The sequence below is a fragment of the Macrotis lagotis genome, chromosome 1 (genome assembly GCF_037893015.1).
Source record: "Macrotis lagotis isolate mMagLag1 chromosome 1, bilby.v1.9.chrom.fasta, whole genome shotgun sequence".
Classification (NCBI taxonomy): Eukaryota; Metazoa; Chordata; class Mammalia; order Peramelemorphia; family Peramelidae; genus Macrotis; species Macrotis lagotis.
Genome location: NC_133658.1, coordinates 208,772 through 280,860, shown reverse-complemented (window position 1 = coordinate 280,860; position 72,089 = coordinate 208,772). Strand labels below are relative to the sequence as shown.

General features: G+C 42.3%; 1 protein-coding gene, 1 long non-coding RNA gene and 1 pseudogene across 6 annotated transcripts in view; 2 read left to right on the top strand and 1 right to left on the bottom strand.

Moving 5' to 3' along the window:
• Window positions 1-7,849, top strand: part of EVA1A (eva-1 homolog A, regulator of programmed cell death) — a 10,916-nt gene extending 3,067 nt beyond the window's left edge. For both annotated transcript variants that reach the window (XM_074194178.1, XM_074194186.1), the window contains exon 3: window positions 6,139-7,849. In XM_074194178.1, the coding sequence (XP_074050279.1) occupies window positions 6,139-6,527 (389 nt within the window). In that variant the 3' untranslated portion in view covers window positions 6,528-7,849. The remainder of the gene's footprint in view (window positions 1-6,138) is intronic.
• An 11,129-nt stretch (window positions 7,850-18,978) lies between these two features.
• LOC141493203 (uncharacterized) lies at window positions 18,979-63,264 on the top strand. 4 transcript variants are annotated; one of them, XR_012470147.1, is made up of 7 exons: window positions 18,979-19,704; window positions 20,467-20,750; window positions 21,705-21,858; window positions 24,873-24,936; window positions 25,046-25,227; window positions 25,736-25,950; window positions 59,945-63,264. It is a non-coding gene; the product is annotated as an uncharacterized LOC141493203 (long non-coding RNA). The 4 variants fall into 4 exon arrangements; XR_012470148.1 differs by lacking the exon at window positions 59,945-63,264 and adding an exon at window positions 27,115-28,543; XR_012470146.1 differs by lacking the exon at window positions 59,945-63,264 and adding an exon at window positions 26,798-28,543.
• Window positions 58,112-59,591, bottom strand: LOC141493186 (neuropilin and tolloid-like protein 2 pseudogene; annotated as a pseudogene).
• Window positions 63,265-72,089: the final 8,825 nt, after the last annotated feature.

Sequence of the window (72,089 nt, the reverse complement as noted above, 5' to 3'; positions counted from 1 at the left end):
GCAGCTGGCTTCCAGAAGCTGGCAAAGGCAGAGGGCCCTAGGACACAGGAGCTGTGGCTTCACCTTGGTCTTCTAGGCTGTGTCCTGAAGGCCATTCCATGGGCTGGGGTGGGGGGTAAAGTTGCCTCATGGCTCCTGTGGATGACCACGTGAGGCCCAACATAGTAAGATTTATGCTTGGCTGCCCCCTCTCCATGCCAAGCCTGTGGCTTTGTCCTGCCTCGGTGCCCCTGAGAATCTCATTGACAAAAGCAAGGTGACTTTGGGTCCTCTACCCTAGTCAGGGATATGCCTAGGACCTGGGCTTGTAGGGGATCAGGTAGGGCCCAGGCTGCTGGGGGGAGGAGATCAGAGAACTATGAACATACCCTTGAATGATCATTCATTCATTCATTTATTCATTCTTGCTTATATATATATACAAGGATTCAAACTGGTCTCTGCCAGCCAAATGCTACCTCATTGCCTAGCATGGGGCCTACAGTTGCTTATGATCCACTACTCCATTCATCTGTGAGGTGGTTGTTAAACATCTTCTGGGGTCTGGCCAACCCTGTCTAGATGCTGAGATTACAGCTTTGGGGAGCTTTGGGTGGAGGGAGCCTGACCAGTCCCCACAGTGGGCCTCAGCTTGCCCAACCCCTGGGCTGTATTCCTGTATCTCACTTGTAGATCTTGGGCCCAGGACCCCCACGGGACCTTGTTTTGCCTGGACACTGGGCTGGTATTCCTGTACCTCAGTAGATCTTGGCCCTGGGACCCCCAGAGGACCTCGGTTTGCCTGGACCCTGGGCTGATTTTCATGTGACTTGGATCTTGGTCCCAGGCACTAGTCTCATGGGTTCTTTCCTGAGGAGCCAGAAGTCTAGTTTGGCTGAGCTGGTGGTCCCCAGGCTTGGGGGGCTCTTTATCCCTTGGTCTCTACCTCTTCAGATTTGCCTGCCCATTAGTGATGCCACTGCTGGCCTTCCCTCAGATGCCCTCAGTCTGCCTCTGTTTGAATGGTATCAGACTTTGCCCTGAGCTGGTCTCTAGGGAACTGAACCCAAAAGGGAACAAACTGTACTTTATTGAACAAACTGAGAACACTGGCAGAAATGGTGCCCAGGCAAGCCCAAGGGAGCTGGGGAGGTTTGGCCAGCTCAGGAGCTCTGGCACATGGATGGGGGCTTAGCCTGGGCACTCAGAACTTGGGGGAGAAGTCTCAGAGACTCAAACCTTCCTCTCCAAAAGATTTGTCCCAGTGTGGAGGGGAAGAAAGCTTCCAGCAGAATCTGGGTGCCCCATCTCGAGAAGGGTGTCTTGATTTGGGATCTGGATGGCTGTTATACTGCCATTTTGAGTGGCAATCTAGAATGGGATCTGGTGGGAACAGAAACTGGTGGGAGGGATTCTGGGACTGGGGAAGAGGTGAGCATTATTGGCCAGCATCAGTGGGCCCCTGTCCTTGATGTTGGGATCCAGGGCAGCCCACATGTTTCTTGGTCTGTAAGATGCCCATGGAAAAGCCAAGCTTGGAAGGGACTCAACCATTCATTTGAAGCTTTCTGCCCACCCTCAATGATTGAACCCTGGTCTTCCCAGCCAGGTAGTCTGAGATTCTCCCTGGGGTCCTGTGCCAGGCTGCTGCCATTCCACCTGTGAAGCCCACCAGCTTGGATTCACCTGGCAGGCAGAGATGGTAGCAAACTCACGATAGCAACATATTTATTTTTATTTAGGAAGGGAAAGAGCTGACAACAGCAGTGACTACTCCAGTGACAGACCTTTCCTGGGGAATTCATGAGCTCCTAGCTGACCAGAGCCTAACCCCAGTGGGCAGGGTGACTTGAGTCACAAGGTACTAGAGAAGAGGACTCCTGCAGCCTCAGGGTTTCCCTGGGAGAGCTGCAGAGACAGGGGATGCCAGCTATGGGCACTGGTTATCCATCCTCTAGTCTGCATGGTTCTTTGGACAGATGGGCAGGCAGACAAGACAGACCGGCAGGCAGATAGACAGGCAGACAAGGCATCAGTCTTTAGAACCCTCCTGGATAAGGTAACTTAAGGGAGAATGGCAGCGAGGGAAGATAGAGGTTCTATGCTGGTTGGATCTGTATCAGATAGAATCCATTCCATCCTGTGCCATTCACCAAGCATTGCTTAAGCACCTCCTGTATGCTCAGCACCATGTTTGATTCTGGGGGCACAAAGACAAGAATGAAAATCTGCCCCTGCTGTGGGGTGGGGAACTCAAAGGGAACTCTACCCTACATTCTGGCAGCCTTCCTTGTTCCCTTCTGGTATCGTTCCTAGGGTGCCAGGGAAGACTGACCATCCACCAGCCACTGCTCACTTTCACCACAAGCCCATCCTTCTCTTTTTTTTGGCTCTACAATTCCTTCATGACGTCCTAGCTCCCAGTTGCCCACACCCACCATGCACCTCTCCACCATATGGGGTTCCATGTCTTGCTCATAAACAACACCACTGAGAATCATCTTGAAAGGACAGGTCTTGGCTTTTGTGGGAAACTTTGGGTCATTTGAAGAGCTCTGTAATTTCTCCAGGGTAATTCATCTTACTTCTTGCTCTACTCTGGGTCTGGCTCTTTGGCTAATTCTATTGTTTATCCCATATCCACATATCTCCATTGAACATGTCCTTCAGCTGCAATCTGGAAAATGGACTTTCTTCATCCACTTGATCTCCCCTGGGTGAATGGTCAGGGCAAGCTCCCTCAAGTAATGGCAGCTCTCTAGCTCTTTAATATCCAGGGCTTAATGTAATCAGAGCAATGCATCCCCAAAGCAGCAGTACCTGGAAAATCTTCTGATCTCTGAGGACTCTGGACTGATCTCCATCATGGTGACGAATACTTTGATAAGCAGACGCCTGCTTACTTTATACTTTACTTGATTGGTTATTTGCATCTTATCTTCCAAAAATTCCCCAGGAACTTTGACATATGGATGAGAGAGGCCTTGATGGAAAGGAATTATTCTGTCCCACTGAGTCAAATGCCAACACACAACAAACCCAATGGGATTTTATATTCTTTATATCTTTCAGTCAAATGTGAGAGGACAAAGAAGGGATCTATGGTCAAACATCCCTCGGGGAAAGCCTTTTTGTTCTTACTATTGCCCTCATTGGGAAGGCCCTAAGTTCATGTTATGAATGGTCCTCCTAAAGATTTTGGGTGGTGGGAGAATGAAATGTAGCTGTGAGTTTCAGTTTCCTTTTGTTAGGCTTAATCAGGTCTGAGATGTCTTTCCCACTTTAGTTATCTAATCACTTCCTCCTTCATATGTCTTGCCTATCCATCCCTCAGCATTTTTATCACTGAATCCAAGTGGACCACTAGTCTTGAAGAAAAATTTGTTCCAAAGATTTTTTGCAAGTTTTTCCCATTTTCCTTCTGTTTTTAGTTCTCCCATTTTTGTCCTTCAGTGCCTTCCTATTGACTTTGCTTGGTTGAATATCTTGTGAAGCTTCCTTTAAATGGGATCTCCTCTCCCTTGCTTCTTTGGGCTTTATGAGATCCCAGTGATCCACATCCTTCATGAGGTTTTAGGCCTCTCTTGCCTTTTGGCAGGTCCCTTAGTCTCCTTGATGTTTCATTTATGGTTGTTGAGCCTCTAATCAAAACTTTACATTTGGCATCAATGTAGTTTTGATGTTCAATAGTCCAGGATTAAGTCATTTCATTTGCTCACCATCTTTTCTTCTATCTTATTTTTAAAAATAATAATCTCTTACTAAGGATATTGATGATCAGGTGTGAATCAGCTGAGCTACAATCAGAGGCCTAGGGATCATCTGCCTCATTCAGACCATAGCTGGAGAGTCCTGGGCACAAGGCTTAAGGAGGATGCTGAGAAGGGGCAGAAGGGTGGCCAGAATGGGGAAGGCACTTGAAGCACATTGTAAGCAGGTCTAGAAGAAGTGGAGATATTTAGTTGGGGGTGGGGAGGAGGGAAGACTTGATGAGCATAAGGAATGAATGAAAAAGCATTATTGCTTCCCATGTTCTGGGCAAAACTTTCCTGCCCTCACGGAGCCTACATTTTCATCTGAGAACACAGCACATGTTGGGGAGGGACAAAGAAGAGAGTTTGGGACTGGAGAGTGACAAGGATGGGGAGGGGAAATAGCAAGGCAGGTTATTAATTAGGTGTTATCTCCAGTAGCAGTGGGCAGCCTGGCTGAGGTCTAGCTAGAGGATGGCATGAACACCCCCTTCCCCAGGGTGGGACCCAGGCTACTCCCTTGGGAAGTCTAGACTTGCTCTGTTTAGAGACTATCCTAAGGTCAGATGGGGGTTACTGAAACCCTTGCTCGACATCTTTTGAGCAAGGACTGGATGACCACTTGTCTGTCATCTTGTATAGAGGCTTCTTGGTGAGCTACAGGTTGAATATCACCAAAAGGCCCACGGGTGCCCTCCTGCCTCTGAGGTCCTTGGCTCTGTGACTGGGAGCCCTCCAGCTGATGGATTTTTCCATCAGACTGGCACCAGCCAGCATGGCAGGAGCAGAGAGCCCTCTAGTGGAGAGATAGAGCCAGGAAAAATGGGCTTCCCATAAAAGCCAGTTGGCTCTTGCTCCAGCCCAAGAGGGTAGGTGGGTAAGTTTGGGAGTGCCACTCTAGGTCTGGCCTTGGGTGAAAGCCTCTCAGCTACCTAGGCCTGGATATCAGAGGAGATCCTTGGGACACCTGGGGGAATTGCTGGATAATCCCTAGTCAGATATCTGTTCCATAACATGAAGCCTCTGAATCTCTGGCCAAGATGAGGTTCTACGCAAGGGCAACTCAAAAGGACCAGCTGCCTGGAGTAGTCTGTCCAGTCTGAAGAGGCATGACTTTACTGAAGGGAAAGCTAACAAGGGAGGGCAAAGATTGGCCCATGGGCACTGTTCTGTAGGCCTGGCCCCTTGACCAAGTGGTACCCCCACCAGAGGGGGATCTTGGGCTCTTCTGCTGGCCTTCAGTGGCTGTGGGGGTTGCTTCAAGAGTAGAGTCAATTGTGGGTGGGATCTGGGATCTTGAATGTCCAGGAGCTGGTCAGGGAGTGTGAATTTCTAAGATTGGAAGACCCTCCAGGAGCTGGGCTCATCCCAAATCCAGCCTCTCCTTCCAGTGAGGGATCCTTCTGCCAGCCGCTGGGAGCAACCCTCCCATCTCTGAGGTGACAGACAGAGCCCAGGAGTCAGACAACCTGGTTCTGTGAGGGCTCCTGGGGACCTGTTTGAATCTCAGTTTGCCTATCTGTAAGTGTGCTGGTCTATATCACAACCATTTCCAAGTCTTCCTTTGTTTGGGCCTGTGATGGAGTGTTCCCTCTGCCAATGCAGATGGGCACCAGGATGCACATTAGATAGGGGGTTGGCCCAGAGTCTTTTGGGAAAGGGTTAAAGGGGATCTGAACTTCGGTTTTCCTGACTCCGGGCTATGGCTCCTCTTCCCAGCTCCCTTTTCCTTCTAAACTCATGAAAGCTTCCTACTTCTGATGAAATCTTCCCTCTCTAGTCCAGAGCTAGATCTGCAGAGGCAGGACGCCACCTCAGAGGCCTGCCCTTGATTTGACCTAAAAATGACTGTGTAGGGATTCCACAAATCTTTGCTCTCTGCTTGTACCCCAGGTGTATCTAGGGCAGACCCCAGGAAAGGGCAGAACAGGAAGGAGAGGAGACAGAGAGAGAGAGAGAGTGAGAGAGAGAGAGAGAAAGAGTCAGCAGCCTTCTTCCAGGGCCTGCTAAGCTGGCCCCTGGGCCAGGTCCCTCCTCTGCTATCCCAAGCCTTTGTGCCTTGGCACCTGGGCCTTCTCCCTGAGCCTGGCTGAACTGGGCCAAAGGCTTGGCTCCCCTGAGGTACGCAAGGCCTGGGTCCTAGCTGCAGAGGTTGACTTTTCTCTGGACGATGAATAAATGGTGAGGAAACTGGTCGGAGCAGGTGATTCTGGTGGGGTGGAGGTCCTGCCATTGGCCAGAGGAATCCGAAGCAGGAGCCATTCCCCACTGGCCCCGTTCTCTTAAGTATGGACGGCGCAAAAGTAGGGGTCCTGAGGGTGCAGGGCCGAGGGTGAGGGGGCTGCGGGGCGCCGGGGGAGCAGGGGCCCCGTGTCAGCCCCTGACGGCCCTCCTCCTCCTCTCGCAGAGCACCCCGAGCGGGCGGCCCTGTGCTTCGTGTCCGGCGTGTGCGTGGGGCTGCTGCTCACCCTGGCCGCCCTGGTGCTGACCATGTCCTGGCGGCCCCCCGGAAAGCAGGGCCCGGGGGGGCGGCGGAGCCGGAGCCGCGCCCCCAGCCCCGGCGGCAGCACCAGCGACGAGGACAGCGGCGACGGCGGCTCCAGCTCCTCGGACGGCTCCCTGCGCCGGCCCTGGCGCTGCGAGCGGCCGCCGCACAGGAACGTCTTCACGTCGGCCGAGGAGCTGGAGCGGGCGCAGCGGCTGGAGGAGAGAGAGCGGATTATCCGCGAGATCTGGCTCAACGGGCAGCCCGACGGCCCGGCCCCGGCCACCCGAAGCCTCAACCGCTACTACTGAGCGGATCGTGCGCCAGATCCGGCAGCCCGACGCTTAGGTCGGGACCCGGAGCCGGACCCGGAGCCGGACCCGGACCCGGAGCCGGACCCGGACCCGGACCGGGACCCGGACCCGGACCCGGACGGCTACTACTGAGGGGGAGGCCTCTGTCCCGGGTCCCGGACTGGCCCGTGGCCTCTGCCTGTGACGTCAGCTGCTCGCCTCCCGGGGACCACCCACTACCTACCTGGAGGCGGTCTGCACAGGGTTCCTGTCCGGACTGCCTGTCCCCTGGGCAGCCCCCAGGTAGAGGGATCCAAGGTGCTGCAGAAAGGGCTGATCTCCCTTCCCCCCCTTATCTTCTTCCTCCTCCATTCTCCCCAGCCTCAGGTTGGATGAGGGGTCCTGTTCCTCTCCCCTCCCCACTCCAACCAGGGCTCTGCTCCGGCCAGAGTGATGGCCAGATGTCACCCAGCCCTGGATCCCTGGAAACCCTTGGAATGAAAGGCCTGCCCGGGTCCAAGGACCTACTGGGTAGCCCCTGGGTAGGAAGAGTCTCAAAGGTCCCCCTCCCCCACCCAGGGACAACCCAGTGATGGGGAGATGGGTGGGTGCAGAGCAAGGGGGATGGTGTCAGGAAGGCTTCTTGCTCAGGACCCACTCCCCCCCCCCATCTGGGTGCTCCCACAACTCTGGGACTCTGGTCTCATGTATGGAGGCCTCTCACTTCTCCTGAAGGGGCTGAATGATCATTGAGTGTTATCAAACTCAGAGAACAAGTCCTGTATTCTGGTTCAAATGTAGGTGAGTGAGTGTGAGTGAGTGAGTGAGTGTGTGTGTGTGTGTGTGTGTGTGTGTGTGTGTGTGTGTGTGTGTGTCAGACAGATGAGGAAGAGAACATCTGTGAATACATTTGAGGATACCCTGGATCAGTCTGCCAACCTCTGTGCCTTAGTCCTGGTCAGACGATGGTCTTCCAATGAATACAAATGCACAATGTTTTATATATTTTATTAAAAAAATTCTGTCAAAAACTTTGTATTTATCTGAATGATATGGTTGTGGCCTGGAAGCAGCAATCTCACCTCTTTTTCCCACCCCTTCAAGTGTAGTACCCCCTTTCCCAAGGGGGCTAGAGGAGAACCAGAAAAATGCCTCTTGTGAAAGAGAACTTTCTTCCTTTGCCAGCAAGATGTATGAACTAGCAAGATGTATGAACTCCCACAGTGAAGTGAGCCCAGGTTAAAGGCCTTTGACTGAATGTCTCACTCTGGAGGAGAGATGTTTCTCCTCTTCCCCTTAACCTCTTCTCTTTTTCTTTATCTTCTCTCACCTTGTGTCCTCCTCTTCCTCCTTTTCCTCTTGCCTTTTTTTCCTCCCCCTCCCCCCTTCCCCTCCCCCCCTTTTTTTTTTAGTTTTTGCAAGGCAATGGGGTTAAGTGGCTTGCCCAAGGCCACACAGCTAAGGTAATGATTAAGTGTCTGAGGCTGGATTTGAACTCAGGTACTCCTGACTCCAAGGCTGGTGCCCTATCCACTGCGCCACTTAGCCACCCCATCCCTCCCTTTTTCTTTTCTGTCCTTCCTTTTTCTCCCTCCTCCTTCCATAGCTTTTCCCTCGAGCAACTCCCCTCCCCCAAACTTCCTTCAGCAATTCTCCGTCTGCATTCCCAATGATATTTCTGTCCAAGCCAGCCTAGTGTTCTTTACACCTGTATGCAGGAACCTGTGCTCAATCTTGGGACTACAAAGGTGCACACCCTTTGGGAGCTCCCGGTTCCTTGGAGAGAAGATACACAGTAGAATGAGATTGTATGTGGGAGGCTCAGTTTCCAGAGATTCCAAGAGGGAAAGATCTCTCTTATCTGAGGGAAGCAGGGAAGCATCCAATGGCCAGAAAGAGGGATGATTTGGTAGTCTCTGTTCTGTTGGAGCCAACCCAGGAGGATAGTGACTTCTCTTCCATCTGCTTTCCCAAGGGCACTGCACCCTGTCTGATCTCTCGGTTGCCTGTACCTTACCTATGTTGACTTATCCATGGACATGATTTATGGCCCAAGAGAACACAAGGTTCTTGAGGGTAAATTCTGTGTCATTTTGTTTTTCCTATCCACCATGTCCTGCACAGAGTAGGTGACTAATAAATCAGGATTGCATTGGATTGAATTTAGAAATCATCAGAGGGATTGTGCTCAGTTCAGAACATCACACTTGAAGATCAGATATGATCAAATTAGAGCAGACTTCTGAGAAGTCAGGACCACTCAAAAATGAAACTCATGAGCCTCCAGAGATGTGTTTACATCTACCCAACCAAGAAGACAGAGATGTAATAATCAAAGAGGATGTCAAAATGAGTGACCTCAAAAACCTGCCATCCTTAAATGTTGCCACACCATCATTGACAGGGAAGACATGCTGGTAGGGAGCACAGGGTGCCAGGATAATGAGGAGGAATGTGCCTTCGACACCTCCCACCTCTGATATCATATCCAGTGACACAGATCCAGTGTCCTCTGGGAACATCATTGGATGAGCTGCTGTCTTCTCTAACTAGAGCAAGTTTGTTGCTCTAGAGTCTGCTCCCTATGGCTTTCAGCCTAGTTTCACTGATGCCATCAGCCAGTAGAGCTACAGGGTAGCTCATTCCTCCTCAGAGGTTGGGGTCTGCCAGATATTTAGTGCTTCACCCAGGGACTACCATATAGGCCTTTTTTTGTGGCACAAACCAAGCCAATCATACCCAGTCACCTGGTTGGTGAAGATATTAGGCATTTTAGAGTTTTGTCTAACACTTTTTCCTCTCTGCTGCCCTTCCAATCTCTCAATCTGACTTCTTTCTATCAGAACATGCCTTTCATTTTTCATCACCACTGGATTTCTTCTCTGTAGCATCCAATAAATACACGCTCAGCCCCAGCAGATCTTCCCTAGTGGGTTTGTTTACCTAACTGCATAGGAACTTCATGCAGCTATGGCAAGAACACCCCTGATAATATCCCATTAACCACCTAGAATTCCATGTAAACTTGGAAGTCTAAGGGAAGAGGGTTTGGGCTGTGTTCCAGATTCTCCTTGGCCCCAATTCATTTCAATAAACATTTAGTAAGTACCTACTGTATTGCAAGGTACTGTGGAAGACAGAGCATGAGGGAGGGAATGGAAGCTGCAGTATTAGGTTTTGATTTATGTCAGGAAAAATTTGCTTACAGCCTGAACTGTCCAAAAATAGTATCAGCATCTGATTGATTAGGATCCATTTCTCAGGTCTCATTTAGGAAAAATGATAGCCTCTAGATCCCTAGATAGATAGGCTTTTCTGATATTGTACAGAAATTGTGTGTTGCAGATTCTTTGGAGTGGGGGCTCTATTTAAATCCCATCCCCCCTGAAGAGAACCTTGCAACACACCCCCTCCTTGCTTCTAGCCAGACCATCAATGCCTTGTGAAGGGGGGGGGGTTTAAGAGTATTAAGGATACACCCATCATTATCATTTTTAAAAGCACAGAGACTAACTTTTTTTTGTTTCACATCCTCTTCCTCCTCTCTTATTAAAATAGGTTTGGTTATGAAAAACACATTTCTGCACTATCCATGCTGCCCCTCCCCATGCCCCAAAAGCAAGAAAAAGGAAGTAAGAGAAGAAATACTCCAGTCTACTTTCTGAGTTTGCCACTTCTCTATCTGGGCTGGGCAGCATGTTTGATACCGAGTCCATTGGAATCCTTGTTAGTCACTGTGTTGCTCAGTTTTAAGTCTTTCAGAGTTAATTATCTTTCCAATATTGCCGTTACCATGTAGATTATTCTGATTCTTCTCCCTTCACTTTTCGTCACTTTCATCAGTTCACACACCTCCGAAACCATTCTCTTCATCAGTCCTTCCAGTCCAGTGGTATTCCATCATATCGGTATGCCGGGACTTGGTCAGCAATTCCCAAATTGATAAGCTTCCCCTCAGTTTCCAATTCTTTGCCATCATGGAAAGACTTGCTTATAAATATATTTGTATATATATTATGTCTTTTTCCTCTTCCTTGGATCTCTTTGACAAGGATCTCCTTATAGCCCTTTGGGGATACATATTTTTTCAGCCAAGAAAGGAAGGTGGTGTCTGGTCCTTCTAGGACCCACTCCAGGACAGTCAGTGCCAGGCAAACCTGGTGGGCACACTGTTAGACACCCAGGGGAGTGTGTGCTGCTCACAAGGCCCTAAGATTGGAAGTCAGAATGGGCTTGCCCTAAGCTTTCAGAATTCTATAGGTGAGCTCTGGTCTCAGGGCACTTCTGAGACCACCCATTTCTTGATAGAAGGGGCCTTTCAGGCTGGTTTAACTTTGGTTAACTGCAGCTCAAGTCTTGTGATCTCAGCCTGTAGGACCACTATGGTTGGAAGGAGGAAGAATGATTGGGAAGGCAGTCAAAGGTAGAGACTCTGGAGAGGACCCGGCAGACATTTTCCTTTGTCCCTATGACCCTGATGACCATCCAAGGTATCTTCTGGGATTCCTTCTCTTTTTATCTATTCTGGCTATTTTGGGGTTAGAAATAACTGACTCTAATCAGAACTTTTCAAGTCTCCTGGGTTGACACCTGGTGGGTGGGGCAAGTTTGGCAGATTGCCCTGGCTTTGTTTGCCCAGCTCACTGACATGGAGGCAGCCTTAGTTTCCTGTTGTCAACAGGAAGGCCTCTAGTGATGACTGTGCTGGAGGAAGGGGCTGGCCTGTCCTTCCTTGGCAGTCTGGTTGGCAAGGCACTGCCTGGACCACCCACCACTCAGAAGCAGACTGTCTCCCAAAAGTTGTTGAGAGATCGGGGAGGTAACTAGGCCCCAGGCTAGCCCACACAGGCTGGTAACAGTTGTCTGGCTAGGTCCTCCTGTGGGGGTGTGGGGGGGAAGTTCTACTATTAGTGTATGGCTCTCCCCACCCTCTTCCATCCCCACCCCACCCCAACTCTAAGGGGCTTTGTAGCTTCCCCCTTACACAGAGTAGGCACTTCCTAAATGTTAACTCTGCCCCTGATGGAGACCCTGACATAAAGCTGACCCCTATGATCCTGTGGATCCTCTTAAGAGAGGGAGAAAGGAGGTAGGACTCTGGTTCAGGTTGATGAAACAGAAGGGGCTGGGACCTCTGGCTATCCAGTGCCAGTCTGCTCATCTGGGCTGGGTCTGGAGTCAGCCTGGTGAGACCTAGTCCCCTTGAAGTGTTTTGAGCCCCAATCCCTGGTGATCCATGGGGGCGGTACAAGGGAGAGAAGCCTTCATGTTAAATCTGGACAGCATTTGATCCCCAGGCCTTGTAGAGGGTCAGGTCTACCCTGTTCTTGGCCAGGATTCGGCACCATTGATTCTTCTAGAAGCTTTGGAAGTCTACTTGCTGTCCCCTCTGTGGCATCACTCCTCCTTTACCCGGCAATGCCCTCAAGCCAGTGCCTCTGTCTGACTTCCTCCCTTAGAGTACTCCATAGGCCCAGATCCTGTTCCTCCACCCAAATGGGTCTCCTGGGCATTCCCCTCATACCATCATCTCTGCCTGGCCTTGACCCATGCTAGGAACACTTGCTCTCCTTGTTTCTCCTTCAAGGTTGCTGTTAACCAACCCTCTTGCAATCCTCTTGACCCCTGATGACCTCCAGTGACTTTATAACCTTGCCCATCCCATCTGCATTCCCCATGGCCCCTCTGTAGAACGTTAGAGGCTCTGTTGGGGTTTTGCCTTTTCCCCTCAATTCTAAGTACAATTTTTGGAGCTCAGTTGGCACCCTTGAGCAATCAATCAATCTAATAAGTCAATAAGCCTCACACTCTGTGGGGTTGACATGCTAGGGTCTGAGGATACAGATGCCAGTGAGTTGTCCTGACTCTGGAGGCACTTCCATTTGACTGGGGAACCCAGAGTGTGAACTCAAATACAACCACATGGATTTGGAGACTTTTTATTTTGTCCTAAATTCATAGTTGGTTTTTACTTTCTCCCACTTCTCCCCTCCGTCCTGGAAAAGGAAAGAAAACTGAGCTTTTGTAACAACCCTGCTTGCTGGAGCTGAACCAGCTTGGGCTTTTGGGCTGGCCAAATCCAATATATGTTTGTGTGTGTCCTGGCCTCTCAGCAGGGAGTTGGGCTGGACATCCTTTAACCTGGGTGCTCTGGAGTCAAAAGGGCTTTGTGGGGGTTCTTTAGTAAACTGCAAGGGTTCTTGGAAGCTGGTGGGATTGAAGGTAAGCTTTGAAGAGAGGTTGAGGGGAAGAGGGACAGAATCCCAGGTAGGGACCACAGTCAGACAAGGGCATGAAGACCAGAGAGGGAGTGGACACCAGTAAGGCCTGAATGCTGAGGGCATCAGGGCAGTCATGAATAGACAACCTGGAGTCAGATTGTAAAGGGTTTTGCCTCCTAACCTAGCAGCACAGGGAGCCACTGAGACTTCTTGAACAGAAAAGGGAAGATCCATTTGGCAACTGAGTACAGGCTGGAGCTAGGACATGAACAAGTGATCATGGTGGGGGGTGGTGGCTGGGGGCTGCAATAGTCCAGGCTGACCCGGGTATCAGAGGAGAGAAGGGATGGGGTGGTGAGGTAGAGGATAATGTCACATGTGCCAGAAATAGGGATGTTTAGAGAGGAAAGATGGGTTTGAGAGGAAGATAATGAGTTCTCTTTGGGATATGTTGAATGGGAGGTACCTTGTAGGTAAAGCTGCCCAGGATACACAACCAAAGTTTGTAGAACTGAATAAAATTCACTTGGACTCAGGTAGGTCCTGGCAGCCAGCTCCTGATTGGAGAGAAGGGGGCAGTCTTTGACTGGCAGGGTTGACTATTAGGAGTGGGTAGGAGCCCTGGCTCTGGCCCTAACCCCAATGGGGTAGTAGAATCACCAAAATGGAGAATTGGCATCAGGTCCATTCTATAAAGGGGCAGCTAGGTGGCACAGTGGATAGAGCACCAGGAGTCAGGAAGAACTAGGTTAAAGTCTGACCTTAGAGACTTATCTGTGTGACCCTGGTCAAGTCACTTAACCCTTTGTACCTCAGTTTCTTGATCTGTCAAATGAGCTAGGGAAGGAAAAGGCAAACCATTCTGGAATCTCAAAAACATCAAATGGGGTCACCAAGAGTCAGAAATGACTGAAAAAACTGAACAGCAACCACACTATATGTGACTGAACACCCCTTCTATATTGGAGCCAGGTGAATGTCTAGAGGGGGAGTCTCTACCTCCTAAGGAAACCTGCCCCACTTTGGGATGAGCCCTTCACCCTCCTGGTTACTCTCCTTTGCCCTCTGGTGGCCATTGGCATAGGATCCATGGAAAGAAGCTGGTCTATTTATCCAGAGAAGGGGAAGGAGGACAAGGTGGGCATGCCCTTTGTTCTTCCCTGTTCTCCTGGGAAAGGCTTTCCACTGAATCAAACTAAACTCTTTGTTCTCTGCCTTTGACCCCTGTGACTGACCTGTGGCTTCCCTCATTAGTCCATGACCTCCTCCAGGAGGGCAGGGTTTGTTTTGACCCATTTCAGCAACCCCCCTTAGCAGAGGGGCAGCCCATGCTAGGTGCTAAAGAAATGCTTCTTGACTCCCTAACCAACCAAGTGTTGTGGATGAATAGAGAAGTTCATCACCAAAGCATTTTGGGGGGACAGGGACCCAGCAGGGGATGGGAGGGATGGGAGTAGGTGGGATCCAGGAAAGATCTCCAATAGAACTGAAAGCCAGGATAGGTGTAGGCCTTGGGGATAGAGAAGAGAGGGAGCCAGAATGTGAAGAGGAGCTGTGTCTAAGAAATTCGGAACTTCAGGTTGGGTACAGCTTATGAGGGGACTTTGAATGCCAAAAAACCATTGGTTTATAGTTGACTCTGAAAGTGATAAGAACCCATAGGGAGGAGTTGGGTTTTGTGGGGCAGTGACATGGTCAGACTGGAGCTTTAGGAAAATCACTTTGCCCAGCCCCCAGCAGCTATGGCCACAGTCCAGGGATGAGGTGATGAGGGTTTGCACTAGGCGGGGCAGAGCCAGAGGAGAGAAGGGCTATAAAATACAGATCTGATGAGGGAAGATGCCCTTCTTTGTTTTTCCTCCTCTTTCTCCATGACCTGAAGGAGCATTGCCTTAGGATTTTTATGATGGTTACAAGTTGTGTGACCTTGGTGAGTCCCTTCCACCCTCTGGCTCCCTTCTCTCTCCCCTGTAGAATGAGAGGCTTGGATTAGGTGATCTCCATGACCCTTTGCATTTGGTTCTGCCATTCTTTGTTCCTGTGATTACCCTCCCCTCCCATTCTCATAGAATTTATCCTAATTTCTTCCCTAATGGATCCTGGAAGACCCTGGCCCTTGGAATTCCAGAAGTTAAGGCAATTTGTGATTAAGCCCCTCATCATTGGTTTCCTGGGACCTGAAGGAATAAGGGCCATTTTAAACTGGGAAGTGGATCCTGATGGCCCCTCTCTGCTTTGGGTAAGACCTTTTAGTAGAGTTCTGGCAGTCATACACTCTCTGTGACCTGGACCAGCTTGGTGGGGAGGAAAGTATAGCCCTGGAAACGAAAGGAGGAAATGAGGAAGGAAGGTGGAGTTTGAATATTTAAATATATCAAAGTTATTTCTAACCTTTTTCTCAAATGCACTGATCTTAGAGAAAAACCTACCTCTCCATCTCTGTCCTAAGCAATGGTTAAGCATGAATGAATAGGTGGATTGTCTGTAGGCTTTTAGACCTTCTGTTCTCCTTCTAAAGCTCACCCAGAGCCAGCCCCACTGAGTTAGGGGCCTTGGTCACATGTATGGAGGGAAGCCCAAGCCTGAGTTGAAGTGGGTCTCCAAGACAGCAAATTTCTTCCCCTAGTGGAGGGGGAGAAGGGTAATGGATGGATTGGGAGGGAGAGAGACAGGGAGAGGCAGGGAGAGACAGAGAGGGGAAGAGAGAGGAGTGGGATTCTCAGTCCCCTCTTTCCCTCTCAGAGCTCCTTGTCCTTTGCGGTTCATCAGTTGGGTGCTGAATGGTAGGTATGGTTGGGGACAAAGATCATCTGGACCATAGGCAGCCTCAACCTCTATCCCCTGGGACCAAGTAGGACACCAAACCCAAAGGATGTGGGGGTCATTTTGCCCAAGACCAACTCAAGAGCACCGAGGCTCCACTTCAACCTCTGTATTGGGTAAGATGAGAGGACTTCAATGAAGGCTTCTCCCTTTATTCTCTTGTCTCTGGCTCTCCAGTACCCAACATTTGACTTAGAATACTTGACTTGATTTATAAAGACTTGTTGGTTGATTCATCTGGGGGCATTTGACACAAATTTTCCTTGAACCTCTCCCTCCTAAGTGGGCAAATCCTCAATCAATGAGCCTTATTCTGGATGAGGATTATATGGTGGTGTGGATACCTGTGGAGGTGACTCCAGCCAGCCAGGCAGAACCAGAATCTAAAAGTACCTCAATTACTGTGTGGGCTGACTATGTGTTCAGGAATCAATTGATCAGCTGTGCTTGAGCCTGCAGGGAGGGGCAGCTGGACACAGTGATTTGGGGTCACATTCATGGGGCTTCATTGCACAAAGAAGCTTTCTCCTCACATCTGCCCTACATCTACCTGTTGGTTCCTTCCCCTTTCCTCTTCTGTTTGCTTCCTCTGATCTTCTACATAAGAAAGAGCTTCCTCAGCCCTCATGGGTCTTCTCCAGGTCAAATGTCTCTTGTTATAACCTATCAGTCCCTAGCTGTCATGATCTCAAGGTCCTTCCCCAATCTGATTGCTTTTTCTTCTCAAAGTGCCTCCTAGGAAGTCACAGTCCTCCAAATGGAGCCTGACCAGGGACAGAAGGCAGAAGGCAGAAGGACTATCATCATCTTATCACTGGGCTTCTTTTTTGTGAAGTCCAGGATGGGAGTGGCTCTCTGGATTTCCAGATTCATATTGAATTTGGGGTCCCTTTAAACCCCCTCTATCTTTTTTTTGACAAATAGCTGTTGAGTCATGCTTCCTCAATCTTAGACTTGTAAAGTGATTTTTTAAAAATTCAGGTATAAACTGCGACTGTAGGTACCCCAAGCTGTGAACTTAGATGGGCTGGGTCCAGTCTTGGGAGGTCACTATCAGGGCTATGTTGATTTAATGCCTTCACCAGAGAAAACTTCCATAGGTTGCTTATGTGGGTATTCTGTAATCCTATCTCAATAATTATAGAAGTAATCAATAATTCCCCTTTTAAAGTAATTCTTTTTTTTGGGTGGAGGAGAGGCAATTGGGGATAAGTGACTTGTCCGAGTTACCAAGTGTCTGAGGCTGAATTTGAACTCAGGTCTTTCTAACTCCAGGGCTGGTGTTCTAACAGCTGTTGTAACTTCTTACCCCATAGATTTAATTAAGGAACACCTTTATTAAATCAATCTACCAAGTAGAGGTATTTCCACCAGGTTAAAAAAAAGTCCTTGATCATTTTGGAATGAATGAAGGCTAAGGGGTAGGAATAATGCTCAGGAAGTGTGCTGGGATTGACTGAGGAGATATCAGTCCATCATTTTGGGTATCAGTCCATCATTTTCAGGGGGCCAGACCTTGAGAGAAAATTATTTGGGCTGGGGGAGGAGTGGGTGAGCCTCTGTCTTTGCCCAATGACCAGCACAACCTTGTGAACTTCAGAGGGAGGATGATTTGGCTTCTCATCATTATCCTCCACATTTTTTCTTCAGAACTGCAGGGCCTGGGAGGCAGTCTGCTTTGTCCACTAGGGACCAACTAAACTCATGAGAGAAAGTCAGGGCAAGACTCTCCAAGGAACCCAGAAGAATATAGCACTCTGTCTGGGGTCTTGGAGAATCCTCAGAAGGAGGAAAGGGCTGCCCATGAATTCCTTTGCCACCTGGGAACTTTCAGCTAGAATCCACTTTCCCCTGCATTCTGTGGGTACCTGCGGGAGAATGTGCCCAAATTTTTAGGGGGATGCTCTAAAGGTTAATTAAATTCAATTGGTTAATTTATATGCCTTAGTAACTTTTGATGGGGAAGATACAAGTAGGGGCCTAAAACACTTCCAACTCCTCACTTACAACTAGAACCCTGGGGCACTGACCTTGTGGGGATTGAACCAACTACTTCGAAGTTGGGAAAGTGAGTCTAAGAATCAGAAAGATGAGTAGATTGTGCCTTGGATTCGATCCTTTCATATAAACACTTTAGGAGTGCTCCATCCTTGCCTAGCTGTGGCTCTCTCTTGGGCTGGCCAAGTCCCCTCCAAAGGAACTCTCTAGATAAAAGGTAAAAAGGGATCTGAGCAGGTCTAGTCAGCTCACTGGCCATCTCTGGACCAGCCAGAAGATGGCCCAAGGGCAGGAGTTCACCTTCCTGGAGATCTGATCCAAGCCCAGTCACTGAAGCCCATTCTGGAAGAGATCCAAACTAGTTAATTCCCTCGGGGCAGAGCAGAAAAATGATTTTTCTTTTGCCCCTTAATAAGGAACTGATGGCCATCTCCACACTCTGGAGAGGCAGATAAAGGATTTTTGCTCCAGAAGCATACAGAGTTGATGGGGAAATCTGTGAGCAATACAAATTCAAGGCTTTTACATTGGTCTCCATTGCATTTCATCAAATTAGGTTCATCCAATGCTCTAGCCCATCCAAAGCTTTTTCGGATTCTCACTCATTTATTCGGTAAGAATGTTAGAGTTGTCACATGGGGAGGGACCAGGAGTGAAGGGAGACATTGCAGAGTTTGACTGGGTTCCAGGTCAGCTCAAATCTCAATAATTCCAGTTCTAAGGCAGAATGGGCTGCCTGGGAGTGAGGATAGGGGTGGGAGGGTGGTCTCCTTTCCCATCTGGAGAACTTTTGTCCAAGAGAGGGTTCCGTTAGCTGGTCTCTGATCTTCTTTCCATCTCAGTCTGTCACTTGTTTTTTAGACCGAAGCCCAGGCTTATAATGGAGTTCAGAAGCTGACTTTTTTTTTGGCACAAATATAGAGAAATAAATAGGGGCTCATCTTCTAAAGCTTCCCTGATGCCATTGATGTTCATTTTATTTGTACCTTTTGAATAGTTCCTGGTTATTTGAAGTTCAAATTGGGCCAAGGGCACTGGTGAGATGTTCCTCTATGGCTTCCTGCCATCTAGAAGAAATTCTAGATATTTGTCCTTTGTAGAAATTAAAAACCTCTCCAGGGTACTGGACTTGGGGCTTGTTACCTGTAAGTATTTGCTAGAGCCTTGGATGGTTTAAGAACAGGTTCAACAGGTTTGGGTGCTGAGTCTCTCTCTACCTAAGACACAAAGGGCTGCTATCCTCCTGGACTCTGGAGCTAGCCCCACAAAGTTTGATGGGGTGTGGGATGTGGCTGAATTTTTAAAACCTACCAAGAGAAAGGGAGCAGGGAACCAGAAGCTGGACTGGGACCGCAGCAGAGGGTTCTGGGAATGTGTATTTTGTTTCCAGTTTTTTGACTGTCACAGTATTAGATCTGTTAGGAATATTTCTGTACTTAAGGTTTGTTTCTGACTCCTTCTGGTCTCCTTCTGGCAAGGACTCAGCAATGAGACCTCTGTGGCAAACAGTTTAATGACTTCTCTTGCAATGAATTTGGGGGGCTTGTTTTTTTCCCAATGTTCCACTCCCCCACCTCCAATGAGTTTTTCTATCTTTGCTGAGCTTGTTAGCTCTCTGGTCCCCTGGCTGTTGTCCTAACCCATTATCATTTAATATTTCTATTAGCTATAAGTTGTGCTCTAGCCCCTCCTTGGACATCCTTTCTCCCAGTTACTAAAAACTCAGCCTTTTGTTACATTTGGTTTTCTTTGCCAGGTTCTGCTCTTAACAAGCTACAAGAGTGCTGAGACTCTTCTAGGACTGTGCCACACATTTGTATTTATTCTGTGGCCTGCCCTCAGTCTCCCTCTTCTGAATATTCGTTTTCTATTTTAACCCTTGTTAGTGTTGAGTTCTCTATGTGTTCACGTTAGTATGGAGGCAGTTTCCATTTTTCTTCCTTACTGAAAATATTTCCTCTCTGTTCTTTCAGAATTGATTTTTGATCCTCCACCCTCTTGGGCTGATCTTCCTTCTGGAGCTTTTAGTCCAAGGGATCTGGTTTGTCCTTCCTCTGATGTCTCCTTTCCTCTACCAGAAATTTGGAGATGGAGCAGTGACTTTTCCCAGGGTTCTCATCATTACCACCCCAGTAACCAGTTTCTCTCTGTTGGTGAGAACAAATTCCAAAACAGACTTTCCCCTTGTTGGGGAGGGATGGAACGATCCTTGTGAAATATCAAAAACCGACTAGCTCTTCTGCCTCCACCTTGGTTCTCTACATAAGCACAGTCACCCATCATATGTACTTAGCACCTACTTTTCTGAGATCTCTTCCCACTTAGAGGTTTATAGCATGTTTTCTCACTTGGCCAGTCAAGAAGGAAAGAGGTACTAAGTCGCCTCCATGGCAGGCTTTTGATTCTGGTTGAGCCGTTAAACAAAAGAGCTCCTCTTTACCACAAGGTAAATGGTCCAGAAACATCTCTGCCGATTCTCTGAAATAGGGAGCATCACCTCTCTCTGGAAGCAGACTCCCAGCCTCTTCCATGAGGGAGTGGAGCACATTATGTAGGATTCTCATTGGACAGTTCCCCTGTTGCACATTTAGAGGATGCTTTGGCTTTTCCTATTCTTTTATGTCACCCAGTCCAGGTGTTCCTAACAATGGCGCTTGTATAGAAACTGTGATATCACAGCTGTGCTGGGAGGGAGGAAGGGCCAAAATCCCAGACCTCCTTCCTGATAGCTTCCTCTAATCCCTTCTCTATGCAGCTGCAAGAGTGATTTCCCCAAAGCACCAGCCTGAGCCTGGCACCATTCTAAGCAATTTCTCTAAGAGCAGGGAGAGGGCTGCGGGAGGGAGGCAGGGTAGCATTGCCCTTTAGCGCCATCTAGAGCCACATTCTTGACCTGGTACCCTGGTACCTTGCAGCCCCGGAGCTGGGATGCCAGTGATGTTTGGTCGGGTGCGAAGCATCCAGGTGAGCAATGAACCAGACCGAGCCAGCGGAGGGGCCTCCAGAGACAGCGGGGAGGGCTGGCAGCCAGGGCTGGAGCAGGTACTCTAGAACGCATCAGGAATGTGGAGGCTCGCAGCCTGGAATGGAGAGCTGGGCCACCCCTCTTACAGCTTCTGTGCCAGCTTCCTGGCCCAGCCATGGAGAGCATTGGTAGAAGAGTCTTCTTTTTTTATCGTTGATGGATTGGTTTCAACAGGTGAGTCTCTATGAAATGATTTCTTTTGCCTTATTTTAAGCAAACATCATGTTTAAGCTGTTAAAATGTCATTGTGCCTGGCTGGTTGGTCAGATTGATACTTTTGGATGGGCTTAAAAAGTCAGAGGGAAGTAGTCTTCCTCTCAACAGGGTCATCCTGTAGGACCTTGACCATAAGAATAGCAACAGTAATAATAATAGTAATAATAATAATAATAATAGTAATAATAATAATAGTAATAATAATAAATAGTAGTAGTAGTAATATCAAAAGCTAGATTTTATATATCCTTTAAGGTTTGCACAGCCCTTTCCACATGTTAACTCATTTGATTCCATCAACATCTTTGGGAGGAAGAGGTTATTAACCCTATTTTACAGGTAAAGAAACAGCCGTAGGGAAATGAAGTGACTTACCCAGGGCCACACAGTTAGGAAGTGTCTGAGGCAGGATTCAAACTCAGCTTTGAACTGTCTGGAAGACTTCAAGTCCACTCTGCCAGCCCTAAACATAGGAGAGAGTTTATGTGTAGCTGTGGGGGGTGATCTCATAATTTAGCTCTTAGGTCAGGTGGGCTGAGTGAGCTCCCCCACTGAGAAAAAGTGGGGAGAGAGGAGTGAGATCCCAAGTCCTGAGCAATGTGGATTCAATCCCAAGGTAGCAGCCTCTTCTTGCTTCTGGGTTTTTTTTTTTTAGATTTTTGCAAGGCAAATGGGGTTAAGTGACTTGCCCAAGGCCACACAGCTAGGTCATTATTAAGTGTCTGAGACCGGATTTGAACTCAGGTACTCCTGACTCCAGGGCCGGTGCACTGTCCACTGCACCACCTAGCCGCCCCTCTTCCTTCATTTTCAAAGAACATTGACATCATAGATGATGTTTTTGACTTGCCAGTGAATTGAATTTCAATAGGCAGAGTTGTCTAAAGTCAACAGCCTTATTTTCTCTTGCAGAGTCACCAAAGTCCAACGGCCGGACAGAAGTCAGCAAGAATAGCAATGACCCAGTGGATGATGGTAATACCTTCCATGTCTGACCAAGTTTTAATTGCTGGAACAAATCATTTTGTTTCCCATTTCACCAGGGGGTGTCTTCACATGCTTGGGGGTAGGTATTCCACTAACTTATTAATGAGTTTGAGATCTGTCAGATGCTTTCAACCTGGTTTAACCCTTCTCCCCAAGTGTTTTTTTTTTTTTTAACCAAGGTGTAGCCACTGCCTAGACTACAGATTCTCAGAGTCACAGGTGGGAATTAGATGAAGGTGTTCACCAAAGGTGGAAGAATAACCCTGAACAAATGGCATAGTTACTAGGCCTCCCTGAACATCTCGGACACCCCTTACTGAAATGACAGGACCTTTGAAATCTCCCTTAGGTGCGGCTAGGTGGTGCAGTGGACAGTGCACCGGCCCTGGAGTCAGGAGTATTTGAGTTCAAATCCGATCTCAGACACTTAATAATGACCTAGCTGTGTGGCCTTGGGCAAGCCACTTAACCCCATTTGATTTGGAAAATGCTAAAAAAAAAAAACAACAAAAAAACCCTCTCTGAACAGTTACTATCACACAGAATGTTCTTGTGGAGTCTTTGGCTGGGGAGTGTGGCAAGGAGGTCCTTTAACTGGTGAACTAATGCTTACCCAAGATGAACTGAGTTGTCTTCAGTTTATGGTCCACTTTACCTTATTTAAGGAGTTACTTTGTTAATAGGGTTGCAATTTTGTTAATGGAAAGGAGCAGGCCAACTATGAGAGAAAAGGCAACTTCACAATGAAAAAGCACTTACTGAGCAGAATAAAAATGCATAATATTCTCTATTACCTACAGTTAATTTGCAGATGACTGACATGAATGCTTCAAGGCTGATAGCTGGGACACTGATTCCAGGAGTTGTTTGGTGACTAAGCTAACTGAAAGAGTAAAAGGATCAAAAAAAGATCTCAAAGAGAAGGTCAAAGTAATTAGAAGTTAATAAGTAATTGACTTGGTAAGACAAGGTGAGAATTGATGCAGAAGCTAAAGGAAATTGAGAATGACTATCAGGTTGTTAAAACTATTAGAGGGTGGGCAGCTAGGTGGTGTAGTGGATAAAGCACCGGCCTTGGAGTCAGGAATACCTGGGTTCAAATCCGATCTCAAACACTTAATAATGACCTAGCTGTGTGGCCTTGGGCAAGCCACTTAACCCCATTTGCCTTGCAAAAACTAAAAAAAAAAAAAGAACCTCTGAATATTGGAACAGCCTATTCTCCTTCATGATGTCTCTGATCCTCTTTAAGAACAAAGGATACACAACAAAATCAACTTTTGTCACTTACTTTGGGATGTGGGGGCTGGAGTTTAGATTTTGAAAAATATTTATTTAGTTATTTTTTTCCTTAAAAAGTTGGCATAATTTGCTTTTGTCCCCATCTAGTTTTCATTTATAATTTCAAAAACAGGCTTTACAAAAGTTCATTGTGTCTCAAATGAAGTAAACCCTTAAATGCAAATCAGTCTGACATTAATTGAGTGACCAATAATGACCCTCAGTCCAAACCTCATCAACACATTAAGTTTTGAAGGCTTAAAATGAGTATAAAATAGCAATTTTTCCCATTCTGGTTTGAAACCTAGGGCACTTCCTCTCAGAGACTGAGATTTTCATGGGGGTATATTGTATCATCTTCTGTCTCAATTCTTGCCTAGCTCCTAGTCATTGAATAGGTGCTGTTGCAGAAAAACTGAGACCTGGAAAAGACCTTAATTTAGAAAGACCATTGTCATTCAGTGCATCCCAGGCCATTGCCAGTCATCTTGCCTTTTGTCTTGTCTTTTTTTTTGTTTGTTTTTTGAAAGGCAATGGGGTTAAGTGACTTGCCTAAGGTCACAAAGCTAGATAATTATTAAGTGTCTGAGCCTGGATTTGAACTTGAATCCTCCTGACTCTAGGACCAGTGCTCTATCCACTGGGCCACCTAGCTGCCCCAACTTCAGTAACACTTGAAGAGAGAGTCAGGGTGATGACTCTGTGCAGTTCTTGAATGCATTTCACACACAAGTCAAGACATTATCCTCTTGATGTCATTGGTTCTCTTTGAGTCTGAAGAATGAACCCACAGGTGTTAGTTAGGAAACTATATAGTGAGAGTTAGAGGGACAATGGAAGATCATTTATGGTTGGGAGTTCCCAGCTCAGGAGCCATGAAGCAGCTTTTCATAGATCAGATAACAACAGAGGTCTCTGTCCTCTCAGAGCATGCATCCAAAAACACCCTCCAAGACTTGTCAAAATAGATGACTTCTACCTACATCTGGTGGCCTGAAGGGGCCTTCAAGGGATTTTCAAAGATTACAATGATTGGATCAAGTCCATGATGCTGTTTTCATCCCTGTGGAACATTAAAGGCAAAGGGTGAATACAAACAAAGCCAGTGGGGAACTGAATATCAGTGAAGAAAATGGGGTCTGGAATGGGATTTAGACTTCTGGACTATCTAGTCATTTGAAATATAGGAAGACAGATTCATGGGATTAAATTGACATGTTTCCACAGATTTAATGAAAAGGCCTTTAAATTTAAAAGGAAGGGGAGGACCTATATGTCCTCCTTCTCCTCCTCCCCCTCCCCCCCTCCTCCCCCTTATCTCCCTCTTCATTTTTCTCTTTCTCTCTCAGACCTGACTTCACTATTTGCTCGTTGTGTGACCCTTAACAGGCAGTCGCTTAGCTTCTGCATCAATCAGCTCAACTATAAAACGAGGCTAATAATAACTTACCTCCCAGAGTTGTGAGAATCAAAAGATCTAATATTTGTAAGGTACTTAGGCAAAGTCTGGCACACAGTAGGCACTTCATAAATTCTTGTTATGTCTCCTGCCCTCAGACCAGAGCACTTGGTGCATAGTACTTATTTCAAAGAAAAAAGGAGATAAAATGTGGACTAGGTTATCATTGTACATTACAAACTATATTTATTAGTGATTGGTAATGATGTCATTGCAGAGCACTGTATAAAAAAGAGGAAATAGAGGAAGAGTTTGGTTAATAAATCATCAGCACAGGCAAGCCTAGAAGAGTGTGCCAGGTCTGTCAGCATGCTCTATAGCATGTATTTCCATTCATTTTCATTTTCTCCTAGTGAAAGGGATGAATTGATGCACCTGCTGAGATCTGAGATCACAAACCATCCTGAAAATATTGCTGTATGTAACCAATTGCCTTAGTCTTTTGTGAGCTTTGAGAATTTTGGTTTTATCACTGAGGAAGTGAATTATTTCTCAGCTTCATATGACTGATTTTATCTTCACTCAGACCATTGGGATGCAAATCATGTTGCCATGGAGATGAGGCACTCCAGAAGATACCACCCCTGCATCCACTAGCTTGTAACATTTTGGGACTAGGATTTCTGGAAACTGAAAGAGAGGAACTGCAAAGAAGTTTAATTTAGCCGAGAGTTGAAGTTTGGGGTTTGTCCTCCATACTGGGACCAGGTGGGCAAGCAAAGAGTGTTGGAGAAGTCACAATTTTATGGCATGACATGAGACACCTCCCAGATCAGTGGCATCAATGCAGTACTAAATGCTCTTTGGGTATTGCTTCCTTCAACCAGCCACAGATCAACTATGCATTCCATAAATCATGACTAAGCACCTCCTATTTCACCCAACATTCACTAAAGAGGTGTTCAGGTGGGGCAGCTAGGTGGCGTAGTGGATAAAGCACCGGCCTTGGAGTCAGGAGTACCTGGGTTCAAATCCGGTCTCAGAAACTTAATAATTACTTAGCTGTGTGGCCTTGGGCAAGCCACTTAACCCCATTTGCCTTGCAAAAACTTTAAAAAAAAGGTGTTCAGGAAAGAAAGATGGCTCTGTAAGAAAGGTTCTTTCATTCCTTCACTTCTTATAACATTTTATACTGAGCTAAATATATTGTGATCCCAATTCAATCAGTGCTCAATAGTTACAAAATCTTGTTCCTTGTTCCTAAATTCATCTCCAGAATCAAAAGGAGTTGGAACTTTCAAAGTCTGTCTGGAGCAACTTGAGGATTCCTCTCAGGGTCTCTTTCTGGGCAGGAAGCACAATGAAGGTCAACAAAAGGAAGATATAGAAGAGGGTGAAGTCCCACTGAACCATTAGCACAACCAACCCTCAGCAACCTTGCACTGACATCTCTCCTGCACTCTTTCCTCCAGTGCCCTTTTACCTATGCAGGTAAAGTCCTCATAGGCTCCCTCTCCCCTTCTACTCCCTGCCCCCTTCTACTCTACCCCAACCCAAACATTACTCATCAGTGTTCCTTTCCAGGGAAGTCCAAGGCCTCCAGGAGAAACTCTGTGGGTCAGTCCAAATACAATGAAATTCTGAGTAAACTGTAATCCAAAAATGGGGTAAAATCCCAAGAATATATAATGCTCCTTTCTCCTGGCAAATCACTTGCCCAATTCCTACCAATTGTCAATTGAATCCTTATGGGGTGACCAATACTACTCTTGGGGTTCTAAGGTAACCCTATATGAGCTCCCTTTAATTAATAAGTCTGTTTTATTAATAATAAGGACATGAAATTAGTGGCCTAGCAAGGACAGTGGTTATAAAACAGTTCTCTCTACTCTGCAAACTTCAGGGACCCAAGAGAGTAGTTATGACTTTGATGTACAAGGTGCCAGGGGCCAAGACAACTCATAAGCCTAGGGTTCTTAGCCTAGTCTCTGGCAGGTCTGGCTCTCTTCAGCACCACTAGATGGTACAACAGTGTCATCTGGGCAAGTCACCTCAGTTGACCTCAGTGTCCTTGACTGCCAAATGCAACTGGGAAGGGGGAAATCAGGAAAGGTATCATATAAAAGTTGACAATTGAGTTCAATCTTGTTTTTTCTCCCCAGTTATATTATATTTAGTTTTTTTCTATTTTTATTTAAACTTAAGGGAAAAATTGTCATATGAGTAGCAAAACATGGGAGGATTCATAATTTGGAGCCATACATTTCCATTTCAAGAAAAACTAAATAACGAATATTACACATTGTGTTCAGAATTGTTTATCTTTGCTTCCTTGTAGGTTTACTTGGAGGGCTAGGTTGTGCAGTGGATAGTATGCTGGTCTTGGAGTCAGGAGGATGGGGGTTTGAATCCAGCCTCAGACACTTGATACTTACTAGTTTGGACAAATCACTTAAACCTGCCTTGCATTCAGAGCCATCTCCAGTTATTCTGATTCATATGTGGTCACTAGATCCAGTTGGCTCTGGAGAAGAAAGAGATGACTTAGCATAACACCCTTCACTCAAATCCAGTTCCCCTGATTATCATGATATCACCTCTCTGATGTCTTGGCCTTCTTCAAGAATGGACAATTTCATGATGGTGCTTTTCCAGGTTCTGGATAGTGGATGATGCTCTTGAGATTTCCCAGTCACCAATGGAGTAAAACAACGGTGTCCTTGCTCCCATGCTGCTTAGAATGATGTTTCCGGCTATGTTTTCAAGTGCCTTCACTGAAGATGAACATGGCCTTAAGGTTAGCTCCCACACTGATGGTAAATGCTTCAGCTTGAAAAGGCTACAAACCAAGACCAAAGTGGAGGGAGGGTTGGTGTGAGAACTTGTGTTGGCAAATAAAACTTAGCTGCAACAAAGGATGGATTGATTCTCTGCTGCTTGTGCTCACTTTAATAACAATTAACACCTAGAAAACACAGGTGCTCCATCAGTCAGCATCACATCGTCCAGGTGTGGAACCATTAATTATATTTATTTATTTGCAAGGCACTGGGGTTAAGTGGCTTGCCCAAGGCCACACAGCTAGGTAATTATTAAGTGTCTGAGGTTGGATTTGAACTCGGGTACTTCTGACTCCAGGGCCTCCAGGGCCGGTGCTCTATCCACTTCACCACCTAGCTACCCCGAGCCATTGATTATAACAAAAGAAGGTTTGCGTTCTGTGGACAAGTTCACAGTGTCCTTTCCAGGGAGGTCCACATTGATAATGAGGTTGACACTTGTATTTGGGAGGCTGCAAAAGAAAAATATGGAAGAGAGGAGATATTGGACTGACCACCAAACTGAAGGTCTACAGAGTCATTGTGTTGACCTCATTGCTATATGCCTGTGAAACCTGAACACTCTACTAGCACTATGTTAGGAAACTGGATCTCTTAAGTCCTTGCTCAGTTAAACTGCCAAACATTCTAACATTACTACAGAGAGTGCAACTATGATGGGCTGGTCATGTTTGTTAGAATGCCAAAAGTATGTTTGTCAAAAAGACTATCTTATGGAGAACTCACACATGGCAGGTGCTCACAAGGGAGTTAGAAGAAGCGATAGTGAAAGTCTTGAAGAACTTTGGAATTGATTGTACAGCATGGGAGACACTAGCACAGGACCATCCAGCATGGCATGCCCTCATCAGTGAGTGTGCTGTGCTCTTTGAGGGAGACAGAGCTGAAGCAGATCAAAAGAAACATGACATCCTAAGTTTAGAGTCCCCACCCCAGGTGTTCACCTGGACTATTTGTGCCCAACCTGTGGTAGAGCATCTTGAGCTCATATCAGTCATATCAGCCACAGTTGGACACACTGTCATTCGTCTCAAGCAGAGTGATGATTCGGTCTTTTTTGAAAATGAAGGACAAGAACCAATGATAGCTATTTACTACTGTGTCTTGTGAACTTAACTTATTCCACTGATCCACTATTCTATTCCTTAGCCAGTAGCAGTTTTGATAATTTCTGTTTTATAATATAATTTTAGATCTGTTCTGGCTAGGTCAGCTTCCTTTGCATTTGCCCCCATTAGTCACCTTGTTATCCTTAACCAAATATTTTATCTGTATCTCTAAAACATTTTTTTTTGAGTTTGGTATGGCACTGAATAAAGTAGATTAATTTAGGTAAAATTATCATTTTTATTTTATTCTCTCAGACTATCCATGAATAGCTGACATTTTTCTTTGAGTGAAAAGTGTTTTGTTAATTGTATTCATATAGTTTCTGGTTTGTCTGGGTAGGTAGACTTCTGAGTATTTTATGATGCCTACAGTTATTTTGAATGGAATTTCTTTTCTATCTTTTCTAATGAGATCTATTTTTGCTTTTGTTTTGTCTGAAATAAGGATTGCTATGCCTGCTTTTTTTTTAACTTTAGCTGAGGCTTGATAGATTCTGTTCCAGCCTTTCCCCTCTACTTTGAATATCTCTGCTTCAAATATGTTTTCTGTAAACAACATATTGTAGGATTCTGGTTTTTAATCCATTCTGCTATCAGCTTATGTTTTATGGGAGAGTTCATCCCATTCACATTCACATTCACAGTTTTGATTACTAACGCCATATGTTCCTCCAAACTATTTTTCCCATTTATAATTTTGTTTTTCTTTTCATCCTATCCCTTTTCATCACTATTTTGCTTTTGAACATTTCTCCCTTACCCTCTCTTCTGTCTCCCCCTTTTTCTTTCCCCTTTCCCCTTCTACTTCTGTCCTCCCTTTTGTTAGCTTTCTTCCCTTTTCTTTCCCCTTTCCCCTGCTACTTCCCTAACTGAAATTTTGGTTATATGGCATAAGGAGTTTATTTCCCAAGAGTTCAAGGGTGCCTCCACTGTCCATCTCTATAAAGGTAATGGGAATAGATTGTCCTGTGACAGGAGTATTTCTATCTTAGTTATTTCTGGCAACATTCTTACTAGAATCCTACTTAATAGACTGATCCTTCATCTGAAAGATGGTTACCTACCTGAGAGTTAGTGTGGCTTCTGTGTGGATATGTTGTTCACTGGCTGACAGCTTCAAGAAAAAAACCAGGAGCAAAACAGAAGTCTGTATACATTTGTAGACCTGACCAAGGCATTTGATCCTATCATTTCTGAGGTCTTATGGAAAATTGTGTCACAATTTGATTGTCCAGAGAAATACATCACTATTGTACATCAATTTCATGATGGCGTGCTTGCCATGGACAGTGGGTCACATTCCTGTGATTTCACAGTCACCACTGGAGGGAAACAAGGCTGTATTCTTGCTCCCATGATATTTTCAGGCATGTTATCATATGCCTTCATGGAGGAAGCACATGGCATCCAATTCAGTTACTGCACAAATGGTAAATTTTTTTCTTTTTTTCTTTTTATTAAAGATATTATTTGAGTTTTACAATTTCCCCCCAATCTTGCTTCCCTAACCCCACCCCCACCCCACAGATAGCACTCTGTCAGTCTTTACTTTGTTTCCATGTTTTACCTTGATCCAATTTGGGTGTGATGAGAGAGAAATCATATCCTTAAAGAGAACAGAATTCTCAGAGGTAACAAGATCAGACAATAAGATATCTGTTTTTTTCCCCAAATTAAAGGGAATAGTCCTTGTACTTTGTTCAAACTCCACAGCTCCTTATCTGGATACAGATGGTACTCTCCTTTGCAGACAGCTCAAAATTGTTCCCAATTGTTGCACTGATGGAATGAGCAAGTCCTTCAAGGTTGAACATCACCCCCATGTTGCTGTTAGAGTATACAGTGTTTTTCTGGTTCTGCTCATCTCACCCAGTATCAGTTCATGCAATTCCCTCCAGGTTTCCCTGAAATCCTGTCCCTCCTGGTTTCTAATAGAACAGTAGTGTTCCATGACATACATATACCACAGTTTGCTAAGCCATTCCCCAATTGAAGGATATTTACTGGATTTACAATTCTGTGCCACCACAAACAGGGCTGCTATAAATATTTTTGTACAAGTAATGTTTTTACACTTTTTCCTCATCTCTTCAGGGTATAGACCCAGTAGTGGTATTGCTGGGTCAAAGGGTATGCACATTTTTGTTGCCCTTTGGGCATAGTTCCAAATAGCTCTCCAGAAGGGTTGGATGAGTTCACAGCTCCACCAACAGTGTAATAGTGTCCCAGATTTCCCACATCCCTTCCAACAATGATCATTATCCTTCCTGGTCATATTGGACAATCTGAGAGGTGTGAGGTGGTACCTCAGAGAAGCTTTAATTTGCATTTCTCTAATAATTAATGATTTAGAGCATTGTTTCATATGGCTATGGATTGCTTTGATCTCCTCATCTGTAAATTGCCTTTGCATATCCTTTGACCAACAAATGGTAAATTTTTCAACCTGAAAAGGCTGCACATCAAGATCAAAGTGGAGGGAGTGTTGGTGCACTCAATGCAGCCTCTGAGGCTAAAATGAAACAAAGTATGGATCTATTCTCTACTAGGGCTAATTTTGGCCAAACAACACAAAGAAAAGACAGGTGTTCCATCAGTCAACACCACACAATCCATATGTGTTACCATCATTTATAGCAAATGGAGAAGTTTTGAATATTCTGGGTAAATTCGCTAACCTTGTCAGTATACTTTCCTGGAAGGTACATATCGATACAGATGTTGACATATGTCCTTCCAGAGCTAGTTGAATATTTGGGAGTGTTAGACTGTTTACCAAACTGAAAATCTATAGAGCCATTGTGCTGACCTTACTGTTATATGTGCCTGCAAAACCTGGAGAGTCTACCAACACTGTACTTGGAAACTGAATTGCTTCCATTTAAATTGTCTTGGGAAGATTGTGAAGATCACCTGGCAGGAGAAGATATCAGGCACTGAGGTCTTTTCTTAGCTAAATTGCCAACTATTCAGAGAGTGCAACTATAATTGGCTGACCATGGTTCTTGAATGTCCAATGTATGCTGCCAAAAATGACTGTTTTATACTGAACTCACACAGGGCAAGTATTCACAGAGGGGTAAGAAAAAGTGATAATAGGACAAACAATTTGGAGTTGATTGTGCAGGAGTCACCGGCACAGTACTGCCTAGCATGGCATGCCCTCATCACAGAGGGCACTGCACTCCATGAACAAGGCAGAATGGAAGCAGCTCAAAGGAAATGTGAGTTGTGCAAGTTTAGAGGACTCATCTCAGGTGTTCATATGGACTATTTGTGTCCAAACTGTGGTAGAGTGTTGTGAGTTCAATTGGTCTGATCAGCTACAGCTGGACACACAATAATTTATCTCTAACATAATGCTATTGCTTTCGTGTTTAACTAGTCATGCAATCAACCAACCAAGATCAGTATTGAGAATAAGATCCAATCAGTGCTCATTCCTTCTTTTATAATGTGCCTCATGTGATTTACCCGGTTCTGCTCCCACCTTCTTCTCTCAGTACAATCTTTTTTTCATACCTTGTTTTTTAAAACTCTTATTACATCAAAATCAACATGTATCCAACTCTTTGTCAAAGTTTGCTCCTTTTAAATATCCTAGTACAAATATTTTTCCCAGGTTACAAGTATTATCTTACTATGTAGGATATAAATACTTTGACCTTAGTGAATAGCATTTTTTTCTTTCCTGTTTACCTTTTTAATGTCTCTTGAGTCTTGTAATTGAGGATCAACTTTTCTGTTCAGGCCTGGATAAAGTGTGAAAGTACTTATTTTGTTGAATGACCATCCTTGCCCCTGAAAGATTCTGCTCAGTTTTGCTGGATAGTTGATTCTTGGTTGTAATACAAGCTCCTTTTCCTTCCCAAATATATTCTGAACCCTCTGATCCTTTAATGTTGAAACTGCTAAGCTCTGTTTAATTCTTATTGTAACTCTTTGGTATTTGAATTATTTTTTCTGGCTTATTGTACTATTTTTCTCTTTGAGTTGATCATTCTGGAATTTGGCTATGACATTCCTAGAAGTTTTAATATTAACGACTTTTTCAGGAGGTATTTGGTGGATTCTTTCATGTACTATCTTACCCTCTAATTTGAGGTTATCAGGGCAGTTTTCCTTTATTCTTTTTTTTTTTAGGTTTTTTCAAGGCAAATGGGGTTAAGTGGCTTGCCCAAGGCACACCGCTAGGCAATTATTAAGTGTCTGAGGTCAGATTTGAATTCAGGTACTCCTGGCTCCAGGGCCGGTGCTCTATCCACTGTGCCACCTAGCTGCCCCTTCTGATTATTTCTTGAAAGATATTTCCAGTTCTTTTTTTTTGATCATGCCTTTCAGATAGTTTAGGAATTCTTAAATTATGTCTCCTGAATTTATTTTCCAGGTTAGTTGTTTTTCCTATGAAATACCTTAAATTTTCTTCTATTTTTCTAGGCTTTTGATTTTATTTGATAGATTCTTGCTGTCTTGTGGAGTCATTAGCTTTCACTCCCCCAATTTTAAGTTTTAAGGATTTATTTTTTCAGTTAGCTTTTGTATATCTTTTTTTTTCATTTGGTAAATTCTGTTTTTAAAGATGTTATTTTTGTCACTTAATTTTTGTGATTCTTTTTCCAAGTTGTTGACTCTTCTTTTATAGTTCTCCTGCCTAACTCTCTTTCCTCAGTTTTCTTCTACCTTTTTAAACTTGATTTTAAAATTATTTTTGAGTTCTTCTAAGGGGAGTTTTTGGAATTGAGACCAGTTCATAATCTCTTTTGAGGCTTCAGTTGTAGATGTTTTGCTGCTACTTTCCTCTTCTAAAATGGCATTTTGATCTTCTTTGTTACTCAAGTAGCTTTCTATGGTTAGGTCTTTGTTTGCTTTTTTTTTTTTTTTGCTCATTTTAAAAAAGTTAAGTTCTGCTACTGAGGTTTGGGGCATCGTTCCAAGCTTCTTATGCTGGAGACCAGGGGGCTAGTCACTGGCTTTCTGCACTGGGGTCTCAGGTGCTGGTGGCTTGCTCCCTCTGCTTTAGTAGTCCAACCCAATCCTGCCTGTTAACCTGAGTTCCAGGACTGACAATATGCCTTCTGCACTGGAGCTGGGACCTTCACAGCTGACCTGCTATATTTCTGTCCAGCCAAATGAGCCTAGACACAGAGACCTCAGCTATTGATCTGTGACTTCCTCATTCCCTGTGCCGGACTGTGCTTTTCCTTTCCCCAAGTGAGACAGACTTTTCCTATTGTCCCTCCAAGGTGCCTTGAGTTGGAAAATTGTTCACTCAATCTTTTTGTGAGGTCTATCTCCCTAGAATCTGTTTAGAGACTTTCAGAGGGAAATTAGGAGAAGCTCAGGCAACTTCCTAGCTGCTTTCCACAATCTTGGCTCTGTCCCATCAGTACTTGATTCTTTTACAACTGTTTGAATAATGGATTGAATTGTAAAGAGATGAAGTGAGAAGCCCAATTAGGACAATGTTGTAATAGCTCAGATGGAGATGCTGAAGGGTTAAAGAATGTTGATGACTGAGTAGAGAGAAGAAGGGAGAGATATGAAGGTAGAAACATCAACATTTAGCAACTGATTGGACTATACCAGGTGAGGAAGAGCAAGATGCTGAGAATAGTTTAGAGGTTGCTGACTTGGGTGACTGGTAGAGTGGTGGTACCCTTGACAATGGGGAAAATTGGTGGAAAACATGAGTTCTGTTTTTATGTGATGAGTTTGAGATGCCTGTGAGACATTCAGTTTGAAATGTCTCAAAACAATTGATGTGTGAATGGAAAGAGCCCAGGATAGAGAGATCTGTGAACCTCCTGCAAAAAGATGATAATTAAACCCATGAGAGAGAAGATAATATCACCAAGCAATAGAGGGCCAAGAACCTTGGGGGACACCTGACTCTATGAATATCCAGAAGAGGAGCCCAAAGAACATGAGATGAGAACCCAGAACGAACAGTGTCACCAAAGTGTAGGGAAGATTGAGTATTCCAGAGAAGAGGGTGATCCACAGTGGCTAAGGTTGCAGAAATTCAAGAACAAGCAGAACTGAGAAAACGCCATCAGACTGTAAGATTGAGAAAGCATTAATCACTTTGGAGAGAACAGTTTCAGTTGAATGATGAAGTCAGAAGTAAGAGTTTAGGGGATTCAGAAGAATTTGAAAGAAGAGGAAGTGGTGGAACTTGGCTTAAAGGAATTTCTCAAGAAGTTTAACTGACAATGGAAGGATCCATAAAGGATGGAATGGGATGGTTGGATCTATAAAGGGTGGAGGAGGAATGGTCATATATGTAGCAGGAAAAGGCCCAGTGGGTAAGGAAATATTGAAGATAAAAGAGAATGGGTACAGTAGTGGGGAAGATCCGATGAAGAATGTGGAAGACAATGGGATCAAGGATATATGTAGAGGGATCTAACTTGGGAGGGCAGTTAGGATACATATTTATTCAAAAAAGTGGTGAAGGATAAGGTAGTTGTATGATTTAAAATGGAAAAAATGAGAAGAGAGTGTCCTTGGAAAATGATATCAATTTGGGGGGTGAAATATAGGGCAAGGTACTTGGTTGGAAAGTTGGAGGAGAGCTGGGGTGGGAGGCTTGGTAAAGAATAAAAATAATTCAGAATATTCACTGTGGTAAATAGGGATTATCTTCTTGCAGAGAGAACCCAATTGAGATTATGTAACTAATATTTGTAAAGGGTCCAGTCAGTTTTGTGACTTTCTCTAGCTTTGTTTGACAGCATAAAATAGGAGTGATGGAGATGGATAAGCAATCCATATTTGGGTTTTGGCAAGTGTAATTGTTCATAGGACAAAGGGGATTCCAGAAGAATGAATAGCATGGGGTTGAGATGGACCACCCTGTGGTTGAGGAGGAAAATTAAGAGAGAATGATTCAAGGTCCTCCATGGAGCTCTATCCTTATGGTAGGTGGTGCTTTTGTGTTCTGTGAGGATCCAGGTTTACAGTCAGTATCAGACAGTAGGGTGGGTTGGAGGAAGACAGTGAGAGGCAGGAGGTGGTTGTGAGTGGGGGATGTGCTAGAAGACCTTAGTAAGAAAGGTAGAAGCATAGGAAGGTTGAATACTTGCTCTTCACTCCCTCTCTCCTTCATCCTTGAGTCCAAATAATCTTCATAAGTAATAGACCAGGAAAGTATGGCTAAAGATATCTTCTCTGAATGAAAGGCAAGCTTTTAGTGAATTCAAGTTTGATGCCAATCAACCATGGCAAATGGTAGAGTGAGTATGGAGCCCGGGTCAGCAAGCCCCTCCCCAGGAACCTGTGGAGTCACCCAGCAGCTGCTTCCAGAGTGATCTATCCATGGATGGTAAGGGGCTCAGGGGAGACTGCAGAGGTTTCTCCACTATCTGTTACACAGATCCAGGCCACAGTCTGGGGCCCCATACTGCTGGCGTGGCGCAGGGTCTTTCTTTATAGATTCAGGGCAGAGGGAGTATTTGTGGTCATCTATAGACCAGTGCATAGGCCATGGGAGTAGTTGGAAAAACCCCTCAAAAACTTGTGTCCTCCACCCTGGAAGCAGAGCCCCACCTTAGCAAATCAAGCCATAGGCTATGAACAGGAAATGAACAAACAACAGAAGAAAGAGAAGCTGACTATAGAAAATTACTTTGGTCCCATAGAGGATCAAAACATAGACTCAGAAGATGACAAAGTCAAAATTTCTGTAGCTAAAACCTCCAAGAAAAATAGGAATTGGTCTTAGGCTATGAAAGAATTAAAAAAAAATTGAAAATCATGTATGGGAGGTAGAGAAAAAACTGGAAAGAGAAATGAGAAAAATGTGGGAAAATCATGAAAACCAAGTCAGTATCTTGGTGAGGGAGATATCAAAAATACTGGAGAAAACAGTACCCTAAAACTCAGCTTAGGCCAAATTGAAAAAGTAATTCAAAAGATCAATAAAGAGAAGAATGCCTAAAAAAGCAGAATTGGTCAGATGGAAAAGGAAATATAAAAGCTGTCTGAAGAAAACAATCCTTTCAAATGTAGAATGAAGCTAACAGAAACTGAAGACTGTGAGAAATCAAGAAACTACAAAACCAAAAGAATGAAAAACTAGAAGAAAATGTGAAATATCTCATTGCAAAACTGACTTAGAAAACAGATCCAGAGGAGATAATTTAAGATGATTGGGCTACCTGAAAGTCATGACCAGGAAAAGAGTCTCGACTTAATTCTTCATGAAATTCTCCAGCAAACTTGTCCTCTATCCTAGATAGAAAATTGAGGGAATCCACCAATCACTTCCTGAAAGAGATCCCAAAATAAGAACTCCCAGCAATATTATAGCCAAATTCCAGAACTCACAAGTCAACAAGAAAATATTAGAAGGAATCAGAAAGAAACAATTCAAATATCATGAAGTTACAGTCAGGACTACACAGAATTTAGCAGTGCCTACATTCCAAGTTTAAGTAGGGTTTGGAATATGATATTCTGGAAGGCAAAAGAGCTTGGATTACAACCAAGAATCAATTACCCAACAGGGGGAAAAGATTGACATTCAGTCAAGTGACCAGAGATGAACAGAAAGTTTGATCTTCAAGTACAGAGAGGGTGGCCAGGAAGGGCAAATTATGGAGAATTTAATGACCATGAACTACTTGTATTCCTGTATGGAAAGATGGTATCATTAACTCATATGAACTTTCTCATTTATTATGGTAGTTAGAAGGAGTATACATAGACAAGTCGCAGGAGGGAGTTGAATATGAAGGTATAATATATAATAAAGATGGTAACATGTAACAAAGGAATATATTGGGAGAAAGGGAAAGGAGAGGTAGAATGGGCTGAGACATTTCACAAAAAATGGAAGAAAAATCTTTTGCAATGGAGCAGAAGGGGGGAAGGTGACAGAGAAATGAGTGAGCCTTCATTTTCATTGGAAGTGGCTCTGAGAATAAATAACATACACACAATAGGATGTAGAACTCTATCTTACCCTAAAGGAAAAAAAAAAGGAGAGAAAAGGGATGAAAAAGGGGATCAGGGCAAGGGGAGAGGGGGTGTAGATGATAGAAGAGAGGGAAAGGGTGGTCAGATACAACACACATTTGAGGAGGGAGAGGGTGAAAGGAGAGAAAGAATAGAATAAATGGGAGTAGGGAGTAGAAAAATATAGTTAACAAGAGCAACTGTGTAAAAAACATTGAAGCAGCCTCTTTGGTGGACTTATGATAAAGAATGCAATCCATCCCAAAGACAGAGCTAATGATAAAATGAATACATACAGCAAACTGGTTTGTTTCCTCCACTTTATTTTTCTTGAGTTTTCTCGATCTCTGTGGGGGGAGGGGAGAGTATGTTTACTTTTACAACAAGACTATTGTACCAATGTGAAAAAATTAATTAAAACAAACAAAAAAACCAGTGGGAAATGGAGACAAGTAGAGCTAATGAATGTGACAGATTTGCTGCCTTTCTCTGATCAGACCACATTTGGAAGTTCTGGGCACCTTATTTTGGATAGGACGTTGAAAAGTTGGAATATATTCACAGATGGGCAACCAGGGTTCAGAAGCATCTTGAGCCTATGCCATCTGAAGATTTTTGGAGGGGAACTGGGCAGGTTTAGCTTTGTTTAGAGAAAGTTTGGGGAAGAAGAGAAAAGAGGGGTGGAAAAGGAGGAGAGAAGTGTCATCAAATATCTGGAGGATTGCATCATGGTGGGAAATTTGGATTTGTTGTGATTTGCTCTAGAATCAATCAAAAAGTACTCAGGGCACCAGGTGGATATGTGGAGAGAGAAGAAAAACCTGTAAAAGTAGGTCTGCCTTGGGAGTTTCTGTTTTTCCCCTCTGGAAGTCTTTGAACAAGTAAAGAAAAGCTTGAGCCCCAGGCAGAGTTTGCTCCCCAACTTCTTCCATCCCTCCTGGGACTTCAAGACTAACTAGTTGGGCTAATGAGCAGCCAAGGCCCTCAACTAATTATTAAGTTACTAATGAGATGCTTCAACAGTTTAGGGATCCTAAGAGCTGAGACTCTCAGGGGCCCATTGCAATTCTGAATGGAAAACCCAGAGAGGCAGTACTGGTAGATATGTTCAGGAAGCTAATGAGCCCCAGAAGAATCTTGGCTCCTAATAAGCCCTGACACCACCCCTTCCATTAAAATGTTTTTTAATGGTTCTATCTTAAGTTCTGCTCTCTCCATGGGGAGATCATATGTGTTGCCCTCATTAAACTAGTTCTTAGGGAATCTAGGAGTTAGAACCTCTGGACACCTGGGTCCATTTTTTATGTCCAAGTCACACTGAATAGCTAAATGCCTTTGGGCCTCTGCTTCTTTTCAAATGGGGCCTGCATCATCTCTTCTCAAACTTAGGTGTTGTTTTAATGTTTCCAAAGTGATATACCTTCACTCTATGGTCAGTTAGATTTTTTTGATGTTCTCTGTTGTTCAGTTCCATTCATCCCCCACATCATCCATGCTTCCATTCCCCATCCCTCTACCCATTCTTCTGCCCTCTACTCAGGGAGTGTTTATAAAGAGCCTCTTATGTGCTTGGCATAGGAAATACAAACACAGTAATGAAATCATGCCTGTTTCCACAGAGCTGACTTTTTTTTGAACCAGTTACTTTATTTTTTTAGAAAGATTTTGTTTTGATTTTTACAATTTTCCCCTTAATCTTACTTCCCTCCCCCCCACCCCCCACAGTAGGCAATTTGCCATTCTTTACATTGTTTTTATGGTATACACTGATCTCAGTTGAATGTGATGAGAGATATCTTATCCTTAAGGAAGAAAAATAAAGTATAAAAGAGAGCAAGGTCAAACAATAAGATAACAGGTTTTTTCCTAAATTAAAGATAATACTCTTTGGTCTTTGTTCGAACTCCACAATTCTTTCTTTGGATACAGATGGTATTCTCCATCACAGATAGTCCAAAATTGTTCCTGATTGTTGCACTGATGGAATGAGCAGGTCCATCAAGGTTGATGTTGCTTTTAGGGTGTACAATGTTTTTCTGATTCTGCTCACCTTGCTCAGCATCAGGCTTCCCTGAATTTCCATCCCTCCTGGTTTCTAATAGAACAATAGTGTTCCATGACATACATATACCACAGTTTGTTAAGCCATTCCCCAATTGAAGGACATTTACTTAATTTCTAATTTACTTAATTTCATGACTTTTAGATAGCCCAATAATTTTTAAATTATCTCTTCTGAATCTGTTTTCCAGATCAGTTGTTTTTTCAATGAGATATTTCACATTTTCTTCTAGTTTTTCATTCTTTTGTTGATGAATTATTGATTTCTTGCAATCATCAGCTTCCTTTAGCTCTATTCTACATCTGAAAAATATGTTTTCCTCAGAGAGCTTTCTTATCTCCTTTTCCATCTGGCCAGTTCTGTTTTTAAAGCATTTTTCTCCTCATTAACTTTTCAAACTGTTTTATCCATTTGACCTAAACTGAATTTTAATATGTTATTTTCTTCAGCATTTTTTTGGATCCCCTTGCCTAAGTTGCTGGCTTCATTTTCATGTTTTTCCTGCATCTCTTTAATTTCTCTTCCCAATTTTTCTTCTACCTACCTTATTTGATTTTCAAATTCTTTTTTTAACTCTGTCATAGTCTGAGCCCAAGTTCTTTATTTCTTGGAGTCTTTAGATGCAGAAGCTTGTACTTCCTCATCTTCAGAGTGTGTTTTTTGGTTTTCCATGGGACTAAAGTAATTGTCTATAGTCAGGCTCCTTTTGTTTTCTGTTTACTCATTTCCCCAGCCTGTGCCTGGTTTTGGGCTGCTTCCTTAGCTTTTGAGTATTATTGGGAGACTCCCACAAATACCTCAGTTTCTTCAAGGTCTTGTGAGAGGCTTTGACTCCTCTCCCCACCTGTGAATGGCCACAAACTCACCCCCTCTGCCCTGGGTCTGTGAGGAAAATCCCTGCTCTATGGGGGCCCCAGACTGACCAGGGTCTAAATATGGTCATAGCCCCAGAGACCTGTCCCAGGGACAGAAGCCAGACCTCAACAGTCTCCCACCACTCCCTTACCTTGTGAGCAATCAGGGAGAAGCTGCCTAGTGGCTCCTGCTCACTGGCTCTACAGGCCTGCTTCCATTTCCTGGGATCTGGGCTGTATCGAGGGTGGTTGAGGAGAGTTATGCTGGACTGGACTTCTTGCTCACTTTGGTAGAGGTCTCCCTGCTGATCTTCCAAGTTGTGTTTTGTGTTCCCTGGGGTGGCAGGTCAGGAAACTGCTTCTGCTGCTAGGCACTCTGGGGCTGTCCCGGAAGGCTGAAGGTCCTTGGTTCTATCCCACTGCAGCCCCTCCAACACCATGGGACAGAGCCTCCACACTATTTTCCAGGTTCCCTTGGCCTGGAGAATTGCCTCACTGGACCTTTCTGGAGGTTCTGTCTCTTGAAAATTTAGTTAGAGTAATAATTTTAAGGTTTTTGAAATATTTTGGAGATAGCTCCTAAGAGAGGCTATTCTCCTGACTTCATCTTTGTTCCACTCTCAATTTTCTCTGTCTCTTGTTTGGTTCTAAATTCCTTCACTTTCCATAGATCTGAGGGATACACTATTCCTTGTTTTACTAAGTGATTTATGTATCACCCTTTTATGGGCAAATCCTGTACCTTATTTCTTCCTTATCTTGGTATAGGATGTGAGGTGTTGGTCTTGGCCTAGTTTCTGCTATACTATTTTCTAGTTTTGCCAGTGGTTTTTATTAAAGACTGAGTTTTTATTCCCCAAACTGAAATATTTTGGTTTGTCAAACACCACATTATTATAATCATTTTCTACTGCTTCTTTTGTACCTAATCTATTCCACTGATCCACCACTCTTTTTCTTCAGTTTTGATGACTGCTGCTTTATAATAAAATTTTAGTTCTGGTATGCCTAGGACATCTTCCTTTGTATTTTTCATTGATATTATTGAACTTTTCTCCTCCAGATGAATTTTGTTACTATTTTTCTAGTTCAGTAAAATAATCTTTGATAGTTTGATTGGTATGGCACTGAATAAATAATTTAAATATTGTCATTTTTTATTATATTATCTCTGCCTACCCATGAGGAATTGACATTTACTTAGATCTGATTTTATTTGTGTGAAAAATGTTTTGTAATTATTTTCATATAGTTTCTGAGTTTGTCTTGGAAGATAGATTCTCAAGTATTTTATGTTGTTTACAACCACTTTTTTTTTAGTTGTTGTTTTTTTTTTTTTTGCAAGGCAAATGGGGTTAAGTGGCTTGCCCAAGGCCACACAGCTAGGTAATTATTAAGTGTCTGAGACCGGATTTGAACCCAGGTACTCCTGACTCCAGGGCTGGTGCTTTATCCACTGTGTCACCTAGCCGCCCCCCTACAACTACTTTAAATGGAATTTCTCTCTCTATCTTGTGCTGCTGTACTTTGTTGGTAATATCTAGAAATGCTGGTTATTTATATTATTTTGTATATTTACTAATTGTTTCAAATAGTTTTAGTTGATTTTCTAGGATTCTTTTCTTTTTTAGGTTTTTTACAAGGCAAATGGGGTTAAGTGGCTTGCCCAAGGCCACACAGCTAGGTAATTATTAAGTGTCTGAGACTGGATTTGAACCCAGGTACTCCTGACTCCAGGGCCGGTGCTTTATCCACTACGTCACCTAGCTGCCCTGATTTTCTAGGATTCTTTAAGTATACTACCATATCATTTATCTTTGAGTATACTATCATATCATTCTCATTAAATAGTGAGAATTTTGTTTTCTTATTGCCTATTCTAATTCCTTCCATTTTTTTCTTCTCTTATTGCTAAAGTTAACATTTCTAATACAATATTGAATAATAGTGGTGATCACGGGCAACACTGAGCTTTTGGGGAATGCTTCTAGATTTTCCCCATTATATATAATGCTTGCTGATAAAATATTTCTTATTATTTTAAGGAACATTCTATTTATTTCTATGCTTTTTAGTATTTTTTAATAGGAATGGGTGCTGTATTTTGTCAGGAACTTTTTCAGCATTAATTGAGATAATCGTATGTTTTCAGTTTTATTTTTGATATGGTCAATTATGCTGATAGTTTTCCTAATATAGAGCCAGTCCTGCACTTCTGGTATAAATCCTGCTTGATCATAGTGTTTTATCCTAGTGATAACTTGCTCTAATCTCTTTTGCTAATATTTTATTTAAAATTTTTGCATCTGTAATCATTAGGAAAATTGTTCTATAATTTTCTTTCTCCATTTCTCTGTCCTGCTATAAGGTATCAGTGTTATATTGGTGTCATAGAAGGAATTTGGCAGAACTCCTTCACCTATTTTTTTCAAATAGGTTTTAGAGAATTGGAATTGTTCTTTAAATGTTTGGTAGAATTCACTTATAAATCCTTCTGACCCCAAAGATTATTTCTTAGGGAATTCATTAATGTCTTATTCAATTTCTTTTTCTTAAATGGGGTTATTTAAGTATTTAACTTCCTCTTCTTTTAATCTTGGTGATTTATATTTTTGTAAATATTCTCCCATTTCACTTAGATTGTCAGATTTATTGGCAAAATAATAATAATAATTTATTATTTAAAATTTAATTATTATTTTAATTTTCTCCTCATTGCTAGTGAATTTACCCTTTTCATCTTTAATATTGAAAAAATTATTTTCATTCTTCTTTTATTAAATCAAAGTAAGCAGATTTATCTGTTTTATTGATTTTTCCATAAAATCAACTCTTTTACTTATTAGTTTAATACTGTTCTTACTTCCAATTTTATTCAACTCTCCTTTGATTTTCAGAATTTCTAGTTTGATCTCCTTTTTGTCTATTTTATTCATATAAGCATTGAGAGATATAAAACTTCCTCTAATGCCTGCTTTGACTGTATTCCACAAGTTTTGGTATGTTGTCTCATTATTGTCTGTCTTGGATGAAATTATTACTTATTTCCATGATTTGTTGTTTGATTCATTCATTCTTTAAAATTAGTAGTTTCCAATTAATTTTTAGTTTTTCTTTCCATGGCCCTTTATTACATGTGATTTTTATTGCACTGTGATCTGAAGAGGATGAATTTAATATTTCTGCCTTTTTGCATTTGGCTGTGAAGTGTTTATGCCCTAATACATGATCAATTTCTGCGATGCTGTGAAAAAGACATTCCTTTCCATCCCCATTCAATCTTCTCCAGAGGTCTATCCTATCTAACTTTTCTGAAATTCTATTCATCTATATCACTGGACATATTGAATATTGATATTGCTTCATTGTCTATGGTACCTTTTAGGGAGTTTCTTCCTTGTCCCCATGTAACTTCTTAAGTCCTGTTTTTTTCCTAACTTTTCTTACTGGGTCACCTGGGTCACAAGATCACTGTCCTAAGCTTCTTGTGTTTGGGGAGGGGCTGCTCTCAGACCTTCCATGTTGAGAGTGTTAATAGCATGCTCACTGGACTATGCCATCTAGACCAGTTGTGCTGGATGAACAGGAGGTCTGGGGTACCTAAATTGAACCTTCCAGGATGGCCTGCTGGGGCCATTGACCTGCTCAGCGGGACACAAGGGTCGCCCATGCAGATAACTGCTGTGGCCAAAAGTTTCTGACTGGCTTCCTCTATATCCTCATGTTCAGCTCCCTGCACTGGGGCAGGCTCCCCCTCCACACTAGCACAGATTATGTGGGTTCTGTCTGTCACTCCAGAATCTGTTTAGAGGCTTGATTAAGATTGTTTCTGAGGAGTCTTGGGAGAAATTAGAAAAGTTTTTGACTTCTCTCCACTATCTTGATATTATATTCCTTTTGCCAGGAAGTTACATTCTACAGAATGAGACAACTGAGATTATTCATGACCCCATTTGGGATTTTCTTGGCAAAGGTTCTGGAGTGGTCTACCATTTCCTTCTCCAGGCTATTTTACAGGTGAGGAAACAGAGTCAAATAAGGAGGTTAAGTGATTTGCCCAAGGTCACCAGCTGTTTGAGCTGGATTTGAACCTGAGTCTTCCTGATGCAAGATCCAGTTTTCTATTTAATTATGGGTCTATTTCAATTTTTGTCTTGTGAGAAAACTTTTCAATTGTGGAAACTGTGAGAGAACTTTGTTGGATTGTTTGAACCTAGCCCTGCATGACTAGGAATGGTATCAATTTTTCATCCTGATACGTATGACATATATTATCATTTATATAGAGACATCCATATGTATAATTTTATAATGAGGATCTTGGAGTATACTCAGAGCACCCAGCATGGACATGTCCTGCTTCTCTGTTCTTCCCTTCCATATGGGTGGTAGTGGTCTCCTTTGAATGATAGAGGATAGTTGCCTAAAGATTGACATCTTTAAAAACTGACAGGCTGAGATAGTTAATCTGAGGTGTCTTGAGGGTAAAGATCATACAAAGTTCACTCACAGTACAGGCTTTGTGAACAAAATTGGGATGGGGAAATAGCTTCCATCTCCTCTTTTACTCAAGGTCCAGAAATGGGCCTGGGATCTGTCATTTGTCTTTGCCAGTTTCCAGTGCAGATGGTGATCCCCTCCACACCAAGGAGTAGAAATTCCAAGTTAGAGGAAGTCTGGAGTAGTCAGAGTGCCTGAGACTTGAGACCAAGGAGATTTTTGGACTTGCGACATGGTACCAAACCAAGACTAATACATCCCAGAGTGTGAGATGGTACAAATGGAGGCAGGGTGGAAGGATTAAGTCCCACATACTGGAGGGTTGGTTTCCATATTAGTAATGATGCCTTTTGAAGCAAACGTTCCTCTATAAAAGCTAATCTAACTGTAAGTGGTTAAATGAAATTAAGGTGCTTCATTTTCTCCCTTGTGGAAACATCATCAATGGAAGCTAGGGTTATTTTCAGAGAGCCTGGACCCTCTCAAGCCTTCTGAGGAGTAGCAAAATCCTGAGGGAGGGGTGAAATATGACATTCCTGGCCTTTAGACAAGAGGGGCTAGAGTAGCAAATGTTACATATATAACTCAAATATATAATATGAGTACCCCCATACACTCTGAGGAAAATGATCCCACTTTTTGATCTTGCTCCAAGGATTCAACTTTCTGATGTGAATCAGGGTTTGGGATAGTAACACAGAGTATTGCTACAAATTAATATAAATTATAATAAAATTTAAAAAACTATATTGGTGAAAGGTAAAGATCAAAGATCACTGCTTAGATATGAATGATATCTGGCAACAGAGAAAAAGTAAAGACATTCATTCCCTATTATCTTTTGGGTTCTCTGCCAAGGAAAACATTCTTTATGGTAGAAAATGATAGGACAAAAATGGCAAAAGGGGAGTTGGTACCAGTAGGTAATAGGAGATCAAGACATTCTCTTTGGGGAAATCTGGTTTCTGTGGGAGAAGGATCAGAAGAAGAAAAAAGGACTTGAGTTTTAAAAGAAGGAAGAGAATTTGGAGCAGTTTAGATTGGTCAATAGATCCAGAAAGGAGAAATTTCAGAAAGTTTGAAGGAGGATAACTTTTAGGTCTAGAGTATATTTCTGACTTCCATGAAAGAAGTCTGAAGGAAAAGGAGAGTCCATAATGGAAGGATTAATTAGCAAGGCTGTGAAGAAATGACTCAAGAAAGAAAGGAACTGACAAGACAATGCAGCTAAATCAGAAAAGGTAGGTGGATTATGTGGAGGGTGAAGCAACTATGTGGAGTGGGTAGGATTTTCAGTTGCTGAAATGGGTAGGAGGGTGATTCTGGGAAAGATGATGTGTGATTATAGAATTCTTAAGAATAAAAAAAAATGTTTGAGGCTGTTAATAAAAGCTCATTGATCTGTAAAAGTTCCAAGGGGTAGGGATGAAGAGAAAAGTCATAAGTAGTTAAAAGAAATAAGGTTAGAAATCTCTATCAGAACAAAGAACAGGGGCAATTTGCAGTGATTTGTATTGAGCATGGTTGATGCCTTCCCATACTCCAGGTTTCAAATATTTCTAAAGAAAACAAAAGAGCTACTTCAATGGGCAATGAAGGGGATCTGAGATGGAGGAGAGCTCAAGATCTGAGAGCCTTGAGAGTGGAAGTAGAGAGGGGAAAAGAAAGAAAAGGACAGCTGTCCTTGTAGTATTAAAAACAGATTTGAGGCTAATTCCAATTCTGACCCTCCTGCCTTTGCAATCTTGCTTTAGCCACCTTCTCAACATGGCAGTTCTCAACCTGAAATAGTCCTTTACTAATCCAGAGGCACCTTCTCCCAAGGGTGAATTCTTCTCAGAGGCTCCATTTTTGGGTAATGGCCTAGTTCATCTAGCCTTCATTTCCTGTCATCTTCATTTTCCTCTGCTTCTGACTCTGGATATTGCCACTGTGCCTCCACTTAGATGCCCTTCTACTCCCATACTTCACACTTTTCAACTTTCTTTTCATGTTGTCTTCCCCTATCAGAATGTAAGCTTCTTTTGAAGGCAAGGATTGTTTTTCCTTTTTTTTTTGCTTTGTTTTTGCAAGGCAAATGAGGTTAAGTGACTTGCCCAAGGTCACATAGCTAGGTAATTATTAAGTGCCTGAGGTTGGATTTGAACTCAGGTCCTCCTGAATCCAGGGCCAGTACTCTATCCACTGAGCCACTAGCCACCCCATGTTTTTCCTTTTTCTTTGTGTATTTATACCCAATGATTGATTGATGACCAAAGTGAAATTATTATGTTTCAGACCAATTACAGTGTGTCCGACTATGGCTGATCAGACCAATATGAGTTTGGAATGCTCTACCACAGGTTGGGTACAAATAGTCCGTGTGAACACCTGGAATGGGTACTCCAAATTTACATATGTCATGTTTCCCTTGAGCTGTTTCCATTCTGCCTTCCTTATAGAGTACAGCCCCATCCCTGATGAGGGCACGCCATGCTGGGTGGTCCTGTGCCACTGTCTCCCATGCTGCACAATCAATTCCAAAGTTCTTCAATGAGACCTTCAGGGTGTCTTGGTATTACTTCTTCTGACCCCTTGTGAGTGCTTGCCCTGTGTGAGTTCTCCATAAAATAGTTTTTTTGGCAAGCTTTTTTTGCATTCTAACAATTTGGCCAGTCTAATGGAATGTTGCTCTTCATATTAACATTTGAATGTTTAGCAATTTAGCTGGAGAAACGTCCTCAGTGTTTGGTGTCTTCTGGTGATCTTCAGAATCTGTCATAGTGCTGTCACAGAATATGTACTAAATAGATATCAGCTGCCTTTTTGACTTGAATTGGAGGGAGGTGGATGCTCTGAGGAGAAGTGGTTTGTCCTCCAGAGAATGAAAGAGAAGAGTGTCAGAGGTTATCAGGTGAGACATTATCCACTAAGGGAAAGAAGAAGAAATGAAGAGTAGACTGATTACTGAGTTCTTGATCACTGGTCCTGAGGCAGTTACCTATTTGTAGATCTGATAACAACAATAAAGTGGTCATATCTTCTTAGAGAAGAATTTGAGACCATAGCAGAGACCCTTCCAAGATGAACATGAATGACACCTACACATTTCTAGTTTCATGTGGGCACAAATCATCATGCCAGAAGGAGCAAAAGAAGTATGGCCAACAGTCATTCAATAGAGGGTAAGAAAGTAAAGACCATAGGCACATAGGTTGTGTTGTTCTCACTGTTGTCCATTGAAGGAAAAGGAGGCAGAAAAGAAAATATTGACTTGAGAAATGCAGATCTGTCTAAGAAGATTGGAATGAAGCAGTTTGGATTCTTCCCTAAAAGAATTCACAGTCTAATAGAGGAGACACAAGCAAGTATGGACAAATGAACTGCATGCTGGATAAATATAATTAAAAGATGGATAAGAATTAAGAGAGGTTGGGAAAAGCTTCCTGTAAAAAAATATGATTTTGATGGGCATAAGGGAAGTCAAGGAAACCAGGAGATAGATTTGAAGACGGAGAACATTCCAGTCATCAGGAGCGTTGGAGGCCAAATGGCCAGAACCAAGAGTTGGACTGTCTTGTTCTTGGAATAACCAGGAGACCAATATCTCTGAAGAAAAGATTATATGTTGAGGAGTAAGGGTTAAGAAGACTGGAAAGGTGACTAGGTTATGAAGGGCTTTGCATTTCAAGTAGAGGATTTTGTATTTGATCCTGGCGGTGATAGGAAGTCATAGGAATTTATTGAGAAGGTGGATGACAAGGCCAGACTTCTTTAAGAAAATCATTTTGGTGGCTAGGTAGAGAATGAATTGGGAAGCAACTGAGACAGGCAGACCTCCCAACAGCAATAGTCCAGGTATGAGGTGATGAGGGCCTGCACCAGAGCTGGCAGGATCAGAGAAGAGAAAAGAGTATATTTGAGGACTGTTGCAATGGTAGAATTGATAGGCCTTGACTACAGCTTAGATGTGGGGGGGGGGTGGTGGTGGTGAGAGATACTAAGAAACCCAGCATGACTCTTAGGTTAGAAGTCTGAGAGACTGAGAGGATGATGATGCCCTTCTCACAGGAGGCTGGAGACCAGACTGGAAATCAGTGGAGTTTGGAAGGCACTTTGAGTCAAATGGGAGACCCAGTTTCACTACCATTCTTTCCCCTAAAGCCTGAGAAAATTAGACAGGAAATTATTTAGCAGCAGGAGATAGAAGGGGGCTAGGTCATGAACAGTCTTTGGTCCTGTGATGCTGCATATATAAAGAGAGAGATTTAGGAGGCAAGAAAAAGGGTTTAAGAGAGAAAGAGTGAGAATGAAGGTAGCAACTCTGAATAATGGATGGAGTACCTACTGGTACCAACTGCTTTGATTTCCTCATCTGTAAATTGCCTTTGCATATCCTTTGACCATTTTTCAACTGGGGAATAGCATGTTTTTTTGAAAATTTGATTCAGTTCTCTGTATATTTGAGAAATGAGCCCTTTGTCAGAAACACTAGTTGCAAAAATTATTTCCCAATTTACTACATTTCTTTTGATCTTGATTACAGTAGTTTATTGTGTGCAAAAGTTTTTTAATTTAATGTAATCAACATTATCTAGTTTGTTTTGAATGCTGTTCTCTATCTCTTCCTTGGTCATAAACTGTTTCCCTTTCCATAGATCTGACAGGTAAACTACTCCTTGATCTCCTAGTTTGCTTATGATATTGTTTTTTATGTCTAAATCCTGTATCCATTTGGATCTTGTCTTGGTATACTGTGTGAGGTCCTGGTCTAATCTAAGCTTCTTCCATTCTAACTTCCAAATTTTCCCAGGAGTTTTTATCAAAGAGGGAGTTTTTAACCCAATAGCTGGACTCTTTGTGTTTATCAAACAGCAGATTACTATACCATGATGGTTGCCTTCTTGATCAAGCTAAGATTTTATCTTGCTCTTGAGTCAAAGAACCCATTTTGTCTTATTTAACATATAATATGCTCAAATATACCTTCATAATGTCCCTAATTATTATCTGCTCTCCTCAATATATTTGACCAATTATGGATATGGTAATCTTGTGTTTAATGGGAGAAAGCTAAACTAGAGAGAATAAGCTATCTATTACTCTCAAGTTTGGGGCCAAGACTACTTTTCACTTAGAGCAACTGGAAAGAGGTGTTTTCATCCCAAAACCCTAAAAGGGCACTATGTCTCTAGATCACAGAAACTCATGAAGTTGGCATATAATTTTAATTCTAACCCAATAACCTTCTTGGCAAGAAAAGAGTGAAGGAGTGGGTACTCAGTTATGACCCAATTTCTGCTTCTACCAAAGATGGACATTTTAGTCTCCTTTGGATAGTTCACTTTAATCATCTAGATACATCTTGTCTGACTCTCTGGCTTAGGTTTAATCTCTTATATGAACTACAAATGGCTAAAAGAATCTACCAAAGACAAACCTTATAAAGAATCTGAGAAAGATAGAATCATTTTTCTGGGCAATTGAATGACCAATAGAACAAAGGTCACAAAAGACTGATGTGTGATCACCACTAGCACATTATAGGCAATAAAGAAAAATTATATTCTGTTACTACTGGCCCAGATGGACTTGGGAGTCATGAACACTTGACGCAAATGCAGAGTTTATGGAGACAAAGGTGCCTTAGCACAGTGTCTGCCACTTTGTAAACATTTAACGACTATTTATTCCCTTCCTCTTCCCTTCCAAAGAATCAGCTTCAGGAAATGGAAGTGGGGCCAGGGTTGGAGATTGTCTGGTATCCTAAAAACAGAGTGAATGATATCATCAGCATTTAGATCTCAACATTTTGACCCAAGAATACCAATCACCATTTAGAAATAACCAGAGAAGCAGGATAGTTTTCCATTATAGGTGTAGACCCTATGGTCATAAATATAGCAATGTTATTTTGACTTGGAGGAAGCTGATGCCCAAAGAACTTTTGTCAACAAACTGCGACTAATACCTCTTCTCTTCTACACTTTCTTCAGGGCCTCTGAAACACTATATCTGATAACCATGAATCAACTTCGTTATCTAAGTGAATATCCTTGAAAAGTATACTTCTAAGATAAGTGAACTTATCCATGACATTCAAGACCTCTCCATTTGCTGTAATTGATGGTTCCCCGTATCGATGGTTGATGGAGCACCTGTGTTTTCTTGGTGTTAATTATTAGACCCAAATTAGTACAAATAGTAGGAAATTGATCCATACATTATTGCATCTAAGCCTCAGAGACTATTGAGTGCACAATCATCTGTGAGCAAAAAATCATGCATCTACTCTTGCTCTACTTTAGTCTCAGCTTGAAGCCATTTCAAATTAAATAATTTACTATCAGTAGGCAATCTTTCTGCTATTTTTATCCTTTGTGAAGGTGTTTGATGACAGTAATGAAAACATAGTACCAAACACACAAAGTTTGCTGTGATTTTCAACAAAGTCTTGTGACTGACAGTATCAAAGGCCTTGGTGAGATGATGAATGTTGGATACAGACCTATTCTCTGCTCCTGGCATTTACCCTGGAGATGTCAGACAGTAAACATTATATCAATCATTCCTCAACCCTTTATGATGCCAAATTGGCAGGTGAAGATGAACTCTGGCAAGAATTTTGCCAGCAATAACTATGAAAGAGACTCTTCTGTGATTGTCAGAGAATAATCTATTTCCTTTACCTTTATAGAAATGGGAAACAGAGGCATCCTTGAACTCCTGGGGGGGCAGCCCCTTTTGCTATATAATCCAGAAAATTTCAGTCAACTTTTTGTATATAAATTTCAGTCAGCTTGTGCATGAGCAATGGACCCCCTCTCACCTTGCAAATCTCATCTGGAATAGAATCTGCACTTTGACACATGAAATGAACCTAATGGCATTCCAAACCTCTTTTTTCTGTTGGAAGTGTGGCTAGAGAGTGATTGACTTTAACCTGAGGTAAAGGTAATGCCTTCAACATTGAGTTATGATGATCTCTTGGGGACATTATGGAAATATTCAGGCTATCTCTCCAGGATCATGTCCTTATCACTAAATCAGGATGACTGCATCAGCACACTGAGTAGTTTAGATGAATTCCAAAATAACTTTTGGAGCATGATAAAAGGGCTTTGGATTGTTACTATTAGCATAAAACTGCATGTCATCTGTCTTTCTATTGAACCAAGAACTCTGTGTCTCTCTAAATTTCACTTGTACTTTTCTTTTATTGGAATTAAATGCTGCCTTCTTAGAGATGGATGGAATATTCTGCTAGTTTTTCATTTATCAACTTCTGTATTTCCCCATCATTTTCATCAATTCAATCCTGATGTTTGTGAGTGTTCTGACCAGATGAGCAAATGCACTGTTTTACACCAGGTCTCTGAAAGTTGCCTACTCCTTTTCTTTTCTTTTCTTTCCTTTCCTTTCCTTTTCTTTTTTTGTAGGTTTTTTTGGGTAAGGCAAATGGGGTTAACTCACTTGCTCAAGGCCACACAGCTAGGTAATTAGTAAGTGTCTGAGACTAGATTTGAACCCAGGTACTCCTGACTCCAGGGCTGGTGCTTATCCACTGTGCCACCTAGCTTCCCTTTTCTTTTCTTTTCTTTTCTTTTCTTTTCTTTTCTTTTCTTTTCTTTTCTTTTCTTTTCTTTTCTTTCCTTTCCTTTCCTTTCCTTTCCTTTCCTTTCCTTTCCTTTCCTTTCCTTTCTTTTCTTTTCTTTTTTTTTTTACAAAGCAATGGGGTTAAGAGACTTGCTGAAGATCACCCAGCTAGGTAATTATTAATTATCTGAGGTCAAATTTGAACTCAGGTCCTTCTGACTTCAGGGCCAGTGCTCTATCCAAAGCAACACCTAATCACCCTGCCCAATCCTTTTCCTTTTTTTAAAAAATTTATTTTTTATTCTCATTTTGTACAAATGTTTTTTTTACATTAATAAAATATTCTTGTTTACAAGTAAACAAAATACCCCTCCTCCCCCATGAATATAGATAGACTTGCTTGGGTGAAAAAAGTAAAGGGGAGAGAAAAAAATTAAAATAAAAAAAAATAATAGTAATAATTGTAGGTATGGCTAGGTGGCGCAATGGACGAAGTACCAGCCCTGGAGCTACAAGCACCCCAGTCCACATCCAGCCTCGTAAACCCAACAATCACCCAGCTGTGTGACATGCAAGCCACCCGATCCCCACTGCCCTGCAAAAACAAAAAAAAAAACAAAACAAAACAAAAAAAAAAGACCCAAGATAAAATAAAATAGTAATAATAGTAGGGGTGGCTGGGTGGCAGACAGAGCATTGGCCCTTGAGCCAGGAGCACCTGGGTCCAAATCCGGCCCCAGACACCCAAAGATCACCCTGCTATGTGGCCCCAGGCAGGCCATCCAGCCCCACTTGCCCTGCACCCTCCCCCAAATAATAATAACAAAAAATGTGCTTGAGTCTTTGTTCCAATACCAACAACTCTGTCACGGGTGGATCTCATTCTTTATGATAAGTCCATCACAAAAGTTACTTCCATATTTTTCCACCATTGCCATTGCTGATCGCAACCCCCTCCTTTCTTATTTCTCCACTACCACTCTCTCCTTTCACTCTGACTCTGCTGTAGGGTTGTTGACTGGCTCAGCATACAGATCCCTGGTCCTGGGGCCAAGAAGCCCTGAGCCCCCATACCACCCCTTAAGCCCAGCATCCACCTGGCCCTATGGTCCTGGGCAGGCCTTCCAATCCCAGCCCCTTGCAAGAAGTAAGAAAGAAAATGTGTTATATCTGACCAGTCTCCCCCCATGGTCCATCCTCTCCTCCTTTATTCACATCCCCACCCCTTCCCTCTGCTCCCCCCCTCCTTCTTACTCCAGATGTCTATACCCCATTGAGTATATATGCTGTTTCCTCTCCTAGCCATCTCTGATGAGAGCAAAGGTTCCCTCATCCCCCCTTGCCTCCCCACTTCCATATCATTGCAATAGCTCATTGTAATAAAAAAAATCTTATGTGAAATATCTTGGATTATTCCCCCTCTCCTTTTTCTTTCTCCCATTCCATTTCCCTTTTTTTCTATTGACTCCATTTTTACACCATATTTTATCTTCGAATTCAGCTTTCTCCTGTGCTTCAACTATAAAAGCTCTCTCTACCTGCTCTATTAACTGAGAAGGTTCATATGAGTATTATCAGTGTCATTTTTCTATGCAGGAATACATGCAGTTCATCCTCATTAAGTCCCTCATATTTCCCCCCTCTCCTCCAGTCTCCATGCTTCACCTGAGTCCTGTATCTAAAGATCAAACCTTCTATTCACCTCTGGCCATTCCAAAAGGAACATTTGAAATTCCCCTGGCTCATTGAAAGTCCATCTTTTTCCCTGGAAGAGGACATTCAGCCTTGCTGGGTAGTTCATTCTTGGCTGCATTCTAAGCTCTTCCAATCCTTTTCTGCTCCACTGTTGTCAACTGTGGGTTAGCTCAACTTTCCCTCTAGGTTAACAACAGACTGTTCCTGCTCAGAGAAGCATTCTAATCCCTTAACATTAATTCTTCTAGTAGTCAATTTACCCTGGAGATGCTGTTTTGGTTGAATGTGAATATTTAGCTTGGAGATTATGAGTCTGTAATCAGTCTAGCACTCTGCACCACCCATTACCTTCGTCATTCTCACATCCTGTCTGTCTCTTCTCATTACAATCACATGGCCTATTAGATTCCAATGTTTGCTGAATGGGTGCATCCAGGAAGCTTTATTGCATTTAGGTAAATGGAAGACAGTTTTTGTGATGAGAAGGCCACGAAATGCACACGTCTTCAGTAGTAGGTGATCATTGCTGTTGCTGTTTCCAACTCCATTCCACCCAAGGGCTCCCTACCAAGTCTAGCATGAAAGTCACCCAGAATTATAAGCTTGTCCTCTTTTGGTAAATTGATGATAAAGGTTGCCATGTCTTCACAAAATTGTTTTTTGATCTCATTAAGGTTCATCATGGTGGGAGCATAGACACTGATGATTGCAGAATGGTGTTTTTCTGCAAATGGCAATCACATTGTCATGAGCCCATCCTTCACTTCTTTTGGTAAACCTATAAGCTTATTAACTAGATTGATTTTGATTACAAAACCTACACCAGCCTTCAAGGGACTCTTCATCCCTGTGATCACTCCAGAAAAGTGTATATCCAGTTCCAACTTCTGTAAGCTGAACTTCTTTTGCCAGCCTTGTTTGACTCAGGGCTGCTGTTTGGATGTGATACCTGTTGAGGTCTCTCTTCATTTTTCAGGTCTACTGAATTTTGTATTGCCCACGAGTGTGTACATATTCCATGTGGTGATAGTGAACAGAATCATCTTTACAAAAGTTTTTGTTCATTTTTTTTTGTTTCAAACTCAAGGTGAGTTCTCCATTTGCAGTAGTAAGCAGGCCAAGATTGGGTGAAGCAGATGATCTTTAGGCACTTTTGCTAACCTTTTTTTCATACCAGGACAAGGGCATGTCAGGAGATACTTCAAGAAAACTTCTCAGACAGCCAGAGGCTGCTAAATTCCATTGCTGTTTTAGTCCAGTTAGAAGATGACCTTATGATCTGAACTGCCTGTGTTCGGGAATTCACACCTGCTGTTTTGTCATTTACCTGTCAACACAGGGCTTTGGAATGGGGAAAAAATGGCAAAATTGTATGGGTGATGCCCTTTGAAATGCATAAATTGAATTTAAGTGAGGCTGTTATGGGAAGTTATTGGCCTCAATCTTTCTTCCAGTCATCAACATCCAGCGGCAAGACCAAAGTCAAGATTATTGGTGATGGCTTGAGATATAATATCTAGCCAACGTCAAAGTGCTCCACAGTGCCTGCTTCAACCACCTTCATGGCCACTGGAACAAATTGTTCTCATTTGCCTATTTACTCTGTCCAAAGAAATCTTGATATACTTGGGTAGACATTCCCAAAACTCACTGACAGGTTTGAGGCCCATCAGGTACCTGGATTAGTTCACCTGCTGAAATGGTTTATTGTGGTGTGGTCACTGTATATGTTGTAGCTTCTTGGAATGATAGATGAGAGTTAGATGGATCAGGTGGACACCAAAGATAGAAGAGCAGTCCTCATATCAATGGTTCTGCTCTTCTCTGAGCACCTGTACAACCCCATATTAGGACTAGGAGGGATTTGAAGATTCTTAGAACCTATAAAGGCTGCAGTAATAGGCAACCCTTTTGCCTAGAAGCAGAGGGCAAAAATAGAAATTGAGAGACTCCACCGATCTCCCCTGGAAAGAGATCCCAAAAAAACAACCCCCAGGAATATTATAGCCAAGTTCCGTAACTGCCAAGTCAAAGAGAAAATATTACAAGCAGCCAGAAGGACACAATTGAAATATCATGAAGCTGCAGTCAGGATCACACCAGACTTAGCAGCAAATACATTAGGAACTTGTAGGGCTTGGAATATAATATTCTGGAAGGAAAAATATAATTTCTATTTTGCCCTCTGCTTCAAGGATATCTGGGTATTTTCCTGTAGGGATTCTTTAAAAATGAGGTCACAGCTTTTTTCCTGATCATGACTTTCAGGTATCTCATTAAGTTTAAAATTATCTTTACTGAATTTGTTTTCCAGATCAGCTGTTTTTTCAATGAGATGTTTCACATTTTCTTCTAATTTTTCATTCTTTTGGGGTTGAAGTATTGTGTCTTGACTTCTCTTAAAGTCATCAGCTTCCTTTAGCTCCATTCTACATCTGAGGGATTTGTTTTCCTCACAGTTTTCTTATCTCCTTTTCCACCTGGCCAATACTGCTGTTTAAAGTATTATTCTACTCAATAACTTTTTGAACTGTTTTATCCATTTGACCTATACTGGTTTTTAACATGTTATTTTCTTCAGCATTTTTTTGGATCTCCTTGACTAAGCTGCTGACTTCTTTTTCATGTTTTTTTTTCCTGCATGTCTCTCATTTCTTTTCCCAGTTTTTCTTCTATCTCCCTTACTTGATTTTCAAAATCTCTTTTGAATTCTGTCGTAGCCTGAGACCAACTTCCATTTTTCTTGGAGTTTTTAGATGCAGGAGCTTGTACTTCCTCATCTTCAGATTGAGTATTTTGATCCTTCTTGGGATCATAGACAACATATTTCTTTTTTTTCTTTAATCTTGATTTAATAAAGTTTGTACAGTATCAAATTATATCAAAAGTCTAAAAAAACACAGTGAAATTTTATCATGTTTACAAATTATTTTACATGCCACAAAAAAACCAAAATGCCAAAACTGAAGTTAAAAAAGAAAACTGAAGGTTGTAATCATTTATCAGCTCTAGAAAAATCTGACTGTCTTATGTGAGAAGCCCTGGGTTTATCATATACTACAAGAGAAATCACAATGCAAGGAAGCAAAGATACTTTAAAGAAATGAGGAGCACTAACTTGGAGAATTAAGAACATTGATAAGACTATTAATACCACAAACAGTGAATTAAATAATTTTCCCTTTACCAAAATTAATGGGCTGCCTACTGATGGCCAAACATTGAATGTGACTCAATGTTGGGAACTTCAGATACCTGTTTAATTTCAGAGTTTCTACACATAATTTGCAAAGGCTCATATATCTCAAGGTTCTAAAATATTCTATTATAATAATGTAACAGATAAAATACTTTTAAAAGGCAACAAACCATTTCACCTACTTCTCACAGAAAACACAAGCTAAGGGAAACAGTAATTAAAAGGAAGCAGTTATAGAAATTAGTTCAGAACAAACAGATGGATGCAACATAACTCTGGGTCATAATTGGCACTGAATTACAGTAACTCTAGCTTTAATTTGACAAAATTCAATAACAAATGTCCATATCAAAATATATGCAATGAAATAATCACTTTTATGTAATTGAAATGTTAAAACCATTGACTTGAAAATACTTAAGTGAAAAGAAAAGAAGGAATGTCAAAATATGATGAAAACCTTATTTTTAGACTTATTCAATGCTCAAAACTTTGTTGGTATATTATCTGTAGATTTTAAAACCATGCATATCTTCAGCTATGATGGCAAAACTCAACAGGTAGCTTATAAACCCACTTTTTATAGGACATCAGAACAACCAGTTAAAAAGTGAATTCAGTAATTTAACTGATTATTTATTTAAATGATGCCAAGCAACAGATGATTATTTCTCCCCTCCCACTGAATTTTCTATGTTCACCAACTGATTTGACATTGACTAGGGAGTACAAGGGAATAAAATCACCAACATTATAATAATGACAAATGAAGATGTTTTTGATTTGAAGTGGGAAAGATGTTGACTGCAGAAAAGCTTAAAAAATACATATGTGCAGAGTGTGTGTGTTCTGTGTATACTACATATATACATACTAGATGATTAAAAGTCAATGGACATTGAACCTTGTGCAGAATCCTCTCGTCCTCTCACATAAATTTCACAGGGAATCTCCTCCATCACTAGATCTTCTATGGCCTGTTCAGAACACTCATGTGATTGTTTGAAGGTGTAACTACTTTCTTTGAATGTACTATTGAATGTCTTCATAGGCTGAGGTTGTGCAAAATCATTATGGAAAGGAAGTTCCATGGAACTGAAGTTGGTCCTGCTTTGTTTTACGTTGGAGGGTTGGGATCCACAATGATGATCATGAATGCAACGAGAAGCAGTGGAAGAATGCCGTATTTTCTGGTAGTTTTCCAATTCTTCTGATAAGTCAGCCAAATCTGCAGAAATTTCTTTGTCCCTTAATGAAAACAATTCATAATGAGGAGGATCAAATACTTCCTGGAAGCCAGTTTTGTTAAAAGCAGTTTTGCAAGCCATGACCTTCTTTCGAGGTTGCTTGACTTGAACTAAAATAGAAATAATTAGAAGGACCAAGACAATCCCTGATGTAATGCCAATGATTGTTCCACGTGTTTTGGTAATCTGTTCAAATAGACCTGCTTTTTTCTTCTGATCCACAAATGATGTAAACAGCATTCTGAACCTGCTAAGCCATCTACCTTCATCAGCCCACATTCAAATCACTCCAGTTCCTGTTTGAAGCATTACATCATTGGCTACAGTACTGCAAAATTTGGCCTTCAGGTTTTCAATAGAACTGCTTCCATCATGCACTGCAACAAAGTTTCTCTTGCATTGATTTGAATGTTCCATTTGCTGGCCTAGGAATCTAAGATAAATCTTGGCTTTTGGAGTAGCTTTAATTGTCCACATACAGTCAACTGCTTGTCCAGGTTTTGTTTTGTCTTCCTGTTCTACTTGACTAGAGCGTACTATTCCATCGGCTCCTGAGAGTTCAAATTGGCAATCTGGAATGGGATTTAAAATACCTCCTAGGTAAAGTCTGGATCTGGAATAAAAGAGTATTTTGCTCGAAATCCTAATCCTTCAAGTTCTTCATCAGAACTAAACTTAATCCACATAAATCTGCCTGTTGATCTAATTAATGAAGGACTTTTTACACCACAATAACGAGCTATAAGTGGAGAGAAACCAAATGGCCCATCTCGAATTTCCAAGTGATCAAATCGACATTCAAATGAAGGTTCTGTATAATAATGTTCATCAAAGGTCAGTTCTATTCTTTGACGTGGAGCAGCTTCCAAAATATAGATACACTCCTTGTTTGGTGGGTATGATTCAGGATAATTTGGTGATGCAAAATGACCCCCATTGCTGGTTCGAACCCAAATTCCACACTGGGTAGCTGGAACATGTTTAATTCCAATATTCTGTCCATCTTGGGTCTTCTGGGCCACAGCAATGCCTTCCACTACAAGTACTGTTATTAATAACACTTTGAGGACCAGCAGAGCTTCTCCAGGGCCATGTTCCCGCAGGGTTAGAGCGGGGGTGGGGGAGCGGTGCCTCTCGGCCCAGCCCGGCGGCCGCCCCGCACTTTCCCCATCGGCCGGCCGGAGCCGCCTCCTGCGTCCTCAGGTCCGCGGGCCGGCCATGCCTGAGCTCCGCCGCGGGCTGGGGGGGTCCCGGAGCCCCTCGACTGGCGCCGGCTGGGACTCCGCGGCGTCCAGTCCCATCCACCCGGGAGCCGCTTCCCGGGAGCCGGGGGAGCGGGCAGGACGTCGGGGCGCGGTGGGCTCCCCGGGGCTCTGGCCGGACTGAAGCCGACAACATATTTCTTAACGGTGTTTCTCTTTTTTCTCTGTTTACTTATTTCTCCAGCCTGTGCCCGGTTTTGGGGTGCTTCCTGAGGTTTTGAGTATTGTTGGGACATCCCCCACCCCACAAGGATCTCAGTGTGTGAAGCTCTGACTGCCTTCTTGGTCTGTGAATGACCGCAAGCTCACCCTTCTGCCACAGGGCTGAGGTTAGGGGCCCTGACCTATGGGGGGGCCTAGACTGAATGTGGTCAGAGCCCCAGGGTCCTGTTCCAGGTACAGAGGACAAACCTTGAAAGTCTCCCCTACCTTCAGTGGGCTGAGTGCTCAAGGCTCAGTTGTCTGGATGCTCCTGCTTTCCGGCTCCATGTCTGCTTCTGTTTCCTGGATCTGGGCTACCACCCTGGGCTGATCTCACTGACTGCTGCAACTGCCCCGAGGGCCTAGGCTTTGTGCTCATGCTCGCTCTGGCCGAGGTCCCCTACTGATCCTCCAAGTTGTGCCTGTTGCTTCCCGGGGTGTACATCAGGAAACTGCCCTTGCTGCTGTGAGCCATGGCTCCCAGGCACCCTGGGGCTGCCTCCGGGAGGCTGAAGTTTCTTCACTCTGGCAGGCAGCCACTCTAACTCCATGGAGTGGAGCCTTTCCACTATTTTCCAGGTTAGTTTGGTCTGGAGAATTGCCTCACTGGATCTTTCTGTGGGTTTTGTCTCCTGAAAATTTAGAGTCATAATTTTAAGATTTTTTGAAATATTATGGAGAGAACATTTAGGAGAGGCTCTTTTCCTGTCATCATCTTGGCTCCATGACAGATAATTTTAAAAGAAAAATTAAATAGACAAGTAGTGTGGGAAGCTTTTCACAGTCTGGTGTTGTTTGTCCTTTATTCTTTAAGAATGGTGATGTTGCTAGAAACATCTGAGATTAGATTTGAACTCAGATCTTTTTGACTCCAGGCTCAGCATTTTCCCTGTGAACTTAACTGCCCTTGCTGGACACATGCAGATATGCTTACTAAATGCTTAAGGTAGCTAGGTGGCAAACCACTCCAGCATCTTTGCCAAAAAAAGGCAAAAATGGGTTCATGAGGAGTTAGCCACAACTGAATTACTTCCCAACAACAAAAACAACAAATATTTGAAGAGGTAGAATGACCTCAACAAGAATAGACTATGTCAGATTAACCTGATCTTCTTTTTTGATGGGATTATTAAATCAGGAGATGAAGACAGATAGATGATAGATAGATAGAAAGAAACATATAGATATTTGAACCAAGTTTAATTGAAGATTTGTTTTGTTTGATTATAAAACTAGTATAGCGTGTAGAAGTTGGAATTAGGAAGACCTAAGTTATTGGGGGTAGAGGTGGGAGGAAACATAATGAGCCATTTGGGACACATTAAGTTTAAGATGTCTCTGGGGCATCCAGTTCCAGATGCCTGATAGGCCATGGAGATGTGCAAATAGAGTCAGCAGAGAGAGTAGGGATGGATACATAGATCTGAGAACTATTAGCATAGAGATGGCAAATAAATTCACAGAAACTGAAGAAATCAATAAACAAAGTAGTATAGAGGGAGAAGAGAAAGAGGCTCAAGACAGAGCCCTGTGGAAGACCTGTGGTTAGTGGGATTGACCTGGATGAGTTCCAGCAAAGGGCAGTGATTACTTAGTCTTTGTAATTCTATCTTGAAACCAGGCATCGATTCATGTTAGTCCTTTTTTTTTCTTTTTAGGTTTTTTTGCAAGGCAAATGGGGTTAAGTGGCTTGCCCAAGGCCACACAGCTAGGTAATTATTAAGTGTCTGAGACCAGATTTGAACCCAGATACTCCTGACTCCAAGGCCGGTACTTTATCCACTACGCCACCTAGCCACCCCCAATGTTAGTCTTTTAAAAAATGAGATCCTACACTCAAATATGGTGGCTTTCAGGCAGGCATTTTTAAAGATGCAGACAGTTCTGGTTCAGTGGCTAGTGTTAAACAAGACTGCTATCAACTCTCTGATAGGACAGCAAAGAATGTTCATGCATGTATGTGCCATTTCAACATCTTTCCATATTCACTGGCCTAGACATGTACCCAAATCTCCAATACTTAGTATATAGACCCCTTTCCATTTTCTTGGCTATTTTTGGATCTTATAGTGGTTTCACCAGAGAATACACAGTTTATTGACTTTCTAAACAGAGTTCCACATTGGTTTTGGGGTGACTAATCCAGCTTCACCAACTATGAACAAATATATGTTTTATTACTGTCCTGCCATTTTGGTTGCCTTTGCTAACTGATGGGTGTGAAGGGAAACTTCATGTTTGGTTTAATTCATATTTTCTCTGTTTATTAGTGATTGGAGCACTTTTAAAATATATAAATATATACATATATACATCATAAATAAAACAAATACATAATACATAAATATATAAAATACTGACAGCTTGAATTTCAATCTCTGTTAACTGGAGGATATTCTTTTTTCAATTATAATTTTGACTAGATGACATTTTTGGGATTTTCTCGGTATACCATCATGTCATCTGCAAAGAGTGAGAGTTTTGTCTCCTCCTTCCCTTTTCTAATTCCTTCAACTTCTTTTTCTTCTCTTATTGCAATAAGCATTTCTAATAGGATATTGAATAGAAGTGGTGATAATGGGCATCCTTGTTTCACTCCTGATCTTACTGGGAATGCCTCAAACCTATCTCCATTGCATATAATGCTAGTTGATGGTTTCAGATAGATAGTTTAACACTCTAAGGAACAATCCATTTATTCCTATACTCTTTAGTGATTTTAGTAGGAATGTATTTTGTCAAAAGCTTTTTCAGCATCTACTGATATGCTCATATGATTTCTGATAGGTATGTTATTGATATAATTCAATATATTAACAGTTTTCTTAATATCGAACCAACCTTGCACACCTGGGATAAATTCTACTTGATCATAATGTATTATCCTAGTGGCAACCTGTTGTAGTTGTTTTGCTAAGATTTTATTTAAGATTTTTGCATCTATATTTTTCAGGGAATTAGGTCTATAATTTTCTTTCTCTATTTTAACTCTTCCTGGTTTAGGTATCAGCACCATATTGGTGTCATAGAAAGAGTTAGGCAGAGTTCCTTTTCCCCCTTATTTTTCCAAAGAGTTTAATAGAATTGGAACCAATTATTCCTTAAATGTTTGATAGAATTCACTTGTGAATCCATCTGGCCCTTGAGATTTTTTCTTAGGCACTTCAATAATGGTTTGTTGAATTTCTTTTTCTGAGATAGGGTTATTTAGGTTTTGAATTTCCTCTTCATTTAATCTGGTCAACTTATATTTTTGTAAATATTCATCGATTTCACTTAGATTGTTAAATATATTGTCATAGAGTTGGGCAAAATAATTCTGAATTATTACTTTAATTTCTTCCTCATTGGTGGTGAGTTCACCTTTTTCATTTATGATACTAGCTATTTGGTTTTCTTCTTTCTTTTTTTAAAATCAAATTGCCCAGAGGTTTATTAATTTTTCTTGGTTTTTTCATCAAACCAACTCTTTGGTTTTATTAATTCAAATTTTTCTTGCTTTTGATTTTATTAATTTGTCCTTTAATTTTTAGCATTTCTAATTTGGTATTTAATTGGGGGTATTTAATTTGTTCTTTCTCTACTTTTTTTAGTTGCATATTTAGTTCATTGATTTCTTCTTTCTCTAATTTATTCATGTAAGGATTTAAAGATATAATATATACCCTGAAAGAAATAATTAGCAACTTTAGCAAAGTAGCAGGATATAAAATAAACCCTCATAAATCCTCAACATTGCTATATATGACTAGCAAGATACAGCAGAAAGAAATCCCATTCAAAGTAACCTCAGGGGGCAGCTAGGTGGTATAGTGGATAAAGCACCAGCCTTGGAGTCAGGAGTATCTGGGTTCAAATGTGGTCTCAGACACTTAATAATTACCTAGCTGTGTGGCCTTGGCCAAGCCACTTAACCCAATTTGCCTTGTAAAAACTTTTAAAAAAAGTCACATCAGACAAAATAAACTACCTTGGAGTCTACCTGCTAATGCAGACTCAAAAACTTTTTGAAAACAATTACAAAACACTTTTCACACAAATAAAATCATATTTAAATACCTGGAGAGACATCAACTGTTCATGGATAGGTCGAGCTAATATAATAAAAATGACAATTCTACCAAAACTAAACTACCTGTTTAGTGCCCTACCAATCAAAATTCCAATAAATTACTTTAATGAATTAGAAGCTGTAAGTAAATTTATATGTAGACATAAAAAGTCAAGAATTTCCAGGGATTCAATGAAAAAAAGTGCAAAAGAAGGGGGGCTTAGCTGTACTGATCTATATTATAAAGCATCAGTCAACAAAATTGTCTGGTATTGGCTAAGAAATAGAGAGGTGAATCAGTGGAATAGACTAGGTGCAATATCAGGAAACGATTATAGTACTCTGCTGTTTGATAAACCCAAAGAGTCCAGCTATTGGGATAAAAACTCCCTCTTTGATAAAAACTGCTGGGATAATTGGAAGTTAGTATGGAAGACACTTAGATTAGATCAACCCCTCACATCCTATACCAAGATAAGATCCAAATGGATACAGGATTTAGACATAAAAAAACAATATTATAAGCAAACTATCAGATCTATGGAAAGGGAAGCAGTTTATGACCAAGGAATAGATGGAGAACATCATTAAAATCAAACTAGATAATTTTGATTACTTTAAATTAAAAAAAAGCTTTTGCACAGACAAAACCACTGTAGCCGAGATCAAAAGAAAAGTAGTAAATTGGGAAACAATTTTTGCAACTACTGTTTCTGACAAATGACTCATTTCTCAAATATACAGAGAACTGAGTCAAATTTTCCAAAAAAAAAACCCCAAGCCATTCCCCAACTGACAAATGGTCAAAGGATATGCAAAGGCAATTTACAGATGAGGGAATTAAAGCAATCCATAGTCATATGAAAAATTGCTCCAAATCATTACTTATTAGAGAAATGCAAATTAAAGCATCTCTGAGATATCACCTCACATCTATCAGAGTGGCCAATATGACCAGAAAGGACAATGATCATTGTTGGAAGGGTTGTGGGAAATCTGGGACACTAATACATTGTTGGTAGAACTGTGAACTCATTCAGCCTTTCTGGAGAGCAATTTGGAATTATGTCCAAAGGACAACAAAAATGTGCATACCCTTTGATCCAGCAATACCACTACTGGGTCCATACCCTGAAGAGATTATGAAAAAAAGGAAAAACATCACTTGTACAAAAATATTCATAGCAGCCCTGTTTGTGGTGGTGAAGAATTGGAAATGAAGTGAATGTCCTTCAATTGGGGAATGGTTTAACAAGCTGTGGTATGTGTATGTCATGGAACACTATTGTTCTATTAGATACCAAGAGGGACGGGAATTCAGGGAAGCCTCATGCTGAGCAAGATGAGCAGAACCAGAAAAACATTGTGCACCCTAAAAGTAACATGGAGGTGATGATCAACCCTGATGGACTTGCTCATGCCTTTAGTGCAACAACCAGGGACAATTTTGGGCTATCTGTGATGGAGAATACTATCTGTATCCAGAGAAATAATTGTGGACTTTGAACAAAGACCAAAGACTGTTACCATTAAATTAGGAAAAAAACCCTGTTATCTAATTATGTAATTTTACTATCTGATACTTCATTTTTTTTCCTTAAGGATATGATTTCTCTGTCATCACATTCAACTGAGATGAATGTATAACATAGAAACAATGTAAAGACTAACCAAATGCCTTCTGTGTGTGTGTGTGTGTGGGGGGAACTGTAAAATTCAAATAAAATCAGGGGTGGCTAGGTGGCATAGTGGATAAAGCACTGGCCTTGGAGTCAGGAGTACCTGGGTTCAAATCCGGTTTCAGACACTTAATAATTACCTAGCTGTGTGGCCTTGGGCAAGCCACTTAACCCCATTTGCCTTGCAAAAACCTAAAACAAACAAACAAATAAATAAAATCTTTCTAAAAAAATAATTTTGCCTTGATAATCATTCTAAATCTGGGAGTCATTATTTTGTGATAATTTTGCTTTCACTTGAAGTTCTCCTGTGAGGTAAGGGATGCACACTATCTATAGAGGGGAACTTGTTTTTTAAAATGCTTTTTTAAAAAAAATAATTATTTATTGAAGACAATAGGATTAAGTGACTGGCCCAAGGTCACACAGCTAGGCAATTATTAAACATCTGAGGCTGGATTTGAACTCAGGTCTTCTTGACTCCAGAGCTGGTGCTCTATCCTATGTACCACCTAACTGACCCTAAGGAATTCTTTTTTTTAAGGTTTTTGCAAGGCAATGAGGTTAAGTGGCTTGGCCAAGGCCACACAGCTAGTTACCTAGTTATCAAGTATTTGAGGCTGTATTTGAACTCAGGTACTCTTGACTACAAGACCAGTGCTCTATCCGCTGTGCCACCTAGCCGCCCCAGGAATTCATTTTTAAGAGTTTTGTTATGAAGAACAATTAAGAACTCTGTTGTAGTTGAAGATATAGTGTTAGCAGTCTATCTTGAAAATCGATCCTGAGCAGGTCACATAATAATGATGACAAATAATAGATTGTCCCACATGACTGCTCTTGTAGCCCACAGAGTCACAGAATGGTAGGAGCTAGTGATCGGCTATATGGATAGGGTTGAAGAAGGAAAGAAAGCTTTGGGTCTGTTATGCTGATCTTTGGTAAGTTTATATTCTAGTCATGATGAGTTATAGTTGAATTCAAAGTAATAATGAATGGAGAAAGATGATCTAATGTTGAAACTGTGAATCACCCAGAGCTGATATATGTCAGTATCATGTAGCTCTATGTTTTCCTCCAAAATTTAAAATGTCCCTTTGGTGCCCCTGTGCATGTGCAACAGTATAGTTTGGGGACTGTGATTCTAGGGGCTTTGCTAAGTACAGGAAGACAAATTCCAGAGTAGGAGAGTACCTCTTCTCAAAGAGTTATATTTCCAGAAGGGAGGGACTGCAGCCCTAGGAGAGCTGGCATTTATATCTTCTCTAGAAGGGCATGAAATGACCTTGGCATTTCTTATCAATGTTATGATGACTGTTCTTAGGGCTAGAGATGGAAAGTGTATCCTCCTGGGGGAGGAGTCAGGAGAGAGGAGATGGTTGGCAGGGTGATGGCCAGGGTGGATGGTTGGATGGAAAGTCTGGTATGTTTGGGGGGAGTCTCAGGCTGGTATGTTTACTTTCACTTGCTAGCTTGTCAATCAGTTCTACACTCCAAAATAGAGTAGAGTAAGCCAACCAGGTCCTGGTCTCCTGAAAATAAAAAGAAAAGCTTAATCTAGAAAGGAGGCTTCATTCCATCGAAAAAATGAGAAAAAGTTTTAAAATGAGAATCAAATGAAAAATAATTTCAAAATGAAAACCAGAAGGTATTTTCATTTCCAGAAAACATTTAGTTGAAAGGCAAATTGTCATAATTTAAAAAATCAGAAAGTTAAAATACAAAACCAAAAATCTATTCCAAGGACAATGTCCCATATTTATGTGAGTGTTTAGGTTTGACTAGCTCATGTTGCCACTTCTTCAGAATGCAGTCCCTGGGCAGTCCTGGGGGGTGGGATCACTTCTTATGGGTGCACCTGGGTGAGGCCAACCTTTCAGCAGGCTGAAGTACCCTACCTGGCCACTAGGGTCCCGGGCTGGCTTTGTTTCTGAAGCCCTTTTGTCCGTTCCTTTGGGGAAACAGCTTCTATACATATTGAGTTCTAGTCTAAGAGATTAAATAAGTTGGCCTCTTCCACTTTCTCAGTGGAGAATCACATTTTCAGTTTTTCTTCCCTCTGCAGCTACAGGGTTAGACAAATTCTCCTCCTCCTCCCCCTTCTCCTCCATCCTCTTCCTCACTCCCTTTCTCCTCATCTTTTCCCTCCCTCTTCCTTTCCTTCTTCTCCTCCTCTTTCTATTCCTCCTCCTCCTCCCCTCCCTCCTCCTCCTCCTCCTCTCCCTCCTTCTGTTTCCTCCTCCATTCCTCCTCCTACTCTTCTTTCTCTTCCCTCTCCTCTTCTTGGCACTTTTTGAAATGACTTTTACCTGCCCTCAATGGTAGACCTGGGCACCAAAGGATGTATTGGCCTGGGGTCTCCCATTAGACCTATGAATCAGTAGGGAACTCCAGGGAGAGGAAACCCCTTATATTAGTACAAGGCAACACTTTCTTTGAAATGTGTACAAGCTGTTTCTATCTCCAAATGCCTGCCCAGGACGACATATCCAGGATTTGTCAGAGACTTAAACCTAAGCCTTCTTGGCCTTTATCCACAACACTGACTCTCCCTTGTTTCACCCATCGCATCAATAGGTTTTTTTTTTTTTAGGTTTTTTTCTTTGTAAGACAAGTGGGGTTAAGTAGCTTGCCCAAGGCCACACAGCTAGTTAATTATTAAGTGTCTGAGGCTGGATTTGAACTCAGGTACTCCTGAATCCAGGGCCACCCCATCAATAGGGTTTTAAACAAAAAAGGGTGGAGTGAGAAAACTGCCTGCACATACACACCATGAACAGAAGCTTTGTGAGAGCAGGGAGGGGAGCCACTGAGACACACAGAAGTTCAAAAAAGATCAAACAAATATCCTAACCTTGACTTTCAATGGCTCCATGTAATTGCCCAAAGCTTGGGTCACAAGAAAGAACAGCAGAGGCCCTAAGATGAGGAAACCACTTAGACCTCTGGGGTATCAAGGAGATTTACTATGGAAGAAATCCATAACTAGACCATGGCTTTGGATAGGAATACATTTGTTGTTGATGTTGACAGTGATAGGGTGATGATGCCAGCATACATTTACAAGGTGTTTTAATGTTGGCAAAACACTTTCCAGCTCTTACCTGATTTGATTCTCACAGCAGCCATGTCAGGTCGGTGACATGTTACTCCCATTTTAATTACACCTAATAATAGTAAGCATTTGTAAAGCATTTTTTAAATTTGGAAAAGAGATTTACATATGTTAGCACATTTTTACAAATGAGGAAACTGAAGCTAAGGGAGATTATGACACCACAATGTCTGAGACCGAATTTGAACTCAATCTTTTTGACTTCAAGCCCAGTGCTCCATCAACCAGGCCTCCTCACTGCCCCAGATATTTCTTCTTCTTCTTTTTTTTTTTTTTGGTTTTGTTTTGGCAAGGCATTTGGGGGTATGTGGCTTGCCCAAGGCCACACAGCTAGGTAATTATTAAGTGTCTGAGGCCAGATTTGAACTAAGGTGCTCCTGACTCCAGGGCTGGTGCTCTATCCACTGTGCCATCTAGCTTCCCTTTCCAGATATTTCAAGAGAAACCTTTCAAAAAATGAAAAAATAAGAAAGATAAAACAGAGCCTGGGGAAGCATTGAATATTAAAAAGGAAAATGCATATGGGTGTGTCCACATGAAATAAATCCAATAAAATGTCCAGAAATGAGAGTTGACATGACATGACAGAGACTAGTAGTATGAAGGTCAATAAAGGGGGGACCAGAAAGGTTTTCCTCTTTAGAGTTTATTACAGTCCAACTAGTCAGAAGAGTTTAGGAAACAGACCACAGTCTAGCAAGGCAGTGTCATAGAGCTTCCCCATTTATCTAGATGTTAGTGGAGCTTGTTTGCTTTTTAATTTGCTAGAATGATAATTTTCTCATCCAGAAGAGAACAGTTTTCATTATGAGGAACAAACTAGTTCCTAGAGTGGAAACATAAAACTTAATGTGAAGCAACCACTCTTCCCAGAATTTGTGATAGGAAGATGAAAAGAGCTGGATGTGCATCACCATATTCCTAGATTTGAGGAAGCTGACTTCAAAGGGTTTCACTTTTTATCTCTGACTTTGACTAATGATGCCAACTTGGGAGAGTCAGTAAGGATCTAAAATGGCCTGGGCAGTTTAAAGCCCTAAATTGAATCACATTAGATGAAATTCCACAGGGACCAATGGAAAGTCTTCGTCTTGTGTTGGAAAAAGCTCCTTCATAAGCACAACTTGGGGGAGGCAGAGGTAGAAGATAGTTCTGAAAAATGATCTGGATTTGTTTGGCAAGATGTGGCAACTCCAAGGTGAATAGGATTTTGGAATTTTCTGGAATGAAGGGGAAGGTCCTGTTATGCTGTTCCTCAATCAGATCACATCTGGAGAGCTGGATTCAGTTCTGGGGCCATCATGGAGGAAGGGAATTGGTGAGCTGGAGAGAGGCCAAACACTATCCAGTTAGGATGGGTAGGTGGATTCCTTGATATTATGAAGAATCAGTTGAAGGTCTGGGGATGGCAAGAGAAAGGAAGGGAAGAAACACTGATAGAGAACCAGGCACATGCTAGACAAATAGGCAATCCTTTGACCCTCACAATAACCTGTGAGGTCAATGCATTGTTGCCCTCATTTTACAGTTGAAGAAACTGAGTGAAATAGAGGGCAAGTGACTTTCTTAGTGTCACACAGCTAAGAAGTGAGGCTGGATTTGAACTCGGGTCTTCCTGACTCCAGTCCCAAACCTTTCTACTGTGTTCTTGCATTATGGAGAAGACTAGTTTCAAGTATTTGTAGGTCTGTCTTGAAAGAGGGATCTCATTGGTTCCATCTTGCTCAAAGCATGGGACAATGAGGGGCATTGCAGGGAAACTCCACAAGCATCATGGTTAACACAAGAACCTAATAGGCAACAAATGACAAAAAAAAATTTTTTTTCTTGATCTTTATTGCAAAAATTTGAGGTATTTTGTATAAAAAGAACTATCTCCCCACCAAATGTCAAAACAAAAGGTACAAAAATGAAAACATTCCAGGGGGCAGAAATCATTAAGTAAATCAGTGAAGTTTCAAGAAAAATCTCAAAAATGTAATTTTCCATTTTTAGTAACTAAGAGACTAGGGAGGACCCTGAAAATGTATTTTGTCACTCTAAAGTAGACTCTCCTCATATTTGAAACAAAAAGTATGTTAAAATATCATATCTTTAAGCTTTTACTGGAAGATATGTTATTGAAATGGATACTTTTGGTGTCAAAGGTAAAGATACCAAAAAAAAAATCACACTTTCTCAGGTACATTTTCACTGTGACTTCTTCACCATGACAGTGACCTGAAAATGGAGAGGACAACATTCCCAGGGACTTGCTTCTCCCTCACCAGAGATGTTCAGGCCCTGATTGATGCCCCACTAAGAGGATATATTTTTGAGGGGAGTCCCTGTTGTGTATTGGCTGCTGAGCTGCTTACTGGTTCTTAAGATTAGAAAGACTGGTTGAAATGTTGGAGTGATCTCATACTTGGCCATTGACCTCTCCCCTTCCCATTTCTTCCTCTCCAAAGTCTTCCTCAATGATTGGGCCTGAGACCTTATCAGGTTTCACTTCTCTATGATGATGATGATGGGGAGACAGACTTGGCCATTCTCTAACACTTCTAAGGATGTGGGAAATAAAGCAGCTTTTCATCCAAGTTTCCTTGGTCCTTCAGTGAAAGTTCTCCCTCCCTTACTCAGGGATTCCCTCCTTCTACCTCTCTGCCCCCTTCTCCGGGTAGGGACTTCCTGGCTCATCGTGATGCTTAAAAGACAAGTCCCATTTAAGGATGATGGAGGACTCCGTGATACCAGGACAGAGAGGACTGTGAGCATGGACTGGCCCACTGTTGTGGCCAGCAGCGAAGGGCAGGAAGCTCCCAAGAGACCCTGTTGGATCTGTCTCCCCACTTATTCCACTTTCTCATGGAATGGCCCAGCTAGGGCCACAGGGACTTGGTTCTAATTGGTTGCATGGTGTGGTTACATCTGGGCAGCTTGGGGAATCAGGACCCAAGAGTCCCCAAGCTTCAATAGGAAAAAATCACTTATGTGCACAGTGAAGCCAGAGGCCAGTCAGCCCCTGCCACGTGATCTTCTTCCCCTTCTATCCTTCTGATCCCCAAGCACTGCATTGGGATTACACAGGGACCAATCCAAACGGTCCACTTCCCATCAACGAAGCAGGGCAAGAGTTCAGGTGTTCCTAGACCAGGGTGAAGGGAGAGCTGTTTCTACTGCCGCTTCGCTTGGGTGTAGCAGGTGAAGCAGGTATGGTCTCCCAGCCCTTTCCTCCTTCCTCAATCAGCAACTGGGACCCCTGCCCCCCCACCCTGCACATCACTTTGTTGGACCAGTTGAG